The sequence below is a fragment of the Numenius arquata genome, chromosome 6 (genome assembly GCF_964106895.1).
Source record: "Numenius arquata chromosome 6, bNumArq3.hap1.1, whole genome shotgun sequence".
NCBI classification, from domain to species: domain Eukaryota; kingdom Metazoa; phylum Chordata; class Aves; order Charadriiformes; family Scolopacidae; genus Numenius; species Numenius arquata.
In genome coordinates, this window is record NC_133581.1 from 7,400,951 (window position 1) to 7,473,039 (window position 72,089).

Here is a 72,089-nt window from a genome sequence, read left to right on the forward strand (position 1 = left end):
ATTTTTTTTTTTTCACTTCAGAAAAAAATAGTATGACTTTCAAATATTATCTCTTTTCAAAATTTGATGGAAGTATGATCGTTGGAGATGATTTGATAAAGCCTCCCCTAGAACAGCTAGTAGTCCTTGTTCTACCTTATTTAGGTCAAGGACTGAAAAACAGGTGTTTTGTACTACTAAATGACTTCATCACAAGGCTTTGGGGTTTTTTTTGTTGTTGTTTGGTTTTTTTTTTGTTTGTTTGTTTTTTTTTGTTTGTTTGTGTGGGTTTTTTTTTTTCCCCTTAAGTTTTTGGGACCTCTCAGCTCCCTCTGTCACCCTGCAACTTACCAAGTTTGTACAAATAGTTACCTATTCACCGGCCTGGAGAAAGACCAATGCAATAGTCCAATGGGCAGTCTAAGTTTAAGTCCTTCTTCCAATTAATGTTTAATTATTTATACAAGGTGAAACAGGTCCAACAGGAGAGAATGAAGAAGCTGTTCTTCAGAATAACTGATAGTTTGGTGGCCAGAAAGCTTGGGATGCAGGATTCTGACGTTCAGACATCTTGCAGTACGGAAACTTGAAATTTGGACTCCAGTGCCACCAGTCAGTGCCTTGATCATATGATGATTATCTGGGAGGGGAGACAGTTTTCTTACTCTTTGATGTATTCCAAGTCTCATCCTAGGCATGAGAACCTTTCCCAGGTGAGAGCTTCATAAGAACTGGTAAGTACCTGCAAGAAGTTCTGGTCTCAACAGAATATAATTTTTCAGTGAAAAAATGGATCACTCTGATGGGTGCAAGACTAGAGTTTTCACAATCATGTAGGTCCAGGGTAGTTTGGCCGTTGTGATGATCCCTCAAAGTCCTGTGTTTGAAGGAGAGGTCAACAAGCAGTGCTGAAGGGTACGAGTCTTGGCAAGCCTGTAGAATGCCAAAGCACATGGCTGCATAAGTGTCAGACTTGTAAATTGTCTGTTGTTACAAAAGTTTAACAACAGGGAAATGGTCGCATACAAACATTGGTTTGGGCATTAGGCTTATGAGTCTTGCTGTTTTTAAACACTTCAGCTGACATGAACCCGAGGCATAAAACCAGGAGCCTGACATATGATCTGTTGCCAGTTGCCTTCAAACTACCATGTCTGATGAGGAAAAAAAGAGAGGAAGTGGATGGAGAAATGGGACAGGTCATCTTGACACTGATAATTAATGTTCCTTAGAAAATAAAAGTTTTGAAACTTTCCTGGAAATGAGGTTTTATAATCTGCTACAATGGCCCACAGGGGGGATGCTGCAACCTACACATATTGACAATTGTGGTATTACCAGGCAATTCATTTTTATGAGTAATTTCCAGAGCAATCCTCAACCATGCAGTCACACATACAGTGCAGCAGTGGACCACAGAAGAAAGGCTCAGCTAGAGGCCAAAGATTATACAGATATGCTAATATTTGAGAAAAGGATCCCAACAGCAGAATGCAAATTGAGCAACAGAGAGGGGGAGAAGGAATGGACTTGACAACAAAGCAGGCTTTGTAAGGATGGATCCAGAGCACCGTGAACTCAATGGAATGATTTCCATTGATTTCTTAAGATCTTGGATAGATCTCAAGGGAACAGAGACACTCTGTCTTATACCTTTCCCCCTCCTTTCTTCATCTGCATGGAAAATACATTCTTCCTTGTTCACAACAAGCATCATTTAGTGACCAAACACCACAATCAAAATGTTGACCATAATTGAGATGTTAGAGCCAAGAATCCCTACCTAAGCAGCTCCAGAAGTGGCTTGACTTTTCCAAGAATTTGCAAATTCTCTAACAGTACCTTCATCTTTTTATTAGACTCAGAATAATCTTATCCCATACTTAGCTGTGCAAATCCACTCTGCTTTCTACTTTAAAACACAGAGAATAATGAAGCAATTGGATCTATAATGTTGTTTCTCTTAAATCCTTCTCCATAAACACTTTTCTTGTAAAGGTAATGACCCATTTAGTCGTCTTCTATTTATGTCTAGTCTAAGTAGTTATAGCTGTTACTTTTAAACAGCTATTAAATACTTCAGTAGTTCTTAAACCAAGCCAAGGAATACTTGGAATAAAAGAACAATGAACAGAGATGACTGAAAATGAAGTTGTAGAACTGAATTTGATTATATATCATACAGAATAAAAAAATTGTTCTGTCAAAGTCCCTGCTAAGGGCTGTTAAAGAAAGTGATATACTTTGTACTAAGTGAGGCTACATAGATCATGAATCATGGCCCCAGGTGATATATCTCCAAGTTCAGTTTGGTTATCTAATTTCAAAATCCTTCCTTCTATGGGAACAAAAAAGTTTGCTGCCTCGTGTAAGTAGTGTTTGACAAAGTCACCCTGCTGTGATAGCAACTCTTAATTCATCCTACACACTGAAGAACATAATTTATCTTAACACTAGGCTTTGAGCAAGGCTAGCTGTGGGGAAGTAGAACTACTAGGGTTTCCTTTTACTACTGAACTCAATTGAAATCTGCAGTCAAGCCAAGCCTGGTTTAAGTACTCTGTTGATTATTTTCTTTAACATGGTGTGAAAGACCAAGGCTGCTTTATTGCAACGGGTGGGTAAGTTACCAGCAAGACATGCTGAGATGAGGAGCTGGTGACAACACACAGAAAGAGAAATCCACTTTACTCCCCATCACTTTGGCGATACAAGGATAAAATTCCTTATAGAGAAAACCAGAACATTTTCACTGAAGAATGCTCGGCAGAGAGTCCTACTGTCTGGTGGATCGCAGTGACCAGGAGGTCAGGAGTGAACGCTTCTAGGTTCCTAAGCAGAAGCCCCTCACTTTCCCCCCTCACACTCCCCGTGATTGGAGTGCCTGCTCCTTCATCCTCCTGTCCACTGGGATGCCACCAAATTCCACAGCCTGAGGATTTACCCATTCCCTTCATTAACATTGAAGGTGCTGGCTTTGGCAGTTCACTCTGTGTTGCTTCCTCCAGGACCCTGTAAGGTAGCATCAGTGGAGACAGCTGTCCTTCATCTGGCCTGAACATGAACACACACAGACAGACACACACAAAAAGCAGGCATTGGCATGTCCTTCTCTAAGGTAATTCTGACCTCAGGGACACAACACCAGCACTGTTTCAAGCTTTGCAACAGAGCAGAAAAAAATGCGGTAGAATTCACTCAAAAGAACTGAAATGAATAAAAAGGCAGTTCTCTGCTATTACAGCACTGGACACTGAACATCAATTCCAGTCTAAAGTCTGTCAAATGATGAAGCACAGATAATGGATTTGGAGTTTTCAGTTTAACTTCTGACCCAGACCTCTCTGAGGACAGTGAGAATCCCTCTGGGTTTGATAAGCCACAGTAGAGGCTCTTTCCTCAAGGACAGGTAAACACCCAGCCATTAACAGGTTGTAAAGGAGAACTGAGTTTACCTAAGGACTTGTTTCTCAGATTCATCCTGCAGTATCAACTTGAACACATCTGTGAAGATCCCACCGCGGTCCTGCAGTTTTCCCTCTTTGGCTTGCTCTCAGCATTGGTTTTAGAGTTCCCTGTTCACAGAGGGGTGTGACAGAAAGAGAGGTGCTTGAAAATCTGGTTCCGTTCACTCTGTCCGTGTCACAGCAGATCTAGTTTGTTTACCAAGAAGCCCCAGTATTATGATCTGAGGAATGAAGGGGACTCATGCCTTCTAACTTTATTTGTAGAAGGTATTTTAAAAACTTGGTGTTGTTGCCACAAATAATGTCAAGATGGAAAATCCTGATTCGCAAATCAGGATACAAAGGTGAACATGAGTTTGTTGGGCAGAGCCAATCTGTGCTGTGCAACAACAAACCCACTGGCATCCTGAGCTTGGTTATATGCAGAAGTGATGAGCATGGTAAACATAATGTAGTTCTATCTCCATGACAAAATTAATAGATTTTTCTATGGATCTGGTCCAAACGCTACTGGAGTCCCCAGAAAAAAAAATAATAAAAAAAGAGATGTTTTTCTGTGCCTGCACACTGAAGGGGATGAATATCGGTTCTGTTTTCAAACACAAGAATCTCAGGATGTATCCAGACACATCCAGCACATGATTACACAGCTCATGTGTACATTTCTCCGTTTTCCACTCTCACCGAAGGGTTCATCAAAGCTGTGGAGATGTTTGATATTCCTGGTGAGACGAGGTCAGTGCTCCTCTCTTGGAGCTGAATCATGTAAAGTGGAAGCTGAAAGGGGACAGAGGGCATGGGAGAGAATAGGTACTATTTTTAGCACAGGGACATTCTTCAGTAGCCCTGCCATCACTGGAAACCTGCAAGAAGAAGTTGGGGACATGATTCATGAAATAATATACAGAAGAGATATGGAGACCTGCAAATAACAGGCTCCCCTACAGTATGTCGTTGACACCTGTTTGCATTCAGATTTTATCATACTTTATTTTATCATACTAATATTTCAGACTTGCTATTATTTCCCTTGGTCTTTTAGAGGGTAGTACAGATGGTGACTTCTCTTGTATGTGTTTGCCCTTTACACCTGTTTCTAGTGACCCTCTGACTGCCTTTGTGGTGGGTCTGTTCTTGTCAGAGCTCTATTGATTATATACTGCACTTTGTGCGAATCTGGTGTAAAGGGACAGCTTCACAAGCCATCATGGGCTCCACGTATCTATTTTTATCAACCTGAGCAATTGTTGCTTAGAAAAAGAGACCCCTGCTCACCGGGCTGTGTGTGACTGACCTTGGAAAGTGCGAACTCCTTTGACCCTAGCGGAGCTTAAACGATGTGACAGCCGAGTCAGCCCCTTTAATTCCAGTCTTTGCGAGGCTCATGTGATAATCATGCACTTGCTCTGTCAGAGGAGCCGGCAAGGAACGATTCTGTCTGTGCTTGCTCCCTGCAGCAGACCTCTTCCTTGCCTTCTGTCTTCCACCAGATTCCTTTCATCTTGTTGGTTCTATTCAGGAACAAAGAGGACTTTGTTGAATTGCCTTTGTGGTTTATTTTCCTGAGCCTTGGAAGATAGCAGACTTTTGCCACTGTTTTATCCAACTCTTTATCACATGCACAATGCCCTGAATGCCTGAAGGAGGCTAGTGTGTGTTAGCCTAACTCTCTGCTTTTATTTTTTTCAGGTTGGAAGCCAGGGCTGACTTCTGGATGCCAAGTTAGGAATAATTGTCGGAGTAAAAACTCAGGGAGGAGTCTGTCCACACAGCTGCCATAAAAGCTCCAGTCAGAGGAGCTACAGCCATCAGTAGATTTCATCTTGTTTTTCATGTTCTCTGGTCTTACCAGGTCCCAGGTCTATGCAGACGTGTTTATTTACAGATGTAGAACACATCCTCATCAAATGATTTTTGGGCACATGTTCAAAAGGGGGTAAAAATGCATTGACTGGCCACCGGAGCTGCTAATACTAAGCAGCTTTTATCTGAGCCTGTAAAAGTGTTTTAACATGATAAATTACTACAGTCTTCACAGATGCGGAAAGGAAGTTGCAGAAGAGCAGGGACTCTGGTTTATAGACTTTCCCATAAAGGCTACTCCAAATCTTACAACAAGTCAGTAGTGTAGAGAAGACTACAAAGAGCATCTAACTAATCCTTTGCCCTAACCACTGCCCCACTGCCTTTTGCGTGACCTGCCACCCTACCTATTCCCAGAACAAAGCTCCCAACATGTTTCCTTTATTTAAGGCATCAAAACATCTTTTTAAATGATGGAAAATGTAGCCGTTACTCAAGGCTGCCCTTGAGTGATAGCTTTATCTATTTTGTCTATTGCCAGAAGGACACAGTGTGGTCCTGGAGAGTCTCTGGACAAGGTAATAACAGAGAGTTGCTTCATCAGAGCTCTTCCCATGAGGGACGAGATCTATAATCTTTGTTTTTAGTGGAACAGACTAACATCTCTGAAGGCGTAGTAGGCGTCAAAATACAGTGCTTCTCAGCTCTGTATGCAAAAGGCCAGGCAGTGTTTAATCCTGGGGGTGACCTCATGGACCTCGAGGGAATTTCATCAAGGATGTAGTTAGTCTGTATTTTGCAATAATCTGTAGGAAATAAGCTTGGCATTTCAGAGATAAAATTCACAAGCAGTACCATTCCCGTCACCCAATGTGCTTTGTAGACAGGGTTTCTGTGACTGTTTATTTCTAAAAAAGTCTCATGTTCAAAACTGAAACTTTCAGCCCTTACTCGGGCAAAAATTGCACAGAAACCAGTAGGAATACTGCCTAGAGCAGAGTGAAATAAAAGCTGGAGGATCTGGTGCTGTGTTATTTGGCTCAGGCTGCAAAACTTCAGCAAATTTGTCTCTAGCAAGCAAAGTGAGCAATTTTGACAGCTTTTATTATATTAAATTACAATGACAAATAGGGGCATTGATTTGTAGAACATTTGAAAGCGTGATAAACACAGTCCTAATGAGAAAGATGTTTCTTTTTATTTGACAGAACACCACTGTTTTTTCTTGTGCATACTCTAGGTGCACCAACAAAAATAAAAGATCTGGTTATTTGAGGCAAAATTCCTGAAATATTATTCTCTAAATCTCTAAGCTTTCACTTATTACTTTTTATTCCCAGAAGTATTTGATGATTTTATTGTTCACAAAAAGTGTAACACTAATAAAAGAAAATCAAATTGTTAATGCAAACACAGAATACCTCAGTGTTCAACTATGAATTAGAAGTCAAACATGCTTTACAAAATCTAAATTTTTAAAAATCTCTTTGTGCAAAGCATAGATGGTGCTCACAGTAAAGGGGATTGCTCTTATATCCCTTATGGAGTTATAGCCCTTGGGGTGTTTAACTCCAGTTTCACCCACCATGCTGCTTCTTGAACTTTGAAGCCTACGGTGAGTAACTTGTACTATAGAAGAAAATAATTTTACACCCGCATTCACATAACAGTCGTAGCAGGCTCTTCGGAGAATGACCTGTTTGGAAAGAAGCTAATACCTTATGGGTGCTGCCATAAATAGCTACAATAGCAAGATAATTCTGCTTATCCACCAGCAACACCTGCAAGTGAAGGTGTTTTGCCACAGCTGTTAGGGATTCAATCACTTCTAAATAGGTATTTAGTCCAGGATGTTGGCATTTTACATGAGTGTTGATTTTGCTGAGCACTGTTTAGTTCTTCTTTCTGTTGTATTTCTAAACTTGTGTCTATGTGTAATCTAATATCTTCTGGAAATGTAAAGCCTTGCACTGAGCATGTGCAGATTCATTCTGTTATGCCAGTTCCCACATGCAGACCCGTATCACCTGCTTTAGTTTTGATAGGGCATTAAAATGGCACTGGGAGGTTATTGCTATTCACACAGGCATCCGAGCCCACCCCACAGGTACACATGCATATGCATGCCCTTCACACACACACGCATGCTCGTCCCTCCGAGCACACGTGCTTCTTTGGTGTTGCGAAACTCGCTTTTTTTCTAATTTTCTGAGGATTTTTTAGAAGACTTAGCTCAGCTGTGTCTCTGCTGGCTGAGCCTTTTCACTCACTTCTTTCTTACTTTTCACTTGCCCATTTCTCCCTCTCCTCCCTGCATGCCTGCCTCAAACACTGTTGCAGCCTGCTGAGATCAAGCCCGGGAGCCGCCCGGGGCAGGGATGCTCCTCCCAGTGCATCCCGAAAGCGTTGCCTCTTCTCTGCAAGTGCATCGGCCCAGGAACTCACTCTGTGTGTGCGGATGTGGTGGGGTGCAGAACCAGATGAGAGGGAGCTGCCAAGAAAGCCACGGGAGCAGGGTGCATATGGAAATGAAGTAAGATATGACAAATATACATTCCTGGTTTAAGTTGGTGCACAAGAAACAGCTGCCGCTGGGGCAGCCTCAGCTCACCCAAACCGTGCTGAGAAGAGGCACAGCTAAAGGAATTTTTCATGTGTTGTCACATCCTCAAGGCTTATTTTTCAGAGCACAGAAATGCTTTTTATTGTCTTGGAAGACACCTCCTGCCCATTTACAACTTTTAAATCAGCCTTACTTGGATTCAGCGGAATTAGGGATAGGGAAATCCTATTAGGTCCCATTATCATTTGAGCTACCAGAGCAGTATTGTTCTATACGTTAATTTGCCAAGCGTTCTTTTCATGTTTAAATTACTCAGTGTAATAGCCATGTAATTATTGTCTATGCCTCTTAATACATATTCATATGTTTGTAAAAAGATTTTGAATATTTCTCTTAGAGTTGAAACACATTCCTGCCTCTTTTTAACCCTTTCAACCACTCCTCCTCTTCAAGAAGATCATGTTAACTTAATTTTGTAGATTAGGCCATGGAGGGAGGGTGACTACACTGACTGCTTATGCCCTATTTACTTTCACCAGATTGCTTTTAGACTCTGTTTTGAATCAATTCCCTTAAAAACAAAGTCCAAGAGGAGGGTTTGCTCCTAGAACCTCTCCGAAAGCACAATGAGGAAGGAAATGCCAAGTTTGACTCCTTGCACCCAACATAGACTATCCCCAGTAGCTGCTCAAAGTGATGTTTGGGAGAGTACATGTCCTCCCATGAGCTCTAGCCCTTGGAGTGGTAGGAGAAGTGGGAATCAGCTAGCATGACAGGCAGAGGTGGAGTTTATTTGGCTGAGATGGTGTTATCCAAACATAGCAGTGGAGTGCCCTCTCCCATCCAGCAGCCTGCTCTCTCGGCTCCCATCCCCACCTTGCCAGGGGACCCATTCCTCCTGCTCTTCTCCTGCCAATTGTCTCCAACCAGGAACACCCTGGCAGCCTGCTCGCTCCATGGCCAGGGTTTCTGCAGAGCTCTAGCATCGCGTGGGGCAGCTCCGGGATGTCTGGGTGGTGGGCAGCCCTGTGGGATTTCCAGAGCAACGAGGCTGTGCCCTCCCTCTGCAGGAGGGTTTCTGCCTTGGCTGTGCTCAGGCCTGCCCCCATGACAGACCTGAAATACAGAGGTGTATGCTCAAAACTGCAGAGCCTTCTCACCAGGGTGTTTGCCTGTTGTAGGAAAGACACCCGAGGCCAGTGAAGATGGTGTCCTTTTGCCAGGAGACAACTCAGCAGGGACTTTTTACTCCCAGGTAAGAAAAAAGATGCTGCTCGGAAAGCAGAAAGCAAGTGCCTGGGAGAAGGACTGAGAGCACTCATTGACATCATGATGACACCTATCCTCCTCCCCCCATGTTGTCACCGGTGCCTCGAGAAGGGCCTTAACTATAGGGGAGCTGCAGTTGAGTCACCAGCTGTGCAGACTGACCCTCAGCAGGACACAGCTGGGGAGCAAGACTGCTTTTACTTTTTCTCATAGATTCATAGATTCATAGATTGGTCCAGGCCGGAAGGGACCTCCAAAGGTCATCTAGTCCGACCTCCCCGCAGTCAGCAGGGACACCCCCAACTAGACCAGGTTGCCCAGGGCCTCGTCGAGCTTCACCTTGAATATCTCAAGGGAAGGGGCCTCAACCACCTCCCTGGGCAACCTGTTCCAGTGTTCCACCACCCTCATGGTAAAGAATTTTTTCCTAATATCCAATCTAAATCTCCCCTTCTCCAGCTTAAAACCATTGCCCCTCGTCCTGTCACTGCAGGCCTTTGTAAACAGACCCTCCCCAGCCTTCCTGTAGCCCCCCCTCAGGTACTGGAAGGCCGCTATGAGGTCTCCCCGGAGCCTCCTTTTCTCCAAGCTAAACAACCCCAGCTCCCTCAGTCTGTCCTCATAGGAGAGGTGCTCCAGCCCCCTGATCATTTTGGTGGCCCTCCTCTGGACCCGCTCCATCAGGTCCATGTCCTTTCTATATTGAGGGCTCCAGACCTGCACACAGTACTCCAGGTGAGGTCTCACCAGAGCAGAGTAAAGTGGCAGAATCACCTCTCTGGATCTGCTGGCAACACTTCTTTTGATGCTTATTTTCATGCTTATTACCACTTAGGCTTCTGTATGCCAAATACTGTATTTTGATAGTATAGGTGGTTTGCAACAGCACTGTGCTGCTGGGACATCCAGGGTCTGTTGTATATGAGTCAGACCTCTCTGCAGGGTGATGGGTGGGCAGGTCTCTTTATAGCGATGGTTAAAAAAGGAGGGGGAATATGTGAGGACACACTTCAAAGAAGCAGATGAGTAGGCAGGAAAGAAGAAAGTGGGGGAGCAATAGCTATGGTGTTGACTTGGAGATCTGGGGACATATGAGTATATTTGGTAGCCCTGAGGCTACCTCCCTGATCTGGAGAGGGGAGAAGCTCTTGATGGCTGGAACAGAAGTGGAATGAAATCTCTGTATGTGTTGTGTGACTGGCAGCGGTGCTGTAAGGGGACATTACCTGTGAGGGGTATGTGAGGAGAGGTGGGGAAGACAGACACTGCCAGCATGGCTTTATTGGTGACCTGGCTTATGGGTGGCTTATTAATGACCTGGCACAGGTTATGCAAGAGGCAGCAATGACCTGTCCAGCCTATCTCCCCAGGTTTGTCATCCTGAGGTCAACTACCTGAACACATGCTCTGCTGAGAGCATGCAGGCAGTCAGATCCACACTTGTCTTGATGTGGTGCCTGAATCACTGTAGGAGGTGGTAAGCAGAGTTTGCCCAGGTGCTAAAGTGCGTTTGGTGGCCAATATCTCAGGTGGGAAGAGAACCCCAGCTCCTGTGGCACAGAGCAGAATTTCACATAGCTGCTCTTTTGCAGCTGTCTGGTGTAGCTTCTGGTTCTCCTAGAGCCTTCTGCTTAGGGCTAAGAACAGGGAAGAGGGATGTCAGTGTCATCATCATGGGATGGCTGCCCTTATTTTGGCATCAGTCTTGCCCTGGAGGAACATGTCTGCCCATCTGACACAATGCCTCAAGCAAATGGACTTTTTTTTGAAGAAGATGGCAGATCTATTGATAGGTATGAAATAGCAGCAAGGGCTGTGAGGTTGAGCACAAAGAACTTGCTCAGTAGTGGTGAAACAAGTGAGAGCAGTGGTGATCACGCTGCTGCCTGCGTGTAGGACAATGGCTACCAGAAAGCTTAGAGCATGGCCCACTTTTAATGTGCTTGCTAGTGCTGGGGGGCAAACAAGGGCTGAGCATGACGTGTGGGTCAAACTGGAGCTGCTCATGGGTAGGTTCAGAGGCCCATGGATAGGTATGAGGCTGTTTGGGGCAAGTAATCCTGGCCAGTGAGATGTGGGCTCTCTGCATTACTTGTCCCAGATATTTGTGATAATGCAGAGAGAATAACTGGGAGAAGAATAACTCTCCTGTTACATTAACTCTCCTGTTACATTAACAGGGAATGGATTTGAACTTCCTAAGTCCCAGTGTGTCTGTTAGACCCTACCGCAACTTCAGCACTTGGATCTGTTTCTCATATTATACATTACTTTCCTTTGGGGAATCCTTCTTTCTCTGTAAAAGAAGCATGAAGCACAAGCTGTTACAGGCTCTATTAAATTATCCAAGAGATGTTGTGCTGGAGAGCATCCCTGGAAGTCATCCCCGCTTGCTCCAAGGCAAGATCACACTTGGCTAGATGGTCCCTGGGAGAAATCCCTGTAACTCTTCCTCGACACCTCCAGTGATGCAGCATCAGCTACAAACAGAGGCTGCAATGCTTCATTCCCCTTGCACTTAATTTATTTTTTTCTTCCTGACCTCAACACATCTTTGCTGCAAGTTGAGCTTGCACTTTCTTGTCCAACTCTTGCTGCATACGGCAAAGCTTTCTTTTGGTAACAGCCTTTCCTTCATATTGGACAACTCTTTGGAGGCTTCTTTCTCTCTATCAAAACTTTTCTTTCCCAAAGCACTTAATCTTCCTGTTGTGCTCCACCGGCCTCTCTCTGGCTTCCCTGCACTGCTCTTCTGGTGTGAGCTTTGTGTCCCTGTTGACCTTGTTGGCAATTTAGGTCTAAAATCCAATGTGCAACACAAACCTAGGAGTGAGGTGACTTGCTCCAAGGACCAGGACCTCAGCTGAATTCTAGCGTGTAGTTCTCCTAAAGGATAATAACTCTATGAGGATTTGGTGACCCCTCTGTAAGTCCCAGGGAGGAGTGTGCTGGCCAAGGCCTGGGGAGTTGTTCTGTGGCATGTTGGCCCTCCCTGCTCCATCTGCTTTCTATTGAGCTTGAAAAGGAAATGAACTGAGCTAAATGATTTCAAAGTGACATTCCCCACACTGCACTCTAATTCCGTAATTGCCAGCTCCATGCAGTTCCTAGTACTAAAATGTTTAAAATAATAGCCTTTGAAAAGAGCCAAGGCTTCAAAAGGGCCATACACCACCTCTGCTGGAGCAGTAAAATGGTGGCAGAATAATTTCCATATGCAGTAGATGGGTGTTTGGTTATTTGGGGGTCGAGCATAGTTTCTTCCTTTGCCAGGAATTTCTCTAAGCCAGGAGTCAAAATTACTTTTTTCCTTTGTGAACTCTTTATAAATGCTGCGTTGACTGATATATCAGCTGTGGTTTGGTCTTCAGTTGACCGCTCAAGCTTGCTGGTCTACATTTTTGAACAGACAAAAGAAACTTTCTTTTTTTTTTTTTAACATGGGCTACTCTGTATCTCCATATAGATAGAGGGGCGAAATAAATTTTTACTCTCAGCCCTTTGATCTGATTTATTTCCCATGTGCAGTTCTGTAAATGCCTCTGTGGCAATGATAGCAATGGCTTGGTTTAGTCTGACATCCATTAACTACATCTTCAGTGTGATGTAACATCTGGGACAAGAAAGACAATGCCCAGCCAGCTGACAGCGGGCAGCCACCAAAGATTTGTTGGCCAGTGGCGGTTTGTACACCACAGGTCAGGAGCTGCTGGCTTAGAGACTTCAGCATGCAAACCTGCAAGACTAATTGTGTTTTTACCAAACCATTAGCTGGTTTGTGTTGTATTCACTCTCTATCTCCATTTGCTCCATGCACACCTCACATTTTCCCACCCCTAATATTTTTGGTCAGATGTTTTTGTTTCTTGAAATCTCCCTCTGAAACAGTTGTACACTTTTGGCATAAAGTATCTACCAGCATGATTGACTTTACTGTATACTATCAAGTCCACTTCTGGAACTCATCAAGTTATTGTAAAGACTATTGTATGTATTCCATTAAATGAATGAGTATCTTGCCATACCTTTAAACAACCCTTCTGTTGGTTTTGACAGAGAAAATTCATCTTTTTTTTTTTTAAAGTAGAAAATAACCAGAATAAAAATAGCAAGCAATCTCTCCAGCAACGAGCAGTCAGAATTTATGTTCTCAGTGTGCATGGCTCTGAAGATGTGATGATTCCATTCAGCTGAGCATCAAAAAGATCAAAAGACTTTACTGAAGTGTAACTGTCACTTTGATCAGAAAGTTGTATTGGAAACTTAATGAAAATTAGTGGCTTCTTTTGACAGATGTGGTTCTTCCTGTTTCTAGTTGTGGTGTTGATACTATGGGAAAATAACCTGGCCCTGTTGCGTCCAGACACTGTGGTTGGGTTTTGGGTGAGATTAGATCAGGCTTTTGGTTTTGGGGTGGGTTTTTTTTTTTTGCAGTAAATATAGTTGCATTGAGTTTTGGCTCTGTCCAGTTTATTTCTGAAGTTTGACTTTCTTTTCTTTTTGTCCTAATCGCAAGTTATTCCATTCATTTCAAATTTTCCAGCTTTCTCAATAATTCCTGAAATGGATGCTTTCCTACTCTGAGTAGGATAAATGTTCTGAAATCTGAAACCCTAGGCTGACACTTGGAAAGTTTTGGTAGAATAGCATGGAAAAAGTTGGCCATATTTTGTGGGAGAGTTCAATGACTTTAAGTTTGTTTTTTTTGCAATTCCATTGTGCTTAACTTTACAGAAATGACTGTGGAAGCTAGAGAAGACTGTAGGATGGAGGTGGTTTGGGAGGTTGACTGCTGGGATGGTGGCAGGGAATGAGTCAGGAATGAACAATGCAGGTCACTCCACAGGAAGTTTTTTGGCTGAGACTTCCGTTGCATTCTCTCACTCAGGTGGTGACTGAATATGGCTTTGAAGTGATTTGCCCCCAACTAAATATAAATAGTTGGGGGCAAATCAACCTGCTTTTGTCAGTTTGGTTCTGAAGTTATCTAGAAAACTCTTGGTTCAGTGTATTTTGCATTCTTTCTTAGACTGTGAAACTCTTAGTTTATCTGGAAAAAACAATTTTTGTTTTTTTATTGTCGGGTTTTTGTTTTTTAAATCCCTCTTAAAAAGATAAATGTAAAGTTGGAGCATTAATTTCTTTAAGCCTTTTCTTTTAGTTTATGGTCTAATACTTAGAACATTAGCATATTACACATGATCAGATGGTGATCTCAACTTTTGAAAAAATAAGATCTAAGAGTTAGTCCCAGTGCGGGGCCCTAAATAAGTGCCTGCAGATGAGGCAGTCCAAAGGCTCTTCTTTCTCTCTCTAACCAGCTTCTACAAACACCAGCTGTAGTCATGCTCAGACGTTCAACTGGCCAGATTTGGGATAAATTAACATATTGAATTTGGATGCCCAACTCTGAATTTTATAGGGTTCAAACTGTTTACTGCACACTAGATTTGAAGCCCAATGGCGGCCAGACCACAGTTTCCCATCACTGTAATTCTGCTTCCCCAGAGATGGGGACCATCTTCAGAGCGGATGGTGGAAACCAGGCAGAAATGTCCTTACACAGCTGCCACCACCCTTGGAAGAGATGGCAGTAGCACTCAGCTTCCTTCAATTTCTGTTTTTTCATCAGAAGTCAGCTGGCAATTTTGTTGGCGTTGGCTCTCTGGTGATGCAGAGAGATGTTTGCCTTTTCCAGAGATCAAGCTGTCCCCGGGTGCTCTGCAAAACCAGCTTCACAGGGAAATGTCCATGTTATTTTTCCATAAAGTGACCACTTCCAGCAATGGTCGGTGCCAGTTTGCTCAGAAAAATTAAGCGGGCAGTTAAAGATTAGCTTGTGGCCTGAAGGCTATGGCCTTTTGAAAAAATCTTGTTTAAAAAAACAAACAGAAAAAAAATAAACCAAACAGGAGGAGTTGTTTTGAGTTGTCTTCAGTAAAAGGAGCAGTTGATAGTAGAATGGCATGCTTCTTTGGTGACACCTTGCGTCCTTCGCAATGAATATATCTAAATTCTTGTTTCCTGAACCCTGGAGAGGAGTCAAGTGTCCAAAGAGAGTTTCATGAGTTTTGCTCATGGGTCCAGGACTTCTGCGTTCAGCGTGCTGGGCAGACAGTTTGTCTCCACTTTCCTCAGGAGCATGTTGCCAGAACTTGCCTGGATGCTTCTGACAGCCAGTATTTCCCACTGCAGAGCAGGCTGCTGCCTCCTCCCTGGGTCTATCAGCTGCCTGGAAAGCCCAGCAGACAGCTCGTGCCCTGCCATTCCCAAGCCGTGCACACTAGCCCATGTGCAATCTGGGCTGTAATCCCAGTTTTTGCTAAACAAAAGAGAATATAGATGTTTTTGCATTTAGCCTGAGCAGCCGTCAGCCACCCTCCCCATGGCCCCGGTGAGGCTGCGTGACCGCCTGGCCTTCACCATCGCAGCAGTGGGGATGAACCATGAAGTTTTCCTCCTAATTCCTAGGTTGCTTTATGCCCTGAAGCTTGAAAGCGTAAAGCTTTCCAAAGCACTTGGCTTTATAAAATGCTTGTAATTCTGGGTATTTTTATTACCCGTGTCAAGGCTTCCACTAGTGTAACTTCATGGATTTCTAGCAGAATTATTCTTGATTTCTATCCATGTGAGGAGAACAGGATCATATTGCAAGACTTTTCAGCCTGGGACCATTATATTTTCAATTGGAAGCATCAGCATTTTGTCTGTAGACATTTCCAAACCTAAATTATTCTGATCTTTGAGTTCCACCAATTTATTTCATTAATATTTTGATTTCTTGGCCTGTTTTAGGACGGAAATGAAAGTTGAAATAACAGGATTCCCTCCAGATCGGAAATTTTGCTTTTTGAGCATGTCTTATGTTGCCTAATTTAACATATATATATATATATGTACATATACATGTCTCTGTAATGAGTACCTTGGGACCCTGCATAAAAGTTCACTATAGTTAAGTGTTCCTTATAACAGCATTTGGCAATTTACCAATAAATGGAGAAATGTCCAAGCAATTGTATAGTAACTTCATGGACAAGCTTCATATTGATCAACTTTAAAAAAATGTCTTGTAAGGAATACAATAAACACTTGAGAATAGAAAACTTGTCTATTTACAAGCTAAACACAGCTTGCAGTGAAGAAAACAAGAGAAGTAAACCCATGATACCCAGGTCGGTCTCACGTCCTTGAGATTTTTCTGTGTGGGAATTTGGCACAAACAGATCTACTATGGCAGAATTAGAGTGTTTTGAGCATGCTGAGCATCCCTTTTAAGCTCCCCCAGGCAGCTGTTTCACACTCCCTTCTTCTCTCTGCATGCCTCCCTCCTCTTCATCTCTGATGTTTGGAGCTGTTGCTCTGCTGACCTTCGTCTTTCCCAAACCAACTCCTCTGCCTTCCAGACCTTTCTTTAAACAAAGACCTACCTATCTATCCTCAAACATTTAGTTCCAAACCTTTGTTTCTCGTTTTAATTTCCCCTCTATCACCAGGCTTTTCAGGATTGTGGCACCTGCTTTTGGTAGGAGCCCTTGGAGGGAGAAAGGGAGGGCAAGAGGGCATCTTTGTGGCTAGGAATACACAGGGGAAAGTAATATAACTTTGGCTCTCTCCCTCCATCTAATACCAGAAGCTTTCTCTTTCTGGATGGAGACAAAATGAAATTTTCTCTTGTGGTGTTTTTTGATTGCATGATAGCTTAAATGTTGCTGTTCCCTGGGGGGTCAGTGGGGACAATGGGTGTTGAGCGCCTCTGAAAATCCTTCTTCTTAGGAAGCCCTGCCTGGAAAGGCTGGGCTAGGTCAGGCTTGGCTACAGATCAACTCTGAATTGGGCTTGGACGCACCTGACATATGCCGACCCAATGGCTCAGCTAGTCTTTTGCTATTTTTGTCTTTTCTTTAGGGAGACAGCTTGACTGCTTAACACAGCGCTTAACTCTCAGGTCACGATCTGCATGTCTTCAGGTCATAGGGGAATTTTGGCTTGCCAAGTGTTAAACCTTCTGTGTTTATAAGCATTAAACCTTAATGCGGTTACTGCTTGCTGCTCTATGTGTTTTCTTTCAGTCTTGTGAAGACTATGACATATAGCTTAAGGGCACAGCAGACAGTAACTCAAGCTTTGTTTAAGACATTGCAGCTAAAAATGTTTCATGCTACTAACACATTATGGTAATGTGGGACACTTTACACTGTGTAAATATAAAATTTGCATGTTATGAGAATGAGATATTTTATATTTTCTTGCCAAGGGAAATATTTACTTTTTTTTTTTTTTTTAATATTGATTTGTATATCATTAAAAAAACACCGTATTTTGTTAGCTTTTGTGTGAAATAGGGGATAGAATCTTAAATTTATTTTAAAAAATAGAAACCACATCATGCAATCATTTCTACAAGATGTGGGAGTGCTGACCTTTTTAGTCACTTACAAATCACAGTGTAGCTGAGTAGGGATGTCTGGTTGGCTTTTCCAGTTGCTGCAGCCCTGACAGCCTGCAGGTGAATGACATGTGGAGAGGACACACTCACTTCAGTCTTCCTACCTTCTTACTCGTTTCTCTGATAGCTTTGGATCAGCACAAAATTCTTGTCCTGCTGAGCATCTGCTGACCTCAGTGATCTGCTGAAGTCAATCAACCTCTGCTGACCTCAGTGATTTCCCTAAGAACTATCATGTATATGGAGGCTTTCCTGTCCTGAAGACCTTTATTTTAAGGGCCTGTCCCAAAACTCACTGAGTCGATGGCAAGCCTTTAACTGACCTAAATTGACTTTAAATTGAGTCTTATTGCAGAATTTGCTAGTGGAATACAACAGGGATTTTGTGTCCTGGCATGTTTTGAGCAGAAGAGCCTTTCTGCTTCTGGACAAAGAGGGTAAAGCTGTATTGGTGTGGGACAGGGCATCAGTTCCAAATGTGGCTCCAGGAAAGTACTCATATGTAAGAAACAATGAACAACTCTTCTGAAAGCATCAAGAGTTATTTAAAAAGCCACTTGGCAGCTTTTTAATCTAGTTACAAAGATGTGTGCAAATTTTATTTCAAGGTAAGTGGAAAAAACCAAATACTAAGCTGTTAAATTTAATCTCTATCCAGAACATTGTAATAAATAAAGAAGGAAGAAAATACCTAACTACCAAAGAACAATGCAAGCATATTAGGTCTTGTAAGTTTGTGTTTGCCTGGACTCCAACCAATGCCTGGTTGCACACTATAAATTTGCACATGGTATTTCTATTTGATTTCATTTGGTTCTCCTGATCTACCTCTTCTCTAGGTGGTGGATGTGTGGAGGTGTTACTCTACTTAGCTATAAGAGAAGGTTTTACACACACACTTGGATGAGGTCTGGCTATAAAAAGCACTGATTATTTTGCCTTGTATGTATTGGTTAAGGGACAAGACCTATATAACAAGGTACTTTAATCTTGCGTTGTTATGGAGCAATTGCTGGCATGTTGCAATGTGTTATTATAGGAAGCCAAATTCTGATCTCATTTGTAAATATGCAACCTTTATAGAATCTAAGAGGCTCAGATGAATGTAAATGAGAGCAGGAGTTTACTTCATTCTTTAGAAATTTAAAGCAAAGTACAATCATGGGAAAACAGAGGTGAAAGAGTCCTCAACAGATCCTCAATCATCGGTGTGGATGAAGGTAGAACCAATTATGTCTGTATCATTCCTGTCAGCTGTTCATTTAAATTGTACTAGAAGATAATCCAGTATGGGAAACCACTCCTTCCCCAAATGATATACTCCAGTGCTTCACAGTTAGGTTTTCCTTGTGTCAAACCCGAATCTTCCCTGTTGCAATTTTAATGCAATTCCTTTTTGTTCTATCTACCATGCAATATTGCACTACTAATCTGATTTTTACTTTGCTAGCAATATTTTCTTGTGTTTTCTACCTGGAGGTGTTCACAGATGTGTTTTCCAACAGAACAATTGTAATTAATTAAGGTGCTATGGGGCAACAAGAATAGAAACTATTACATCTACTAACAACAGTCATATCTCTCCTTATCTGCCTAATAGAAAAACAATTTAATTAAATGCCTCTGCTTAGTCAAGTGGGTTTGCAGTCTGAGTTTGCTATTCCTGTTAATAGAGTCAAATTTGTTTATTTTGGGGGATTCCAGAAATTCACGTAACCTTTTTCCAAGAACGGCTGTTGTCAGCCGAATGATAGTAATGTTGAATCATTTGTGCTGGGTTGTGACAAGGATTTCCGTTCCTGAAGAGAGAGCAATTGAAAGGCAGGAGCGCGTGCAGTTACAAACCGTGGTAGGCATATACACTGTTGATGAACGTGAAGAAGACAGAGGAGCTTTTAAGAGACCAGCCAGCCAACAGAGAGAAGGGGATTATTCAAGGTAGGGCACCATGGACTTGGCAAAGGAGATGCAAACTTTGTCCTTGTAAAAGAAACTTTCTAAAAATGCCTCACTGTTGGCTCTGCTCCACTGACACTAGTGAGGCTGGAAGATGTAGGAACAGCCTAAAGGACTAAAAGCATGAATGGGAGTTCTCTGCTGTGCCATACTGGTGGAGCTGGAGGAGTGCTTGCAGCACTGGGAAATCCTTAGCGAATGTCCTAGTGTAGACAGGGCCCCGTGGAGCCGTTAGGAGTTAAATCTGCAGGAAATAAAAAGAGGGGGAGGGAGTGTGAGAGATGCAGTACAGACCGTTCCTAATAGGAGTAAAACTGCACATAGACCAGAATACAATATACAGAATATAATTGAAAAAGATGTTTTGAATGAACAATAACCTTTAAATTCTTTAGTGTGTGTTCTCTGAGCTGTAGAATGTTCTGATTGTTAAGGCAATTAGCTTTTAAAAATAGTTATTTTTTTAGATTTTAATTACATGCTGCATTTTGCCTTTGTTATTAGATGGGGTCAGTAAGGTTACTGAAGTAATTATTGCGCTCTGCTTGGCACTGGTTAAAGCATAACTGGAGTAACTGCATTCAATTCTGTATGAAAAAACGTGGACAAATTGAAGAATTTAGAGGAGTGGAAGAAAGATGGTAAGAAGTTTGGCATTCAGATCTAAGAGGAAAGGTTAAGATAACTTGGCACCTTTAGCCTAAAGGCAAAAGAAGAGTGTGGGGAACATAATAACGGGAGACATAAAGGAATGTTATAAAGAGGACAAGGATCAATTATTCTCATTAGTCAACAAGGATGGGACAAATAATAATTGGCTGAAGCAGAAGAGAAGTTTTAGGTTAAATATTAGGCAAAACTGTAGAAGAACTGTTCAGCAGTGGGATAAGCTGCCAAGAGCCGTTGGACAATCACTGTCGTTGGAGTTATTCAAGGCCAGACACCCATCTACAGGAACAGTTATAGAATAATTAAATCAATCCTACCACAGGCAGAGGGGTAGGCAAGGGGTCCTTCTGGCCTCAGTGATCAAGATTTTGTTAGGGATCTACTTTTTCAGAGTTCACGCCCACCCCTTATTTTGTAAACTTCTTCAGCCTCTGCTAAAATCAAGGAGAGCAACAGTTTAAAGCTGCTCTTTGTCGGATCAGAAAACATGTGAGACATAAAATTATTCCATGATCTGTGGCCATGCATTTCTTTTTACAACTTCTTAGAATCAGACTTCCTCTTCTCTGAGTGTCTCTACTTTGTCCCTTTGAAAATATGAGCTCTGGGAGAATAAAGTAGTAACCAAAATAGAGTAGAATGGCTTTGGACTTGTTCATTGCTATTCACTACTTTATGGCAGCTTTTAGAAGTTAAATTGTAAATAACTTCTGTGTTTTATTGACAATATGCTCCTCATCTTCCCTGCTACTTATATGGAAGAAACTGATCACGCCAAGTGAAAACTCTGCCTTCCTGGTGTCAGCAGACCTCTTCCCGTGGATTTTTTGAGATGCTGAAAACAGAGCAAACCAGGAGTAACTCTACAAAAAGTTGCTCTGGTCCACAATGGTTACCAGCTTGATTTGGCCCCAAAATTGGCCTGGACAGGTTCTGCTTCCAACTTAATGATGAATGTCAAGGGATGGCTCCAAATATTGGTCACTGTGTTTGCAAGTAGGAGCAGATCATTTTTAGAGGCACATCACGCTCTTTTTGGCACATCCAAGATTAGAATCTGGCTGCCTGATGGACAAAAATGAGATGGCTTACGTGCGCTCTGAAAGACACTGCAGAGATGATATAAAGGGCATTGAGCTAATTTGTATTGCTAATAGTGGTCTTAAAGTGGTAATTACATATGCAATTATAAACCATGAGCCCAGCCTGTTTATTTTTCCCCTCTAGGGCTAATGAAAAACAAAGTAGTCTTAGTGTTTTGTGAGATCCTGAATGCAATGCAAGCAATCATTCACTGGCTAACTGGAAGGCAGAGGCACAGTACGACACTGCTTGGGTTAAAAAAAAAAAAGGAAAAAAAGAAAAAAAAAACCACGCTAGTGGCAAAGATTTTAAATCCCTGGAATAATGGTAAAGTCATACAAAATCCTTATATTTTCTAAGCCTGAAAACACTGAGCAGCCCCTAGTGTCTGGAATGACCTGTCTGTCCTTGCTCTGTCCACTTCTAGCCAGTAACATTACTTGAGAGACACAGGGATATGTCTGCCTTGGAGATTACCTCTCTTAGCCAAGAGACTAGAAGATGCTCACAGAGCAGGAGGAGATGCCACTGCATCGACCCCATGTGTAAACTAAACAACCCCATGACCATAACGGTGAGATGCCTTCACTAAGCTCCATCACTCTTTTATTCTCCCCACTCCTGTTGCCCTTGACATAGAGCGAAAGGTGCTGGGAGGCTTTGAAGAGGATGGTGTGGGAGGGCTCCCTGTGACTTGGGAGCCCTGGGAAGGCTGAGCTGGGAAAAGTCCTCCCTGAGGGACCTGCAGCGGGTCTGTGTGCTGGCTGGTTACTCCAGCCAGAAGGCAGGAAGGGTCGATGAGAACCCACCTTGCTCCCCATCATGGCCCTTGTACACCCAGTGGCTCCATGAGGAACCATGGCTGTCTCATCGCCAGGCTTCACTCTCCCTCACTCTGAGGATGCTCAGATCATCTTCTACAAAGTGTGGGAATAGAAAGGGGAGATGCTTTAAGCAGGCCTATTTTTCTGCTCTTGTGGAGTTGAAAAAGACCATTTCACAGCATTAGCTCTGCATTTCTTTTCTAAAAGCAGGTTGTACTTTTGAAGAATAACTAATATTTAATTTCCATTAAAAACAAGCAAGTAATGGCCTTTGAATTTAGTTATCCTTGGAAAATATTATTGATATGTATATGTCTAATAGGTCATGCATCTGAGCCGGGAGGGAATGAACCTTTTCTTCTGTAATGTCTATTAATGAGTCTACGTGCAAAACTTCATCCAATGGTTTTTGGAACTATAAACCCTTCCTTTCTTGGCTTGGTTCTTCAGGCTCTGCTAACTCTTTTTTTTTTTTTTTGCTGCTGTCTCATCCTGGACTAATTCACATGTGAATGTGAGGGGGAAGAGTACCTTCACCACCCCTTCAGTGCTGAATTGCAGCAGTCTGGAGGTCCAAGAGGCCAGGCATTTCTACCTACAAAAGCAGCTGATGTATTAGCGTGGAGGGCAACACAGTCCTAATAACACCAGTATTCAAGAACTCAAAGCTGCTTGGTGTGGCCGTGCCTTTTCTGCTTGTGGGTCTCCTTGCTTGCTAGCACCACTTTGTAACCTCGGGCACCCTCGAGACCCAAACCCCTTGCTTTTAATTCACTGGGGAATTTGTGACATAACAACATTAAGGCACCGCTCGCTCTGGCTTTTTCTGTGATGGGGGGTATTTTAAAAAAGATTCCTGCTACAAAGTTGAAAGAGTAGAGGAAGAAAATCCGGCATGACTTTGGGGTAGTGCAAACGAGTCATAGGAAACTCACTCTAGAGATATCTCCAGAGACTAGTCAAGACAAAAGTTACAGCACAAGCATTTGGAAGGGGGCCACTGCAAACAATTTGTCCTCATTCCAGTTGAGCAACTGTAAGCAGGGACATTTTCAACACAGGCCATTTAGGGACAGAAGGAAAGATTGGATGGCACTAAAAGAAACTACACAAATACATGGTGATAGGATGACTCGGCCACCCGCCACACATACTCTGCTGCTTCATTGTTCTTTCTCCTATCATCCCGACATCTGAAAAGGTCCCACCCCGGCACAGCGGCACAGCACAGCGGAGACCGGCATAAATTAACTCCAGGTGACAAAATCACCTTCCTCAGCTGGCCTCTGTTTGGCGGGGAAGGGAGGGCAGGGGTTGTATGTGTGGCAGGAGCTGAGGACAGTGGGGTAAAAAAGGATTTTGCTTTTTAAAGTGAGCAATATGGCAAACATAGGGAGGAAAGATGCTTTGCTCTGCTGTGGCATATTTTGCTCTGTGAGTCTTGGGTTTAAAGGGCTGCAGTCATCCTGCTTTTTGAGGAAATGCTTGGATATAGTTATTCCAATTTCTTTAATCCTTCTCTTCTCCCTAACTCACAAGCTATTCTTGCTCTGCTATTTTCCCCAGCATGCCAAAGGCACCATACCTTTCTGTGGAAAGTTTCTGCCACTCTTTCTGATTTTGTATTCATGCTGCATAAATAAGAACAAGACCTCCCTCCAGCACCTTGGCATGGATGGGAGGATGGTGCATGATAGAAATATTATGTAAGCAAGGTCTGAATGTCTGCAGCCCCAGCTCTAGACAGCCGTTGTCCACAGATATTTTAAAACTGCGCTTTCCTGCCCCCCCCTCCCCCTCTTCTGAGCACCACAACACAATACAGTTTCATTCAGTGAAGAGCTGGCATTCGGGGGCTGGATGGCTTAGCTGGCCCGTTTTGGGATGGGGTGCCTTTCATCTGTAGGTCACTGCTTTGAATTCTGCCCACATTGTTGGCAACCAGGAGCCCTTCTCCTCTGATGGCAGTGCAGAAGCATATGCAAAATTGCTAGGAAGTCTCCGATCCTAGACACCATGTCTAGATCGTAAAAGCTACCGTAACAATTGAGTCTAAATGGCACCCTTCTTGGCAGCTGAAGCAGAGGCCAAGCAATAAAAGGGCTATGGAGAATGGTCTAGTGTCTAGCATCTATAAGCTAACAGTGAGGAACACTGGTGAGGGAGTGTGAGAAAGTATGCACAGCCCATGAAGTCTCCTTTGTGTGAAGAAAGAGGATTTAAGTCTCCTAGGCTGAAAGGCCAACACCTTTCAATAGCAGAAGAATCATTTACAAATGTGAGAACAAAACCATTGTTAGTCCTCGTGCCTTTAACAATGCTGCTTCCTGTTGGCATCTTCTGCTTACTAATAACACAGCCCCACGATTTGTATCTTCACAGTGCTGCACGAGCACTAACTAATTAATCCTTTCTCACCCCTCTGAGGCAAGTAGTTTTTTATTTTTAATTGTCTGTAGTGGAGATGTCTTCCTTAAAACTGTTGCAGATATCGTTGTAAAGGCTACATAATACTGACTACACAGCGTATGCTAACCTTAGGATTTCTGCTTTTGAATCAGCTATTCCAGTTCAGGTAGGCTACACCCAGTTATATGTTTTGCTGAACGGAGGTTTTAATTAAAATAAATGAGAACTAATTCTTGGAAAAGAAAATTCAGAGCAGGGCAGGGTTTCAGTATAACGATATGAAACAAACAAGCAGCCCCTCCTTTCTGCCCCCCAAACAAATCAACTCCCCTTCACTGGAATAATCTCTGGCTGTCTGACCTTATTTATTCAGATGCTGACATGAATCATCATCTGAGCAAGTATTCCCTCCTACACCTGCAGTACTTGGGGTTATAGTTCTCCTTGGTTTTCAGAGGCAATAAGAGCTCAGTGTTACTTGGAGCCGTCTCCATCTGGCAGGCCATGAAGTCCACAAAAGCACAGAGGTCTTTCTGTAAAAATGGAGTCAGCCCAGATTGCTTTCTCTTTACACAACATCTCAAGAGGACTCTGGACTTGTCTCTTTTGCAGTTATAGTCAAGTGTGCAGTCTCTATCCTTCCTATCTACTTTTTGTGTGATGACCTCTTCTTGGGGTAAAGAACTGCGTGGGTGAGTTTGGGGGAGGGGTTGTTCTTCTCGGGAAAGCCAAATTGCAGGATGCAGCACATCTTGAGCTTGGCAGCCTTTCTCACTTCCCCAAGAGGCAGCTGAAGGGCCCAAGCAGGGGTAAGACGTTATCATCTCAATTCTAGCGTGCCAGAGCATATCCTTATACACAGATAGTGACACACTGTGTGCACCACAGTTGACCTTCATGGACCGGAGGAGATCCTTCGGTGGCAGCTAAGGGAATATCTCGTGTCATCGGTACGCTGTTACAAGGCTGAGTCCTTAACAAATGAGTAGCTTTGCAACGTTAGCCATAAAGCGTGTACAAAAGTGAAGGCAGAAGTTAAACATTATGTTATCTGTCAGTCATTCATTGTTTGGAGGCAATATCCCAAGAGCATGGCTGAGCATTGGTGTCATAAAGATCTATACATTGCTGTTGGAATGGGGTCATTTGTCACCATCTGGGATTATACCACTAGCAATATACAAGCATATTCAGAGTATTATGCAGCTCCAGGTTTCAGCCATATGGAAAAAGTGTAATAAAGTGAGAAATTCAATCCTTTAATAGAATCCAGAGCACCCTCCAGAATGTTTTCCTTAGTATTATTTCTTTGCAATGCAGGCTTAATAACCACTGATGTAGCATTTAAATTGGAAGAGATGCGACATCTAGATAAGCTGGGAGATCTGCTGATACCAACTGCCTTCTGATAGGAAAATCCCTTGCTCTTTCAGTGGAAAAACCCACCAGGCTGACTAGAGCCAGAGGAAGGGTATGGCACAGCTGTGGCATGCATTAACCTCTTTTGACTTTTGTCTCTGTAGACACCCAGAAGGGCTGCCTTATCCCGAAAGAAATATTGACTCTGGAAATTGTCTTTGCACTCACCTCTTTCATGCATTGTTCATGCAAAATGCTTAAAAGAATTGTGAATTGTGACAGGATGTTGATGGTGCACAAGAAAACAGGAGTCCTTGTCTCCTTCCCTACTCTCTCTCTACCCCTCTTTATAGACTACATTTGTGGTAGAGTAGCCACATTGATATGACCTCGCTGCTTGTAGGAGACTAGGTTGGTCTGTGCAAATCCATCAGCAACTGTAAGACACGAAAATGTTTACTGATGAGCTCAGAATTCAAAATTGATTTTCTGTAATCTTGCCTGGTAGTGCCAGGCAAGCTCCCCTAATGTTGGATAGAGTATATGAAACTGGATGCTATGTTGTTAATGATTTGGAGCTATGGTGGAACTGGGAGAAGTTCCTGTAAGAAATTAGTTCCATTGATTTAGAAGCAATGATATCTGGATGAGACTCTGCTGCTGGCTGAGCATCGACAGGAGTGACTGAAGGAATTTGATGTAATTCCGAGCTTCATGTCTCCAAAATAGGCTGTCCCTGAGATGTACCTGGCATGGCATTGTAGCCTAATGCCAGAGAAATGCAAATGTTCCCTGAACAAAATGTTAGGGTTTTCTGAGGCCAGGAGCAAATAATATATGTTGCTGTCTGGGAAAGGTACAAATAGCTACAGCTCAGTGCAAAAAACTACATTATGGCTATATCTGGCTTAAGTGCTACATAGTTCTGTGGGCTGTTAACAGATGTTGCCAGAGCAACTTGTTATGACAAGCTGTGTTGTATTTCTGAACCCAGTAAGGTTACTGGCACCACCTCCTCCATCTCCCAGTGAATGGGAGTTACCTTTGGTTGAGATAGGTTCACAGCCCATCCCAAATAAATACCCTTGAAGCACCATATGAGGAACTAATGAGGCTGTGAGCCAAGTTCAATGTGTGTGACCAATAGTCCCCTGATAGCCAGGTCTTCCTTGTTGCTCTACAGGTACATAGAGCTGTTCAGGATATTTTAAGAGCTACATTTTTAGACCTAGACCAGGGTAGGAGATGCCAGTGCGGAGAGGGTACAGATCATCAGAAAATGGGGAAAGAGGGCTGGAGAGTGGCAGAGAAGTTTTGCAAAACAGCCAGAAACTAAAGGAGTTGTGTGGCAGCCTCATGCCTACATCTATATTCTAAATCGGATAAAGGAAGGATTTGTACCCAGCTGGATAGCCAAGTTGCAATTGGATTTAGTTGGGTAGATCCCTCTGTGTCTCATTTTTTGTAGAAAAGTTTAAACTCTTCTCAGGGAGTCCCAGGAAATTTTTTAGAAAACTGATTTTTTTTTTTTTTTAAATCAGTCTAGTTACAGTTTTCTTAGCCAGGTTATTTTCTCACTTTATGAAAGCCCTGCAAGTTAACTCTTTGGGAGAGGGTATGAATGGTGCGTTACATGATATCTTAGTGAATCAGGCTAGTAGAGGATGAGCTTTTCACACAGTGAAACAGATAAATCAATGGCAGTGATGTAGGCTGCAGGAAAGTCTGTGGGAAAAGCCCAACACGCTAGCATTTTGTAAGTCAGAGGAAAAAACCTCTATATTGTGTTTGCCTAGTTACTTTTCTTTCCTACTGATGCAAAAGAGAAAACAATGCAGAAGATCACCTTGAAGAACATTCCCACTTCTTTGGCCCTTCCTGTTGAGTAGCCAGAAATGAGGAAAAATGAATGAAGGCTCCTTCCAGGGGACAGCAGTGGGAATGGGTGCAGCGCATGACAGCCACCATTGACCCATCTTTCTTGGTTTGTGTGAGTCAAAGCAAAGTGTAATTGTGATGTAGCCCTTTGTCATCTCTCAATTACTTGACAGAACAATAACACTAAAAAGATAAACGAAGTGATAAAATAAACAAATCCTCTAAAGCTTTTATAATCTAACTGATTCTTTTCTCCCAAGCACAGCCTGCCCAGTGGCAAGATGGGGAGCTGTAGTTTGTCAAAAACAACAGTCTACTGAGCCTGGAGAGGGAAATTCTTTGAGTGAGAGGCATTTCAATCACTTTACAAAACTGGACATTTAGTCTCTCTCTGTATTTGATATGACAAAAATAACTGCGTGAGATGGTCTGTGATCAGGAGCCATGCTGATCACGGCTGGTAAAAGCCAGCAAGGAATGGCTTGGGCCATTACTGCCAAGAGGATGGGCCGATGTAGACCACAACTGACTTAGTCCAAAAAGCGAATAACCCTCAGGGTCTGATCTACAAAAGTGCTGAAGTAAATGGGAGTTGTGGTTGCTCAACACTTCCATGGATCAGGCTGCTCTGTCCTCATTAGCCATGCTGCTGCTAAGTCTTATAAATCTTGCAATTTCTTTTCATGCAGATAAGTTATCGTGCAGGAGTATCTCAACACCTGGCCTCTGCTGATATTCTGCCACCTCCCAGCTGAGCTTCAGTCCTGGTCCTGGCTCAGAAACCACCCCAGCTACTCTAAGAAAAGAGAAGGGTCTTAAAAGACAGCTCCTGCACTGGAGCAGGGGCAGAAGGCCCTCCACCTTGGCAAGTCCCGCAGTCCCTCACAGAATGAAAGCCCCTAAAATACTTTCGTGGCACTGGTATCCATTTTTGGTAGCCTAACATCTGCGGATGCCTAATTTTACTAATCCTGCCTGTGACTAGCTCAGGCAGGCTGGCTGATGCATTCGCAGAAAGATGGAGCTAACATATGCAAGAACAGGAAAAAAGCCAAACCCTCATCAGGCCAATGAAGTCAAATGAGCAGGTTTCTGGGATTTGGACATGTCATGTCTGCCATCTAGTTACTAGTCAGAGCATGTTCCATGTAGAAAATGAAGAGTAAATAATCCAGTACCACATAAAAGGGGTATAAACTTACTGGGACTTTTGACAAATGAGAGAAAGACTTTCAATGGTATTTTAATTGAGATGCTTGGAAAACAATATGATTAATAATTAAAATTAAAACATTTGAATTCCTGTACTTATTTTATTTGGCTGTAAAAATAATTGTATATGCTAAAATAATAGGCACGAATACAAGCGATGAAGTGTTACTGCAATAATGGAGTTGAAAGCTCTGGGTCCCACTCTCAAATACAATGAGGTTGTTAGCATGAGGTCCTCTTGGCATGAGACGTGATCTGGTAAAAGTTTGACCAGTGAAGTGGAAGCCAGGACATCATAAGTTCTGTGCTGTTTTGTTCTTTGATTGATTGGGTAAGGCACAAATTGGCACAAAGAACAATTTTGAATCTCAGTTTACCCATCTGTAAATGGAGACATATATCACACTGATGTTATCAGACTTAATCCTTGTAATGTATTTAAAGCTTCTCAGGTGTAAGGTATTATAAAAAAATGCAAAGTTTATTGTTCCTAATCTAAAGTACCATATGAGATTTTCAGTATTCACAATGTTGTATTTTATCTGCAACTTTAGCTGTGAATAATGTTGTGCCTTTATACGCACACACATGTTCTAGCTGAAAAATAGTATTCTCTTTGCTTTCTAACAAAGCTTTCTGCAGTGTCGTTCAGCATTCAAAAATAAGGCTGCAATTCTGTTGAGCACTGATTTAGCTTAAATATTCAATTTACTTAATTGTTCTGAGCCATTTAAGATGCTGATTTGCAGATAGTTATAAAATAGCTAAAATACTGCTTAAAGATATAATACTGACAGTTTATTCACAATGTAAAAGACCCCTTAGATTTACAAACCAGAGTTGTTCATTATAATGAACGCTAAACTTTTGCAGAGGAACAGCTCATCCTTAATTTTAGGGTTTTGTACATAAAAGAAGATGCCCACAGCTACAGAAGTACTAGTGTTTGCTATGTATAAGAGGAAGAATGAGTTAAGGGTCTTATGCCACTTGTTCTGGAATACTGTGGCTGTCTCAACAGAATAAGATACTGGGTCTGTGTAAAAAGATATAAAAGGGCTGGATGATGATACCTTTAGTCTCTCTGAGCTCAGAAGGTAGCAGAACTCATTGAATAGGGTAGGACATGGTTCTGTTGGCCTCAGAGCCTGGCCCAGAGTTCAGTTTTCAGTTCTTGGTGTTAGACCAGGTCTCCCTGACTTACTGTCAGATGATGTCCTGTAGGGGACCTCACAGCAGGAGCTCGGTGGGCAGTAAGGGGGATATGGCAGGGCACTGCACATGCTGCACATTTCACCCAGCGCCATAGAGGGGAATGCAGCACATCTAAGGAGTGGAGCTGATAATAGAAGGGGTGGAGCTGATACTGGACCAAGAAATTTGCATTTTCACCAAAGGTTAAATAATATGTATGAGTAATCTGTGGTAAAACACTGAAGAAAAACTTGTCTCAATACACTGCACTGAATACAGGGAATTAGGAGCCGATGCCAGAAGCAGTCCTCTGCTAAGGGCAGCTGTGTTGTCAGGGAGATAGGACGAGTGTCAAAAAGAGACAATATCTCCGGGATATTCACTGCAACCTGTGTGTCAGCTCCCTGATGAGGCAAATTGGCTCAGAGCAGCCCTGTGCCGTGGCCTGGGACTGACTGAAGTGAGCTGGCATCCCAGTAAAATTCAAGAACCTGATCTTTCCTGTGGCTTCCTTTGGGGTGGCCCCATCTGTTTGGTTTGTCTCTGGTCCCTGCCCCCCAGCTTTTTTTGCCCCGAGCCAAGCTGCCATGGGGTGTGTGACAGGAGGGCTGCTGCGGTCCCCACCGGGGCTGGGCTCTCCGTGAGCACAGCTGGTTGGGGCTGCCCTCATCTCAGATGGAGGCAGGTGACACCTTCTTCCCTTTCACTGCTTGGGGAGGTCCTTTTCAGGCCTAATTGTCCCCTCACTAGTTTTAGTCTTATGTAATTTAATTATTTCAGCGAAGTTGCCTCCTGATTTATGTCAGTGCAAGTGAATGGAGTATCAGCCCTTGAACCTTTTACCGAAGTATGATGTTACACTATTTCTGGACATCATCATGTGCTGGTTGTGCAACAGATAAGAATAATGCTTGGTAAGTCATTAGTACTTCAGTTCAATTTGTGCTAAAATCATCAGCTACATCCCATTTAGTTTCTAAAGCCTCCTCATTATTGCTGCAAACATCAGACCCATGACCTGCTTTCCACTCTGTGAGAGAGGGATAAGTGAATTTAATGTGACCTCTGCGTTACCAAAAGTCTGTGGCTGCTCCCCTGAAATCAGGTGGTGTCTTATCATTGACTTCAGTGAAGGTAGGATCTGGTCCAAATTTCAAACACTTATTTTTCCAGCAGAGGAGAGCAAGGCTTAAACTGCTGCACTTCTTTGGCAAATAATGAATGGGACCTCATTACATCCGTTAGGACGTGACTTTACAGATGATTGCATGCTGAAAGTATGCCACCGATAGACTGGCTCTGCCCTGAACTGTGAAATTTGCTCAGAGAATCAGAGACTGCTAACTTTCAAGACACTTCATTCATTCTCATATCATGAATGGTTTTGTCAATGAATGGGACTGCTGACCTTGATGATCCCGTATCAGCATTTCCATTCCTAGGTACAAGCACACAGTGATGCTGTGACTACTGAGCATTATTCCTGCGTTTTTTTCAGATGAAAAATCATCCACAGTAGCATTTGCCAGAATTTCTCTTCTCGTGAGATATTACTCTGACCCCGTTAATTTACAAAGAATTTGATGTCTCTTATGAAAGCAATGTACAGATTAAGAATCAAAGGAATTGCTCCACAACTGTTATGTAGACAATCTTGGTCTGACTTTCTGAATATGTATTTACTAAACTGTTATAAAGCAAGAAATTACAAAATGCACTTGATTAAATTTATCCCTGTTGCATATTAGAGGTGAAATAGAAACAGCACAGAATTAGAAATGGTTTGACCATGATGAACCTTTTTGCTCCTGCCACATATTCCCTGAACTCTAATTTTTAGAGGTATTATGGGGCTAAAGTCAGTAGTCCATGTGTGCTTCTCAAGAGTATCTATGACGGGTGCTGCATAGAAAGCTTGTTAAGACTACGTAAGAGACTTAATGATTTATGGATTTATTCTTACAAAACTTTTCTGAGTCAGATAAATATTGTTATTGCTGTTCGGCAGATGGGTAAATTGGGGGACTGAAAGCTTAAGTAGCACGCACAAGATCACCCAGCAAGTCTAGAGAAAATAGGCTGGAACCAGAACGTTTCATTTCTATTTTCATGTTCTGTAAGTGTTAGATCATCCTTCTCCCATGATTAGCTGCTACTCTGGCATGAACTCAGGACCATTATGATAGAGCTATTTTTCATACAATGGGATGAGACTGCCATGGCTTTAATTACAAGCATGTGTTCACTCTTTTATGGCATTGTGATTGTTATGTAAGGTGATGTGTAAAATTAATGAATTTTAAATTAGGAGTTTACATTACAAACCCTTTGGGTAGGGAAAATTTTCTTCCTCTCTGTCCATACAGCACTTATTAACTTGGAGTCCTAGTTAATGACTGGACCTTGGAACTGCTACACTAATGCAAGACCAAAAGTAATTATGAGATTATTTTTATTCAAAATAGAAGTTGTTTTAAATAAATGAAGAGGAAATCCCACCTTTGGGAATTTGGAGAAAAGACCGAAGTGCTTACTACTGGCTAAGCACACTTTTCATAGAATTTACAACTGATGGGACAAATACTCTTAAAATTGTGTATAAGTGTAGGGGCACCCTAAATGCATGCCCCGTAACATATGCTCCTAAATTTTGTAAATTTAACCCAACTCTTTTGGAGGACAACGTGATGATTTCAGAAGTTAATAAATGATGCTACATTTATAGCTTCTTTTCAAAGAAAAGAAAGGTAGCCAATCCTTATGACTAATAACTATTATTTAAAGTACAATCTGAGACACTCCTTGTAAAATTTCAGCCAGGGTCTTGGCATGACTTAGTGCCCAAGAAAAGGATATCTATATTGGGAATCAACTGCTCTTACACAATCTTTGTGATGTTTTGGAACCACTTAAAAACAAGGAGTTGATGATATAATACATTCTTTGGATTTGGAGATGTTCCTCTTATTCCTGCTTTGAATTAAGAGAATATATTGGTGGTTTAGTTAAACGTCTCTTAGACAAAATTATATGTCTTTCTTTATCATGCAACTGAAGCCAGATCTGTCTCTTACTGTAAAAAAAAATAACACAGGTGTGAAGAACTTTCAGCTGCTCTAAGTATTAGGTCATTTCTATATTGCAGTGGATTTTGAACTGTGGTCTGTAGACCACCAAAGACCTGGGGAGTGTCTGCTGGAGGTCTGTAGAGGAGCTGGCTGGTCAGATAGGATCACCTTCCTTTCTTTCTTTCTTTCTTTCCTTTTTTTTTTTTTTTTTTTTTTTTCCCCCAACAGCTTAATGGTGTTACAAGTAGCTAAAAATGTACTAAACATTTCCCAGCTAGCACTTTTAAATGTTAACAGTTGTACTTGCCTCAGGGCTGTTATGCAGTCACCAAAACCAGGAGGTGGCCTATGTGATCAGAAAGCAGGGGTGGGTCTCAATGACAAAATTTATGAAGATGCTGTCTGTAGTCTGAAACTCTTTAGGAATCTCTAGGCTATGGCATGCTTTAAAACCTGTTGGTAAATGGCAACATCTGACTTCACTAAGCGACTGAGATGTATTTATATCATTGTGTGAATGCAGATAGGGCTCTAATGATTTGTAATGACTTTTTTGGAAGTGATACTGTCATTATACATGTTATTGAGAAGACTTGCTGCTGGTAACATCCTACAATAGCTAATGATCAGCATACTGAGAAGGACAGGTAAAACAGGTAATTTCTTTAACCTTGTATAACCAAATAATAAAATAAAGATATGATCTATTATTTCATCACTTAATAGAACACCCAATCTATTTTTTTTAATCTGAAAAGCTTATAAAGGATACAAGATAACAAGCGCTACTTATAGTAGTATATAATACATACTCTGCATTTGATTAAGAATTGTAAACACATGATGAGTCAAAAGGTTAGGCTACATTTTCTCCTTTGAAACTCCATTCAGTGTGTCCGTGAGGTGGCAGAGAAATAGCCCAAAGTAAAATTTAACCACCCTTTGTGTGGCACTTCTAGAGCTGGTGTTCAGAAGAGACTTTGCTGTTGAAGGCGCTATTTTCCCACTAAATCTAGAGGGCAGAAAACTGTTTCACTCGTGTTTTCTTTCTGAGACAGAGAGCTGGCCACAGCAGGGAGAAGCATGGGTTATCAAAATATTTTTTGCTATGGAGTATGCTTATAAATCACAGATTTCACAATGCTACTTATGCAGAGTTTATGATGGCAATTGTCTGTCTGTTACAACTGGGACTACTAAAAGGATTTGTCACTGAAATTGTTGAGGCGAGAATAATCTTTGGCCATTTTTAAACTGATGCAATACAAAATTACCCAGGAAAATAAAATGCAGCTAAACCCTGGGCAAGAAATAGACACAACTCGGGGACCCCACTCTAGGTGATTGGTCTAAAAGAAGAAATTGATTTCAACAGGCATAGTAGATCAATCATGAATTGCTGAAACAATTAGTTAAAGCCATTACTTGGGAATCAATAGAAAAGAAACTGTACCCATTTGTTCAATCCAGGAATTTAAATTTCTCAGGGTGCCATGAACAAACTGTGAAATGTATCTTTAAGATAAAGTTTTTAATTAGAACTGGCAGTTCTGAACCTGCTGTTAGCAGGAGCCAACCTACTGAAAAAGAGCCCGATGCAATAGACTGTAAAGTGTGTCTGCTCGCTGCTTTAGCATTTAACAATTAAAAAAAACACACAAAAAGCAATCAACCTTTAAAACTGAAAGCTGTGTTTGAACATCAGCAATCAGAAGATTTTTTTTGTTCTCTGGTTAAAGTAGTTTGGAATTTTCAACTGTCATTTCTTACAATAGGTGCCAAATACAGCTGGTTTCCTGAAGGATGACACTTGTTTTACAGGAACACACACACACACAAAAAAAAAAAAAAAAAAAGAAAAAAAGCACCTGCTGTAGTAGACTCAGCAATCTAAGTACCATCCTATGGTCTGCTGCTGGACTGCTGGTGTGGGCAATCCTTCATGGGTTGCGACCTGATTCCAGCAATCAAACAAGAACATGCTGAATTACAGTTTGCTTAAATTGCATTGTCCTTATTGGGACTTAAGCATGTGCTTAAAGTTGAATATCTGCATTTTAAATAGGGATTATGTATGACACCTACTTGGCAGGCATTACCATTTATTTTCAAATATGCCTCACTGCGTGTTCCTGAGAATGAGAAATGGTGCTAACGCTTTTAAAAATCCCATCCTAGGCTGAGTAAAATAGGTGAATTTGTTGTTTTTGTGAACATTCATAGCGGGGGAAAAAAAAAAAAAAAAGCTTATGTTAAGGGCCAAAAGGTCAGGTGAATAAAAGAGCAAAGTGTCCCATGCCACCTGTCTCTGCTCATTCTTCCGAGAAGCATGAGTCGGTCTCCACTTCCCTTCCGCTTGTGGTTTAGGGGCCTTGGTGGCTTCTGCATTCCTCTTCTTCTTTCATGTTGCTCTAACTGTGCTGTCATTTAGCAGAATCCATGTTTTTTCTATAGTCCAAGCCCAGTAACCCTTGTCGCTGACCTCACCAGCCATGTGCTCAGTGTGAGGATGACTCACGGTAGCGATGAGAAATCCTTGTTCTCTCTAATTTGGTCTTCTCAAGGAAAGGGGGTGTGTGGAGAGGGGATGGGGGAGATTCTAAGATTTCCAAACTTGCTTGCTGGAAGTATTGTGTCAGTTACGGTAATTTGGTGTAGCACATAAATCCTTAGGCTGACTTGCGATTCCCAGCACAGCCCTTGTAGTCTAATTGAGGAATTGCATTTCTGTCAGTCACATACTCTGGTGGAAACGCAAGAATGTGAGAAACAATAGGAGCAGGCTAGTACTGAGTCAAAACAGATAAAGCCAAATTGCTTGTTGGGCTGAAAGATGGGAGCAAGCAGACGAGAAGCAAGTTGGGCAGAAACCCATTGCTGCCACTGATGGCCGTGTGAAGGGTACACTCGCTGCTCTGGGTAGTGTGTGAGCAAAGCGGGCAGACAGGCAAACCAGCAAGAATGCCATTAATCTCTTCTTTATGAAAGAAAAAAAGATAAGGGCATCAAAATAGTAGAGTATGCTACAGCCTGCCGATGGATTTCAGGGCGAGGAGAGCACTCTCTGGACAGATCTGGAGGAATAAAATAGCTGGGCTAAAATCAGGCCATGAAGAGGTTGGGTATGAAGTGAGCGGGGCAGGGAGTGTGCGAGAGGGAGGGAGCCGGGATGGCCGGGGCTGCTCGCAGGCTGCCGGCTGCAGGCAACGCTGTGAATCAGTTCAAGATGGCTACCCAGGGGGAGCACGTGGTGGGCCTCTTTCTCCTCTGGGGACTTTTATTTGTTCTCCCTTTCTTGGTGATTTTCTCTAATCTGAAGAACAAGATGTCCTTAATGAAAACAGATGTTTTGCTCCCTTGCATATGGAAAAAAAAATTAATTCCCCCGAAATAGAATAAACCCAAAGAATGCTGAGACCAGAGACGGGTTCCCACAAAGTCAGGAGAACAAACCTCTTCATTAACAACCTCACCTGGCCGCTCATTTCCCACCGACACACGGTGGAAGCTGTTGATGCAAGGGTCCATGGTAAGACCCAGGTCTAGGAGTGGGCGAGCTGTGTGCAGCCTCTGTAAAGCATAAACACCACGCTGAGCTGGCTCGCAGCTTTCCCCATCCACGGTCTCCCACTGCGAGATCCTGGTCAATGGCAGTTTTTGTCATTGGCTTCAGCGTAACTAGGAATTGGTCCCAGTATTTAATTTAAAGCACAGCACACAAAAACACAAAATCATAACATCCCTGCTACATTTATAGAGCTGCATAAGCCACTGATTAACAAATGGATGAGATACTGAACTTTGCTTTACCATCTGTCTTTAATTACATAAAATAACTTGAAGCAATTAACAAGAAAGAAACACTGTGACACAAATAAATAAATCCTATTGATAGAAACAGATGAGGGAATACTTAGGATATTTGAATATATGGATGAAAGTCACCAAAGCTGCATAATCTGAACCCAATGACATTACAAGTATTATTGAACAGATTTACACTGCCATTGCCAATTGTTTTTGAAAAATAATGTTACCTGCGGAGATACAAAGAAACAAAAGGAAAGCTCTGTGTGTGTGTGACTAGAAAAGAAAATATGTGGTCCATCCAACTGCCGTGATTCCTAAGTTTTGTCTTTCATAGATAAGAGAAAGTAATATCAACAGAATAATATACAAAGCATGAGGTTTCATAACTGCAGACCTAAAACATAAGTCTGCATGCTTATAAGTGTTTAGGCACCAGTGGGGATTAGGCTCTTTAACACTGCAGGATTTAGGCTCTAAGTCTGTTTTTTCAGCATTCAAATACACTTGTTTGCCTTCTCTGTTTAAGCACTTAGAAAAAAAAATGAGTGCTGTACAATAGCTATTGAGTGACTGCTGAGTGGATTAAGAACTGACTAACTGATAGATGTCAAAAAGTAGCTGTCAGCTCCAAATGAAAGCTCTGGAGTCAGCCTGCAGAAATGGGTGTTACGCCTGGCAGGCTACAAAATTATCGTTAATGGCTGAGAGACAAGTACATCCCTAGTAAAACAATGCTGAGTAAATTAGGGAGGAAATTCAGGTTGGTGCAATGATAAATAAATTATGAAGATGGAGCAGCCCAAATTTGGTGAGTGGGACCTCTGCAGACGAGCTGGATTTGAAGTCATGCACTAACAGTGGCTGTATTGATGCACTAGAAATTGTATCCCAAGGGTGGTGCTTGAAAAGGCTTTGGTATCATTGAGGGGAAGCAACCAGAGACAGGACTTGGTCTGATGATGCGAAAGAGGATTAAAGCCGTCTTTAAACGAGTTAGCAGGGGCAGATGAGTTGAGTGCAATGCTGACTACATGGCAGTGGTGCGTTACAGTGCTGTGGGTGCTAGAAATCTACAGAAATCTGGCAGAAAAGGCATAAGAACCGCTTGCAGATTGGAGAATATGCTTTGCCTCCCTTATCAAAATGAGATGACTGGATTACAGTGTATAATTACCTTCACAACAAGAAAAAAAAGTGTTTTGCATCAGATGAACGCATTACAATAATCAGTGGGTGGAAATGTAAGCCAAGCAAATTTAAGCAAGCAAAGGGGCTTGGATTTGTAGCAGTAAGTGTGGTGAACTGCTGAAACAAACAGCCCAAGAAAGTGATAGTGTACGTATCAAAACTGGATCCCTTTCTGGAAAATACGTGTCAGCCAAACAGAAATTATTGGGCTCTGTATATGGGGAATGGGGCAATGCTACAGTCTGTGACAGAGAAGAGGTTAGAGAGGATGAGCTAATGGTCCTTTCTGGCCTCAAAATTCATAAATCAAGGAAAATGTCTTAAACATTTTAGGCCAAAGTCTTCTTATTTCATGCAGCTAAATCATCCACTAATCCCAAGGAAACACTGAGGCAAACACCATCAGGAGCAGCAAGAGGTATGGGCTTGGACAGGATAAAGCTTATTATATATACATTTTGTGTTAATATGCAACAGTATATACATATATATTCTGTATATTATAGATTGGGGGAGCGAGGCTGTAGGCTATGGTCAGCACTCTCAGTCGGTGTCAGCGAGCAAGGGAGTATGCTCAGCGGATAAACTGAGAGATAAACAGACTGGGTGGGAATGTAGGAGAGTGGATATGGGGACCACTGAATATGTAATTTGCTACTGTTTCAGGTATTCATGTGGAGAGCAAGAACTTTAATTGTTTTGGCAGGGAACACTGCTGTGTAGACTGAAATGGGAGAAAGAATGTAAACAAAGGGCAACGATCAATTGCTGTGTTATCGTAGCTTGTAGAAATGTCTTGTGGGTCATGGCAGGGACTTTTGACAGACATTGTTCTATTTAATATCTCTATGGTGATCTCAAGGCAGAGGTAAACAGCACAATAGTGAAATGTGCTGATGATACTAAACTAGGAAGGAATGCAAACAGGAGACAGCAGATAAATGATATCAAAGGACCAGCAGATATTAGAAAGCTGGGTACAAAATCCCCCAAACAACTCATTAAAAAAAAGGAGGAAAAAAAAAATAAAAAAAGAAGATATATATGAATGTACATGTTCTTGCCATCAATATTGCTAATAGAGTTTCAAGGTATAGTGGACAGCAGATCAGATGGGAATGAGAGATGAATTTGCACAGTGATAAAGGCTATATCTGCACATATAGACGTGTTACAAAGCAGGGAGGTAATAGTTCACGTGTAAAGCTCTGTGTTACTACATTCAACTCTGTGTTCAATATTGCCAGCCGCTGACTGACTGGAAGGAGTTGGAAGGAATCCCACAGCAATTCAAAGGCTGGAAAAATCACTTTGGGGGAAAGACTGAGGCTCAAACCCAGCATCTCATTAAGCACAAACTTAACTTAAAGTGCACGAGCTGTGCTGCTGATTTACAACTGCCTTTATAGCCCTACTAGGTGGCTTTAACAAAGAAACTACATATCAGCTTAAACGGTGCACATGTTTAAACACTTTGTTAGGCTGGAGCAGAAAGGGCTTGGTTAAACCTGCCAGGAAATGTGACAAAAGTCTACGAGCTCTTGGCCACTGAAAGGTGCATATTGGCTGCACTGAAATCAGCAGGCAGTCATGTATTTCCATAAGGCTGCTGCATTCCTATGCATGGAACAAAGGTCTGCAAAGGCTTAAACCAGCCAGTATTATTTAACTGTAAGGGAGGAAGGCAGCAAACTCAGGCCTTTTGGGTGTATTTTTTTTAAGGTGAAAACTGGAAGGCTGTCAGATGGTCGTTCAAGGGGAGTTTGTGTTGCTGGGGGTTTAGATGGATTTGAATAAAGCACCGGAGAATGCCTATAAAGCACAGCTTTATGTCTTTACATTGGAAGGCTGGGAGTTCTTCCCTATCCCAAGAATTCCTGATCATATGGAGTGGCCACAAAAGCTCCACAATTCAAGGTGGGAGGAATGGTTCCCTTCTGAGCTCTGAAATCATCTCTGCGACTGTTCATAAAAGAGTTCTTTTGAGCCTGAATTCTTGATGCTGATTTTCAAACCAAGGAAAATTAATCTTTAAAGAATAAGGCTGTGAAGTGCTGAACTGGGATCACAGATAACAGTGGGAATATCTGTCTGTGTAACCATTTATTGTGCTTAGAACTGAGAATTATCTGAAACAGAGAGCAGTTTGTTCTGTAAGAATGGCATTTTGCGGGAGTTAGTACTCAATTCTTTTTGAAAGTCAAGACAAGGTGAATACCCAGCTCCTCAGACTCTTTTAAACATTGCCACAGACTGAGTTTGTTTGTTTGTTTGTTTGTTTTTGTTTGTTTGTTGTTTTTTTAAATTTTGCTCAGAAATAGTAGAAAACAACTCTCTTCTGGAAAAAATTAACACTTCAGTGTTTCACTTAATGATTCTAGACTTATAATGTGATTAGTATCACATGATTTTATAATTAGTATTAGCAAATCAGTGTATAAAAGAACACATAATATTTAATTTTATCTTTCAGAAATTTAATAGTGAAAATAAGAGAGTTTGCTTTGGCAGGGATTTAGTCTTGGAAAGTTAGCAGGCACTCTTCTGAGCTTGACTAGTCAATACCCATAAGAATTTTACAAAATCCTTGCACAGATTATGAAAAAAGCAACAGGGAAAGACCAAGGGAATGATGATTAGGGTAGAGTTTCCCTTTACAAATCTTGATTGAACAAATACTTGAAAGTCATGTTTGTCATGATGGGATGGAAGTCAGGATATGGGGTTAAATTATTCATGTGACTGAATATCTACAGATCCTTCTCCTTTTTCTTCTTTTCGTTGCCCTTTATTTATGTCATTGCAATTTCACATTGCACCGCTTCATTCATCCCCTAGTGCTTTTATTCTCCTGATAGGATGTCTATCTGTGATTCTGTAATTCTGTGATAAGCTAGTTCAAGTGCCTACCTCACAACCTGTTGCTCTCCTCACACAGTTACTTGGTTCAAACATTCAGCATTTGGATGCAGAGTTGCTACAGCAGTTAAGATTTGTATGTGTAGTACAGTACAAAAGCTACCAAAAGAGGGCAACATATGAGCCAACAATGAGAAATGTATCCTGACAAGTTTACGGTTGTGTATTTGTGACACCCTCCCCCTTTCTTTTTGATAGAGCAAGAAATTTTAGCAGAGCTGGTCAGGAAACAGAATTTCCATTTTATGGGAAATTCCAACACTTGGGAAAAAAGTGAAGGTGCTGAAGTTTTCATGTCAGAGAAAATATATTTGGCATGATGGAAGTGTTCCATAAATGTCAAATCATTCTCACACCAGAAACCGTAAAAGTTATAATGACATTAAAATATTAAATTTAATAGGAAAAATGTTAAACATATGAATGCTGTGAAGTTCAAAACAAAATTAAATGAAACAAGGAACACTTAAATGTTTTCACTTTATGGAAACAATACTTTAAATATTACTCAATGTAAATGTTAATATAATGTAAATATAATTTTAATTTGTCTCCATCAAAAATGCTGTCAAAATAAGTACGCTTCCAAAAAAGCAAGCTGATTAAGACCAAGTTGTATTTCCTGAAAGAATATGTTTCCTCTGAACATTGTTTATGTTTTCTTGCGGTGAAATGCCCGAGAGAATCTCAAAATACTCTTAATAATCCTGCAAAAGGCTGAGGTAAATTGGCCACATCCCAGGACCGTCCCCGATGCTGTGTTTGTGAAGGTAGACAAAGTGCTATCCCAAACGCCAGGCATGTGAGCTCAAGAGTGAGTATTCCCTGGACAACACCAAATGTGCGCTCATTGGCTAACAGGTTATTATAAACAAAGTTTTTTTCAAAGTATTGAATAGTACTCCAAGGAGTTAGACAGTCTTGAACACATGCCAGCGTGGCAATGGATACCGTAAGCAAATATAATCTACCTCACTTAGGGTAAATATTTGGCTACCAATGTATTGAGAGCTCTTTAATTCTTTGTACACTTCTATCATGAGAACCAGAGGAAAGGCAGGGGAGATGTAAAGACTGAAGGGGGATTTTTTTCTTCTCTTATCAGCTGCCCAGATAGGCTAGCTGCCAGTCAAATTAAAAACCTCACTGGAGGAAATGAATGAAGGCCTGTAGGTGTAGAAATCTGCTGTTTATACAGCTGCACCAAGTTCTGCTAATGATCAACCAGAATCAGCCAAGTCTTCGTGGAGATATGCAAAATTTTGTGGCAGTGTCCGGAAGGTTGATTATGGAATTTAGGACATCCTCAGGGTTTTTTCTTTTTCCTTTTTTTGTCTCATCTCTTTTTTTCCAACACTAACTTCTGCTTTCTGCTTGCTTCTATTATTGCTTAAAATGCTGGAAAGTATCTGGGAAGGAGAGGGGGGCAGATCTATGATCTATCTGAAGGGCAACGAAACATTTGGAAAGTTTGGAAGTACTCACCCATCTCGAAGACAGGATGTTCTGCTTGCAGGAACAATACCTTATCTTCTCTCGTTTTTCCGAGTCCTGCTTTTGCATCTGTATTTCTGTGGATTCCAAAAGAAGGAAAGATTTACTTTTCCCAGCCAGAAACAAGTAGAGGTTTCTGTCTGGAGGGTTTCTCTATTGTCTGATCTATCACGTGAATGACAACTTCACTTTGTTCACCTGACGAAGGGCTACAGAACCATAGGGTGTCAAATAAGATGTTCAGTATAGGAGTGAGAGCTGCGCACACTGTCTGTGTGGCTGTATTGACTCTAATCACAATGTTTTCAGACAGCTCCTGTATTCTGGATATGCAGGAAGCTATTTATACTCATCTGCTTGTCCTTAATTTCTTGTACTGCTCATCTATTTTTGATTAATGTCTTGATACTCCCTCCCAGGCAGTGATGCTACTTTTGGGAGACGAATGAGGAACAGTTATGGAATGTAATACATGTATTTTAATGGTACTGGGAGGTGTGGTTCATTATCCAATTGTGTTTATTTGTAGGAAAAAAAGGTAAATCGCCTCCTGAAATAGCCTTGCCTGGTGGGTATGAGCCTACACGTCTGACTGCCATCTTATATTCCCACTTTACCCAGCAGCCCAGTGACTGGTATTTATTCAGGAAAGAACTGGCCCATGCACACAGACAGACTGATTCTCTAAGTGGTTCTGCACATGCCTTTGCTTCTTGACTTCTGCCAAATTCAAGCCTAAATTCTGGGAAGCAACAATAACACTAACAGGAGTCATGTCAGAGTTGAAGGCGATTGCATTAGCTCTGCGAACACAAACCGGACTTCTTCTTCCTCTTTAGAAATGATTTTTAAACATGCCTTGGCTTCTCTGAGCTAGTGTAGTTTTACCCTGTGAGTCAGGTTATGAAGAGGGATCTGTTACCCCCTTCACAGATGCGGTACGTGAGCCCAGTTACATCACGTTTCGGGGCTGATGGATCCCCGAAGGGAACTGCAGTATCCAATCACGTGCTTTCTGCCTCTTGCTATTGATTCTTGTGGTTAGTCTGTTTCTGATTTTATTTCTCTGTGTAGTTTAAGGGCAAGTCTGTGGTTGCCCCATGTGCCCAAGTGAGGGAGCAAGGGTGCAGAAGACTGCCTGAAAATAAATAAATCAGAAACAGATAGACTAATTACAAGGACAAATGCCAAGGGACGGAGAACACACAGCATCCTCATGATCAGATACGCCTGTCCTGTTGGAGGAGAGATGGATGTTTCACCATGTGACATAACTGTACCACATTGGAGAAGAGAGCCAGAGCATCTTCTTCCTCACCTGGCTGAGCAAAACCCTCTCGTGTGGTTTGCCCACACGGCATGTCCCAGCATGGGGAGGAACGGCTTCCCTGAAGTAGGGGTGGGGAGGAGCAAGGCTGGGAAATGAGAGGCTGCCCTCACTTCTCCAGTGCCTGCCCCGACAGCCAGTGGGGCTAAGCTGACACGAGGAAGGATGTAATCTACTCCTGGTTGTTTTATGCTCAAAGCACATTACTTCCTTCCGTGGAATAAGAGGATAGTCATGGGTGTCGTTGTGACTCATGGTCTCCTGGGGCAGCACGGCTCTGTGCCATGCCTATAATCAAATGACCCAGGGGGTGAATTAGGAAGGCTTTTGATGTCATTCTCTGAGCGCTGCACCACAGGAGACAAAGACTTAATGTAACGTCAGGCTATCTCTTAAACATAACCATGAAACTAACTTTGACTTGCCAGCAGCTGGTACAGGCAGTGGCCTCCCTACACCGCTCTGGCACTTAGCATAAGAAATGTCATTATGTGGGTGGATTAGGCAGAACCTGTCAAAGTTGTGTGCGTGTTCTTTGGCTGTGTTTCCTTCCCTGGGCTAATAATGCCGAGGAGACGGGGAGTGGGTTGACACATTTTCTGGCATGTGTCACGTAACCCAGTGAAGTGGAGGACATGTCAGCCACAAGACTTTTCTGCTTTAGTAAGTCGCAGGCAGAAGTGACATGCTGCAGCGGCTAGCAGTCTTAATCCTCTATGTATTCACACCGCTAGCGCCTTCATCATGGTTTCAGCTTCCCCAGGGCTCTCTGAAGGAGCCAGAGGTACGTCTGGAGGAAAGGGTAAGGAAATGTATCCAGACAGATATTGTTTAAACTCAGAGAAGCAGCAGTAGACCGAGGCGTTTGCATAACATGTTACCTACAGACCCTGAAGAGCTTTACAACTTGACTGACACGATCTCCGTAAGAAACACTGAATTTGGCGCTGATAAACAGGCAGAAATATTCAGTGACTCTTACACAGTGTACAAAAATGCTCCATGTCAGTTCAGCAGAGGATACAAAGAATACCTGTACCTGATAACAGATTTTTAGGACAGAAGATGCTAAATCAAGACAACCGGAGATCGATGAAATTCAGGACAGTCACTGTCGCTGGCTCCCTAAACTGGTGTGAGGGCAGTCGATATGAGTATTAAGGTGAGGGAATTTCCCAAGATCTGGCACAATCTCAAGGTAAACTGTCCTCAGGGGAACAGGGAAGAGAGGGTATTCATTCTCACAGAGAAGCCTGGTTTTGCACAGCTCCCTGCTAAAAGTCTGTGCTGAGGAGATGCATTTTAGTCCCTGGGCTGAGGCAATATGCCAGGTGGGTTCTGCACAAATCACCATCAGAGTAGCAGAAGATGGTATGAGAATGTCTACCCAGTATGACTGAAATGCCATCTCCTGTCACTGCCAGTATGTTGCAGGCTGTGTTCAGTTGTCGGGAAAAGACATATCGGCTGGGTGTCAGCTGCATGCCATGAAACACGCAGGTCCTAGGTCTGATGTGACTTATAGTAATGACAGCAGCAAATTCACTATGAAGAGTTACTATACTGTGATTTCCCTGTAGCTCATAATTAAAGAAGAAAAAATTAGGCCCAGCAGCTTCTGCAAGTAACTACATGTGAACGACAACCACTACTCTGTTGTAGCATCTCGGGTCAAGAACTGCCATGCCCAGGTGCCGTGTTCTTGTTCCCTGTAAAAATGAAGAGCAGTAGTTGCATAAGCATGTAAGCGGTGAAAATACAGCTTGGCAGGCATGGAGGAAGCCTGTGTGGAACTGCACAATAGCCCCCCATGGATGGGGTTGCCTCCTCCCTTCACTTGCTGGTGTTGAGCCACAGCATGGGATTGTAGTACTGGGGGTAACAGAAACTGCTCAGTAGCTATACCTCCTGCAAACACACGTCATCTCTCCTGATGTGGGTGCTGTCCCTGTGTCAGACACTGTGTGTTAGCCAGTCAGTCAGCTGGTGCCTAGTATGTGGGGCTGAGGAGCTGGACCGCAACTTAAGGGACTGCACTGGGATTGCTCCGAGATGCCAATTCTGCCGAAGAGGAGGAAGAGGCAGAGGATAATGCCGAGATGGGAGATGACTCTGCCACTTAATTTGTGCTTGCCTGCACTGCTTGACATTTGTGTGAAGGTGAGACAGCCTACATCAACACGGTACCTGACACAGAATTTGTATTGTCCCATGATCAGCGCGACCCTGCTCAGATAACGTAACATCTCCAGTTGTGTAACAGCACCATGTTCTCTAGATCACAGGCCTGCAATCATTATTGAGCTGACTGTTTGTGCACGGGGGAGGGAATTCAAATATTGTTAATCAGTGGAAACGTTAGCTACGTGTCCCTTGTTGGGAGTAAATCAACCCCATTCCTCATATATCCACATATTGAAAGTAGGAACTCATTGGAGAGAAAAAATGTGTGTCAGGAGGGATAAAGGAAGAGCTTTCATCTGTGTATGAGTACATGACATGCAGCGTACACAACCGTGTTTAGGTAGATACCAGTGTTTTGTAATTCAAGGGTAGCGTAACTTTAAAAAAAAAAAAAATCCACTGCTGCCACGAGATTTTTCATTTACAGCCAAATAAAAATTAGGTTAAACTCTGCATGCTCATTTATTGCTTTTACTTCCTCCCACTTTGTTTGTTTGATTGCCGGCTTTCTTGCATGGTAATGTGTATCTTGTTTGGTTGCTGGTTTGTTTTTATTTGAAATAATTTTGCATGTAATTTTCTGAACTCTTGCAGAGCAGAGAGACTAGTAAATGTGTATGTTTATGCACCTTCGTCCATGTACAAAGACTGATGGATAGCTAATAAAATGCATATCTCTGCAATCCTTTCATGCTTAAGATCCCCAAGCAGAAGTTGTGGGTATTCAAATAAAATAGAACTGATCCAAAATGGACATATTTAGCTTGCTTAGATAATAGCAGCCCCCAGATATGTGCCTCTTTCTGCAGTTGGAAATCTGTCAGTTGAACAAAGAGGAGGATACAGTGTGAATCAGGCTGTCCTAAAAGCTTTATGTGATAGACACACTTTATGGAGTTAGTTCCATTTCTCACACATTTCAAAAGCAGACTCAGACCCTAATTATCATGAGGAAAAATTCCACAAAATCATTTTTTGTAGTCAAAGATTGCAATGTATTTTAAAAGTCAGAATATATGTTAAAAGAACTGAGTTTGTCCCAAGGCTTATGGTTCAGCTGTACAAAGCTTCTCCTTGTTCCTTCCATCTGAAAAATTATTCCTGAAAAGTCATTCTGCATATGGTTTTTCTGCTATTTTTTCAGGAAGAAAAGAATATAAATGAGCTGTAAAGCTCGTGTTGTTCTGAACTCCTTCTCTGCTCTTTCACCGATGAGTTCATCAAATAAAATTCCACAAGAAACAAATGTTATTATGAGATTAGCAGAATGAACGCCGGAGTTCAGATACTAAACATTTTTTTTAAAAGCAGTGGGCTTAATGACGTGAAGGAAGTTGTAGTTTAAACATCAAGGTCAATTATTTCGTTAAATATTATTTAAAAGTTACTTGCCTTGAAACAAAACCAGAGCTATCCATTTCCCAAAAATGCAAACAGATTATTCTGCCCCTGTTTGTCAGCTTCACTAGATAACTTCTATTTGATCTTCAAATGAAAACAGTTTCTGTTTCAGATTTATACAACAGGCTGCCTCTAAAAAGAAAAAGATCTTAAGGTTGGACTGCTGCTTACTTTCTCTTCTAATCCTGTGAGAAGATTTGCATAAGAAAAGCAAGTAGATTTGAGTCTAGGTTTTTCTGTCTACATCGAAAGCATGAGGATCAGCCAGTCCTCTCCACTTATTCAGAAAGAAAACGATTGCTTTTGTAAGTCAGGTGAGCAGGAAATCTTTCAGTAAGTTCAGCAAGATTCCTTTAAAAGTAACAGGGGTTACTTATCAAGGCAAATGGAGCTTAGATAAATAATTATAATAGTCAAACACCGGGAGTCTAAAACCTAAAAGCTCCAGGTCCAGGCATGTTTCCTGGTACTATATACTTAGATTTAAAACAACATCCAAAATTGGTATTTCCTGGACCTTGCAAAACAGCTTTTTGTATTTGCAGGTAGCCTTCTCACAGTTTCTAACAGCATCAGTCTCATTTGGGATCTCAGTGAGCAGAGGAGTGCTGGGTGGTGAGGAGCTCCAAATGTGACCCCTGAAGCAAACTCTGGTGTAGAATGGCAATATGGGCTTGTCTCTACGAGTGCTGTGAAGCAGAATAGTTTAATGTGTGCAACGTACTTGGAAATTCTTTTGGTGCATGAAAAGGCAAATTATTACTTTATAGGAAGAGGATTAGAAGGGATGTTTTGGATCATAGGGTCAAGTCCCTTGCTGTGGGTGGTAACCACATCTCAGAAGCTGGTTCACATACCAGTCAAATTCCATCTTCCAGCTGCTTTGGTTCCTTCCCGCCTGCGGAAGGCCTTTCTGGGTCCTCAACGCTCTGGTGGAGTGAAGGTGCTTTTCTGTTTCCAGCCTGAAACCCTTCCTGGCCAGTTTGTACCAATTCTTTCCTGTATAATTATTTTATTTGGGAGGAGGGGAGGGAAGCTGTCTCATAATTTTAAGATTCATTTGAATTTTCCTCTGAGCCCCAGGCACCTGATGGAAAGACGCCAGCAATGCTGTAGGCTGGTTCGATGTACCAATAAAAATAAAATAAAATTAAAAAAAAAAACCAAACGAGTAAGAAAAGCACCATTCTTAGAAAGCTTCCAGCGTTCCAGCTAGAGCACAAACAGCTTCTTCTTTGGGACTCTCCTCGGGTAAATCAACAGCCCCGGGGAGAAGGGGCCGCAGCTCTTGTGGTCTCGCACAGACCCAGATGCCCCCCCCCGGGGGGGGAACCACAGGGGAAGGAGGAAGGAAAGGGGAAGGGAGGGTCTCAAACCACGGTTGAGACCTTGCCCGAGGTGGGGCGACGCTCCGCTGGGGCGAACAAACGCGGAGAAATCCGCCCCCCCTCGGGACGGAGGTCCCTGCCCGCCCCGGCGGGGCTCAACTCCGCGTTCCCTGTCCGTCCCCCCGGGGCTCTGCCCCCTCCCTGCCCATCCCGCCGGGGCTCTTCCCGCGCCCCCCCGCCTCGCCGGGGCTCAGCCCCGCGCCCCCGGGCTCCCGCCGCCGGGAGGCAGCGCGGAGCGACCGGGCTGCGGCAGGGCTCGGCGAGGGGGGGCGAGCTCCGTTTTGCCCCTTAGCTCGGGTTCCCCCCTGCGCAGGGAACAGGCGCTTTTGCTGGAGCCCCGCTCCCCGGGGCTGGGGGTGATTTTTCGTTTGGTTTTTTTTGGTTTTTTTGTTTTGTTTTGTTTTGACCTTCTTCCTCCGCTGTCTCCCGCGGACCGTCCTGGCCCCGCACCGGCGGCCCCGAGGGCGAGCCTCGGGCACGAAGAGGAGTAGCCTGCGGGGCTGGAAAGGTGGCGAGCGGGAAAGATTTGGGGGCACTTCCCCCTCCCCGGGATGGGGGACAGAGTCAGTCGGTCCGTGTCCTCCGGCGGCCTGTGCCCCCGCTTCCCGTGGGTGACGGCAGTGCGTGTCCCCCGTGGAAATGCAGTGCGGCAGCAGCTCTCTGCCCCCTGCAGCGGAGGGACGCGGGACGCAGCCCGGGGCCCGACGGGCCATCGGGAAATGCCACCTCCAGCCCCGAAGAGCTTCCAGTCCGTGGCTATACTCGGCTCGACGGGGGAGCAAACAGCCCTCCCATATCCCCAAACAGCTATACGCCCATCCAGCCCCCAAACCCAGTGAGGCTGAAGCATCAATCACCAAATGCCCTCGAAAAGCCCCGGCCGAAGCTCGGCACCCCCAAAGGAAAATGAAAACCAAAAAGCGAGCGAGCCAACAGCACCACTAACGAGCACCCCAAAACGGCGGGGCGAGCCGAGCCACACCGCCAGCCCGGGCGCAGCGCTCTCGGCCCGCGGCCGGCCCCGGGCAACAACCCTCGCCCTCCACCACCGCCTGTCGGTTCCTAACTCAACCAGATAACGGGGGCGGGATGGGGGTTGAACCCCCCGAGCCCCAAGTACAGTCAAACCATAAGGAAACAGATGCAGGTTAAGGTGAGAGAGCGCGTTAGGTGAGCGCTGCCGCCAAACTTGCGTCTCGCACAACGGCGGGCAGCAACGGGAGAGCCTCCCCCGACGGCTCCCGGAGGAGCCGAGGAGCTTTTCCCGGGGAGGGGGATGTAGGGGGGGTGGCGGTGGCCGCGATACCGCTTCACAGCGCTGCCCTCCGCCAGCCCTGCGCGAGCGAGCCGCCCCGCTGCGCACCTTCCGCCCCCGCGCAGCTCCGCTGGGACCTGCGCGGCTTTCACAGGGGCGATCGCGCCTGGCCGGCTCGCAGCGAGCAAGAGCCTTTCCGGGAACAGGCTACTAAGAGCTCACCAGCGGGAGCGAAAGAGGAGGGGGGGGGGAACGGGGGGAAGAAATAAAAGGCTAAAGAAACAGCGCGATTTTGGGACCAGGACCAAATCCTAACGTGTTACATAAAAGCCACGGGCGGTTCTTATCAGCAAGCCCGGCCTGAAGAGGAACAATCCCCAGGAGCGGCTCCAAAACAACCCTGTTAAAGGAACAATTGTGAAATGCCAACTTCCCACCACAGTATGAACAGCAGGAGCCGGGCATGTCCTGTCTGTAACCGGGCTTCTGACAACCAACAGGGAGAGGGGAGGGGACGGGGGGGATCCTCTCTTGACAAGATTTATCAAGAAACATTTAACTGGGCTTTAATCATATTAGCAAGAGCCCAATTAGGGCTGAGAGCGAAGCGAGGCGGCCGGCGGGCTGCGAAGAGGAGGAGGAGGAGGAGGAGGGGGGAGGAGGAGCAAGCGATGGAGTCACTCGAGGATAAAGTCCTTTCATCAGGCTGCGCTCTCGGCAAGCAGAGTGCGAATAATCAGTGCCCTTCACCGGGGGGACGGGGGAGGGAGCGGGCGGGGAATGTGTGTAAAGGATCATTAAGGCCAGGCAGAAGGGGGTTTTTGTTGTTGTTGTTGTTTTTAATTATTACGGCTATTAAGGTGTTGTCTCTGGGCTCCCTCGGGCGCTGTTCTCAGGGACGGAGCGGGGAAGAAGCGAAGGGGCCCGGAGGCACCTGCTGCACCGCGACGATCTGCGCTGCGTGTGCGGATAGTGCTCTTTCGCCCACGGCCAAAAAAGGGGCTCCGTCCCTCCCACCCCCCCCACCTCCCCGAGGGCGAATTTCCTTAAAAGCCCTTTCCCTGGGTCGCCTCTCCCTGATGCCGAGCGCTTCCCCGGCGGCATCCCGTCTCCCAGCGCGGCTCCGCGGGGGGAGAGCGGCGCCCTCTCCCCACCGCCCCAGCTCCGCAGGGCGCGGGTTGGGGGTGCAGCGCAGCCCCCGGCGGATGCCAGCGCGGTAGCCAGGGCTTGCCGAAAGGCCGGGGAGAAGCGCGGCGCTGGGGCCGTCCGGGACAGGGGCCGAGGACTGAAGGTGTCTTCCCAGGGTTCAAACTTTCCGTGCTTTCGCGTGGGCAACCTGCCCCCTCCTTAGGGACTCGCCCGCTCCAGCTGTCGGGGATGGGGAGGGAGCACAGCAAAGAAATAAAAACTCAGGATGACAGGTGGGAGCAAAGGAAGACGCTGGCGATGAGCCCCCCGCCCTCCCCCAGGGTTGCGCCACCTCGGCGACACGCCGGTGGGAGCGCGGCAGCGGCCGTGACCCTGCCCGCGGCTTTCGAGACATCGCCGGTAGCTGCTCGCAGCGGCCCCGGCCACCCCCCGCGGGCAGGAGCGGGGAGATAAGGCTGTTGGGCAACGGTACACCTTTCGCCCAAGAGGAGCCGGATCTTTGCACCGCGGGGCAGAGGATGCTGATGTTTTATTTTTTTAACACGGCAGGGCCGGGGGGAGGGAGGGGGGGGGGGATGTTTGCCATTCGCACCGATGAGCATCTCCGCTGGCGAGAGCGATCCCCCCCACCCTCCCCTTGCGCGGAGGGTCTCTCGCCCCCCTTCCCGCCTCCCCGGGGCGCCTACCCCTCCCCACTCCCCGGGCCACCGCAGCCTCGGGGACGGGCGGCCCGGGGGCTCAGTGCCTCCTTCTCCCCCCCCCCCCCCCCCCCCCCCCCCCCCGCCTCGCCCCCTGCCCTTTTTGTGACCGTGCTCCCGCCGCACCTTCCCTATCCCACGCTTACCTTTCCGGCCCGGCCGCCGAGGGGCTCGCCCCCCCCCGCTCCCGCCCCCCGCCCCGTCTCCGCCATCCCCGCCGAAGGGGTGTCGCACGCCGCCGCGCCGGCAAGAGCCCCGACTCTCGCCTTGCGCGCACTCGGCTGGCGCTGGCAGCCCCGCCGGGTTCATCCGAGGACAGCGGCGGCTCCGCGCCGCGGCTCGTCTGGCTGCCAACGCCGCGGCGGGGCTGACGCTGCCGCGGCCGGGGGGTGACTCACGGCGGGCCCGCCGGTGAGCGGATCCGCCGGTCAAGCGGGGAGCGGGGACGTCGCGGCCGCTCCTCGCCCCCCTTTCCCCGGGCACCGCCGCCCCTCACTCCCCCTTCCCCTCCCCCGGGTCCTTCTGCTCCTGCAAGGTGGAATAAACGCCCGGTTTCCCGGCAAATATTCACCTTTCCGACACCGAACGGGAGGTTTCCCCCCCCCCGTCTTTGCCGGGCCGGCACCCCCGTCGGAGGTGGGCCGGGGTCCGGCCTCGCGGCCGGCAGCGCTCCCGGCGGCACCCGTCCCCCAACGTAAGTGACCGTCGGGTCCGGGAGGGGGTGGCCGTCCCTCGTGTCCCTGCCCCGGGGCATGTGGTCGGTGGGGCTGCTGTGCCCAGGGCCTGGTTGGGGCAAGCGGGCCGGGGCCGACCTCCGGCCCTGGCCCCCAGCTCGGCCCAGCGGGACTCAGCCCGGCTGGGCGCCCCCCCAGGCAGCGTGTCCCGGGGAGCGTCGTCTGTATTCACCCGGGCAAAGGCAAACAAAACCGAGAGCCGGCTGAACGGCGGGGAGGTGGGGGAAGAGGGGGGCTAAGACCTGGAAAGGGACCCGGAGTCAGAGTGCCAGGGAGCATCGGTGTGATGCACCACTGATGGTCTGCCCTGCTCAGCAAACGAGCTGCAGGGTTTTAGCTGCATGTGGTTTCCATGGAGTCCTCGTGGCATGTCCCAGCTAGAACGTATGGCAGATGTCTTCATGGCGAGCGCACATTGGGTCTCCTGCTTCTGCGCAGAGGTCCCAGGTGGAGCCTTTTCAGATCCTTTACACTGCGGAGCTCAGCACCCACAGTGCTTTAGAGAAACATGCTTCATGCATGACATCCTTGTTCCGAAATAGGTTTTTGAAGTGAAGCTGTGGCAACATACATCTTCCAGTCCGCCCTATCGGCTGGATGCACGACTTAAAAAGCAGTTGCTCCCTAAAATTAAGAGATTATTAAAAGCTCATTTATCAAGAAACTTAAGGCATGAAGGTGATGGGAATGAGTGCTACGTTCTCTGGATACACGCTCAAGTTTTGGATATAGCAAGAAGGCATGACTGGGCCTGTACTTAAAAATACTCCAAGCTACTTGTCAGAAATGTGCTAAAATGATAAGCCATGGATTTATGGATGGGGATTATGTTGTCAGTGCTTCAACCTTAAATTCATTTTTAAATCCAAATTTCAGTCCTTTGAGAAAAGAGAGTAGGAGGAGGAAGAGACTATTATAATAGAAATGCTGACATTGCTAACTGGTGGTGTGAATTCACTACTATAATAAGACCTCAGCTAGCAGCCTAATTCCAAAGAGGTGATGTTATCCAGTAATAATGTAATCAGTTTGTTGGCTGTAACATAGGAAACTGGGAATTGGTCTATTTTATTGCTATTTTTGGCCAAAATTAAAAAAAATAAAAAGCGATAAGATGCCAGGATCAAGGCAGGAGATCTACCTTTGCTATTTAAAATAATAACAGAGTTCTTCATGAACATTTTTCACTTCAATGCAGTTTTTCAAAAGCATATTTTAAAAGGGACAGCTAGTGAGAATGCAGGATTTCAAGCTAGAGATTGGAGGATGGAAAGGCCCAAGGGTGGAACATTGTTAAGAGTTTTCAGAGAGGTCCCGAAAGCACAATGTTCACTTTACAAAATAGAAGTTTTCTCCTGGGTAATCGCTGAGTGAGTTCGCATTGATTTGCAGCTGCAAATTTAAAGGAAAAAGACGAAAGAAAAGAAATGAAAAAGACAAATGCCCTGTTAGTAATTTAGAATTATGCTGCAACCATTGAGAAAATTGCATCAGATATACGAAGAATTGGAGTTGAGCGCTTAAGCTTTTGAGTTTATATATTCAGTATTTTCCAGCCCTCGCATCTTTCTTTTGATAATTATTTTTAAGAAATAAACATTCTGACAAGTTTCAAGGCAGTTCGCTCTCAAATTAGAAATAGCAGCATAAGTGAATTAACTTGTAAGGCATATGCATCAGTGAAACTTTATTGGTGAGATCTGTAGAAGGTTAGTTAGTGATGTTAGTGAAATCAGGATTTCACCCACTGTGAAGGTAGTACTGTTGCAGAAAATTACGAGGATAGAGACAGACCATATCATCCGCCTAGTTCCAGTTTAGATTTTGCTGTTGCTCTTGATATTGTTCTGTATGTTTAACCTGATCCAAAATTCACCGAGATCAATGGGACTCTTTGGGTTCTTCATGTTGCTAGGAAGCCCAGCAGTATCAAGCGCAAGATATGTTAAGGCAATTAAAGCAAAGTAATGAGTATAGCCATTATAGCGCCTTGTAAGTTACAGAACCCTACAAAAATAGCTGGGTGTGTCTGAGTCAATCCGTTCTGGAAATCCTATGATATGCAGCTGCAGAAGCTACACAAATTCTTGAAAAATTGTCAACAAAACCTGAAAGGACCCTAAGGGGTTTTATTCAAATTTGTTGAAATTTCTTGAAAGTCATGTTTCCTGAGTTATATATGAGCTCTGTTCTACTTATAAATATGTCACATGTTGTCCAGTAACTCTTGAAAAGTAGGCTAAGACTACTACAGTGACTTCCTTGTTCATCTGATCTTCTTAAGGCAACATTAACCCTCTTTTTAGACTTGCCGTTTAACAAAGCGTTACTATAAGTATTACAGCCATTTGTGAGTGTGTGTACTCTGGGCTGTGGAAAATCAGGGGCTGCCATTTGCCTTCAGGCTTAAATCCAAAACCATACAAATTAATTTGCATTGTACGGCCACTGGCACTACAGAGGGATGAATTGGAAAAAGCATCTTGAGAAATATGGACAGTTCCAGAGTTGCCTTTAAACACTTGCTTGAAGCTAGAAAACAGATGTGATAAAATGATAGTTGTTTTGTTTTTATTGTGGAAGATAATACCGGCTTGTGATTATTGGTTGGCTGTGAAACAAAATGTTATGGCTGCATGGACTGGATGTAGCACGTCAGTAGTCGTACAGGATGCTAGTGGAAGCACCGCATATTAGTTCTGTAAAAAGATTCAAACAACAATTAATCACTGTTTCTCACAACGATGCAAATGAGAGGGCACTGAGAAATTAAATTAATGTATGGGTACGGAGTATGGTAGTCTGGACGCCGGCTGCTGCACAAGAAATCCCCAAACCACTAATTGATGGAAATTTTAAGACCTTATCAGGTTAGGGATTGCTCCAAACAAGGTGTTTTCACATTTTTTTCTTAAGTGTTCACTTCTGGCCACCACAGAGAGATTACATTAACCTGGTATAGACATTTTTGCTTCCTCAGTGCATTGTTCTTGAAGTCCTACCTCCTTTATCTTTACTCATGATTACTTAGCTTTTTAATTTGCATACAAAATATCTGCTTTATTATTGAGACGTGGAGTATGGTAGTGCAGAGGTGTGTCCTTGTGTACATAGGAGCAAAAGCAGCAAGTGAAAAAGGAAAAAAGGAAAGGAGTAGGTGTTTGGAGAACAGAGAAGATATGAAATTTGAGGCTCACAACAGACTAACTGTGAAGGAACGAGACAGGAAGAGACTGGACCTCTGACCATGCAAAAAGGAGTGTTCAGAGATCGAGGTTTGATTGAAGTACCCCTTATTTAACGTGCCCTGCATTTCTCAGCGGGAATGCAACATACAATCTATGTGCAACAGTGAAAGATTGAAAAAGTAAGGAGAGAATGAAAAAGCAAGAGGCAATTTCCGCATTTGTGTCTTTCCTATTTCTAAAGTCTGCCTAGCCCACACATTGGGTAGGGTACGCTTAGAGAGAATCTTGGACAAAACTAAACTGGAGCTAGAACAAAGTTGGAAATAAATTCCAGTAAGTTTAAAGACAACAAAGAAAAAATATCTGACCCCCCTCTGAAGGTACTTAATGTCCAGCAAAATCATCTACCCCTAGGCAAATGCCTGACGAGAACATGGGATGTGTATCTACTCCGAAATCAGAGTTCAGGGTTTACATATGTAACTGCAAGTCATACTTTGTCTTTCTGATAATATGTTGCCCTAGAACTTTCACATTGCTGTATTTTCCTACTTTCTTTTTCACTCTTTTTTTTTTTTTTTTTTTTTTTTCTCTTTGCTTTTGGGACAGAAAATCCCTCATGCAGTGTGGTCCAGGTTATACTGGATATCTCATGCAGGGCAGTATCTAATTGTGTGCATGACTTACTCATGTTGCAAAAGCAGGGTGAGTAATGGGTGCCGGAATTTAGCTCTATATTGCAGTTTGCATCTGGGATTTCTCTAATAGGTTCATGAAGTTCACACACCACCGCTAGTAATTTTTCTATTTTTTTTACTTCCCATTCCTGCTCTTTTTCCATTTCTCCAGAGATTTTCTGCAGTCCTAGAGGACTTTACAACATTGCAAAATGATACAAAGTTATATAAAAACGCTCCAAGTACTGTATCAACCCAACGAGTGTATTTGTGATGCAAAGAGACAAAGACCAGCATTCGACCGGGCACGATCCCTCATAGTTCTAGGGCTGTGGGTTAGCATCACACCTTTACCAGCAGCAAGGTTTGCAATGGCTGGAGGTCTTAGGGTTGCACCGTACATGTTGAGGAGACGTAGTGCTGGACTATTCACATTGCAAGTGGGATGCTTTAGACGGTACCCTGCAACATCACCCTTGGGTCCACCAGGAGAAAAACTGCTTTCCATGTACCAGTGATGGTCTCAAGTGCATGCCGTAAGACTCCCAAGTACAAGGGTAAATTTGAAGCTAAAAGAAGCATTAAATGCACTAAGCTGCTGATGTAGCGCTCACAGTGAGGCATAGTCCTGGTCCAGATACACTTTCGGAAGTACATGCAGGTCAGACAAAGAGGGTCTCAGAAAAAGATGCAAAACAAGCAAACAAAAGTGTCCAAAATCACGAACAACTCATTATCTGATCCAGAAACAGAACAGAAGGGTTGTCTGTAGCTGCACTTTGCTCAAACTTCAGTTGGGCTTGTGCTGTAACTTACTGCCAGTCCACACAGTTCATGTTAGACTCTGGGCTGTGGGTTTTCTTACTGATGATTCTGCAGCATCCCAGGGTTCTTGAGGCCTGGGGAGAGCTAGTGTACAAGGGTGTGTTTGTTCAGGGATCTCTATTCAGTGCGAAGAGCTGGTGACAGGAGTTGCTGCTAATTGCTGCCGTATGGGTCAATGTTGGGGGTTGCTGTGCAAGCAAGTCCTCTGCCCTGTTCCAGTTCAAAGTCAAGCCATCTAGATGAAACTAGGGAAAAGTGTTAATACAGCTAGTGTTTAGTCTCAAAAGATGAGAAGGAGAGAGAGAAGGAGGAAGGTAGGCATCTGAATCTGTACGCAGGAATGGTAAGTCTGATGGGTCAAGCCCCGAGCTCAGACCCAGAGGGCACATGCAGTATGGATGTGGTGAGTCCAGTCTTGTGTCCTACTAACCAGATCACAACCAGTTGTGAAAAAGGGTCTGATGCTTTCCAGGATAAGTTGGCCATTTAGCTTGTCTTTCTAACTAGTCAATAAAGCTCAAACAATGCTCTTCTAGAAATTCTGTTTGTATTAAAATTGCCTTATTCCTATGTATCTAAGTCTATATTTGGATGTGAATTGTAGGACCTTGGGGATATATGTAGAGTTCAGTTAAGTTTTGACACAGGAGCAACTGCATTATTTTCCTATTCATTTTCCTAATCTGTAAACAAGCTTTTGTGCAAGAGTCTTGGCACTAAAAGTCTGTTTGAAATTGAGTTGTGGAAGCGCAAGAGTTCATAACCCTTCTTGCAGCAGCTCAATCGGTGCCATCTGAGTACAGAGTGCCTGCCTTAGGGAGGAGTGGTGAGCTCTTCCTTAGCTGCTCGGGCAGAGGCTGAGGGGAGAGCAGCATCACTGCCAGCCGCACAACAAAGGCCACAGATAGTGCAAACAGCATTCTTCTCTTACCTCTGCCAGGAAGAATTAATAAGAGACTTTGTTATCCAAACACTTTCTGAGGCTGAGCTTCAAACTCTTTAACCTGAGAATGCATTCAGCAGCATGTATTTATTAGTGCTTTGCAGTTCACTGGGTTCCGCTTTTGACAGCAATAGAAGAGTTTTCCATTGCAAACCTTTACTTTCTTGTTTATTTAATATGCATGAATCACCGCTGCTGGCTTAGTATGTTAACAGTTATTTAAAGAATGGTCTGGTAAATACTTTAGTTCATGTATGGATTACAAAATACAATATCTGATAATATATTGTCTGGTCACTCACTTTATGTTAAGATTTCATTAATATGCTTTTTCCAAATAACAAACAGCTCCTGCAGAGCTTGTTAGCCATGTGACGACCATGTGGTGTAAGCAGTTATAAATACACCAGTAAAAAACATTCCAGAGAATTATAAATCACTATAATGTTCAACTGCAGTAGGTTGATGAATAGTATCTTTATTAACTTATTAACCACGTATCAAAATGATTTGTCTTGTACTTAGACTTAATTTTATCTTCAGTGTAAATTTTATATAAAGCCTGACTTTGTTTTCTTTCGCCAGACGTATTTATTTCTGAGTCAAAACTCAGTCTCTTTTGCAAAAAGGAGGAAAATCAAAGAGGCATGATAATCAGCCTAAACTCATCCAAAGCACTTTAAAAATAGCCAGCCCACCTACTGCACTGAGAGATTATATAGTGCGGTGTACAGAAGCACAGTGTGGAGTAGCTAAGGAACCGTGCAATATGTAACCTTTTCTAAATGTACTGGAGGCAGTGGCTCTCTTACCAGTACCACATTCGCTCTCGCTAGGAGCAAATCTGCCTCTCAGACCCCCACTCCTTTACAGCTTGGTGCTTGGGATGTTTAATGCTGCTTTCCATGAGAAATGGCCCCGCACGGATTTTTTTTGTTTCCACATCAGTGGTTTGCAGTGGAGAGAGCTGTGGCAGAAGGTGGCTCAAAAGAGCGAGACGGCGTTGCTGTGCAGTCACTGGTGCGGTGGGCGGTGGTGCACCGGCGTTGTCACTTGGGCTGCTAACGCAGATGGCCTGCGTTAAACTTGTGTAAAATTCTAGCAGATAGGTCTGCAGAGGGATGTAGGCACACAACTGCCCTGTGTGGGCCTCGCCAGGCTCCACAAACCCATGCCTGGCTGTCAGCTCACTGTATGTGTGTGTGTGTGTCTCGGCTCTGCCAGGGAGCGCGGTACAAACTGCCTGCAGGTTCTGGTAGGGGTCTGGAGGAGTGAGACCTTTTCTGGCCAATCTGCTCAGCAGAGCCTTCTACAAACCTGTTGGACTTTTTGGGCCTCTGCTCATACCAGGATACTGTTTCTTGATGGATGGATGATTATCAAGGTGACATGTAAATACATGATGTATACATACAGTAATTAAATTGAATTGGTCTAATTTAGGGACACCATTTTAATAATTTTTTTTCCTGCTCTTCTCTCCATCAAGCTTGCTCTCTCTTGTTATAAATTGCTGCTTGTCTGTTCTAACCAGCTTTTATCAGTGTTTTACCTTTAATTGGTACACACAGTTGGCCAGTTTACCTAATTTCCCAATAAACAGTCTATTGGTGAAAGAGCTTTTGGCATGTGAACAGCGTACATTGCAAAAGATGCTGTAGGAGGAAGTGTAGCATGTATGTGTGTTACCACACTATGGCTTTGGTCAGGTGGTCACATTGTTGTATCTGAGGGGAATTTTGCACCAAAATAAACTTTGAAGTTGACTAAAACAAAGGGGATTTTCCCATGATAGACCAAACAGAACATACCGTGCAGGGAAATGAGGAAATCCAGTCTCATGGTTTTCAGCATCACTGATTTTGAAAGGGTTAACTACCTGCCAGTAACTGCATCTTATTAATGTAATGCATATTGGCATTTCCTTTGCATATCTCTATTACGGAATTTGATGAAACAGCTTTTGTTTGTTCACACTTGTCTCTCTTAAAATTTGTGTATCATCAGTAAATGTTATTTTTTCTGCAACAGCTTGCACTTTCTTCTCTATGCAGACAAAAGTCAAGTCATCCTATGGCTTTAGATTATCGTTTTCAGCTTGATTAAAAAAGTATGTAGACTTTTACTGCTCCTGACAACAAGGCTTGTAACCAGTTTACATGCTGAGATTTGTCAATTTCTTTGCCTGTAGAAGTTGATCGTTACAGGAATGCAGGGGTTTGCATGGACCTACAACATAATATTAAGCTCTTAATACAATTTTGAATGTGTTTTGTGGAGGTAGGAAAAAGCAGCTGACAGTGTGAGTCCAAGGTAACACATGGAGCGCCTGTCATTGTTTCCAAAGGGAAGGAAATTCTCTACTTTTCAATGTTTCAGAGACTTCTGGTGCCCATTGGTGGCAAGTATGTTCTCAGGATGGGGTGTGTCTAGACCGTGCACTTCAAATTATTTTAAGCATTTTATTTAGCTGAGAGCTGGAGTTTCCTAAATGGTTGGTGGGATTCAAAAAGACCTCAGTGTGCACAGGGAGAAAGGAACTTGTTGAAGCTCTTTTGGGTCCCAAGCTGCCAAACATATAAATATGGATAAGCACAGCCCATTGACTGCAGGGGAATTTCAAATTAAGCACTTTCAGAGGTTTTTTCAGAGCTGGAATTTTAAGCAGTTTCTGTGGTAAGCTACAGTGTAGGAGAGAATATACAGTGAGCTTCCTCAAGTCAATGCAGAAAATCAGATATAATTGGTTAATATTATAACTTGAAGTATAGTCAAGATTTTTGTAGTAACAGAATACAAGAAAAACTCTAAATTTAGAGAAAAGGTAATAATTAATCCTGTTGTGTTACAAGGAAATAGTCACTGCATTTTTTTCTACCAGCATTTGTTTCCTACTAACCACATCATGTTTAGGAACGACCTGTTGTATTTTTTTCCAGCATGTCTTTTAAGGGTGGCAGAGAGAAAGCCTTGCAGGGAGCTTGTTATGCAATTATCACTGTATATTTTCCTGCTTGTAAGCCTCAATTCCGCTCTGATTTTTCTGTGTTTTTGTTTAAATCCTTGAAAAGATGTCATTCTCTCACTGAATGTGTTTTGCCTCCTAAACACAAGCTGTAAATACATACACAGATAATATTATGTGATTCTTCGAGCCAGCTGCTTGCAGTTCTCATGTGTTCTATCCTAGGCAACTTTAGAAAATTATTATCAAACCTCAGAAGCTCAGACATAAAAGCTCCTTGACTGGTCTTTGCCGTGGAAATTGCAAGTTTTAACATGTACGTGTATATGTAAAGGAAAAATCCCAGAGGTAACAGACAAGTAGAATTTTGCAGGGTTGTTATAGACACAGCGACATCTGTTTTTTATTGCAGCTAAGGATTCCTAATATTATGTGCCATTTTGTGTTACATAACCGTTTATTATTAATCTGCATCTCCTATTACAAATCAGTTTTCAACACTTTTTTCCCTCCCAATCGTATCTTGAGATAGTATGTGGGTATATATTTATGCCTACTAAAATAAAACTAAAGGTGTTCCTCTATATTAAGAATTTTTGAAGTACTTGGAGATGGATGCTGTGTTCTCCATGAAGTAACTGTTGTCCTAATCATTACCAGGAATTGAACCTGGAACTACCAGAGCTAGAGGATAGCTTGACAATTTGAGCTCAAAAAGGCTAAATCCTCTGGCTAGCAGTTGTAGGAGAGTCATGCCTTTTGTGGCTCTGGCAGAAGTTACTAGTTGGAGAGGGAATTATGCTTGTGCAACTCAAAATTGTCAGTGAAATCCAAGGGAATTTGGGGGTTTGCAGGGAATGCAATATTGGGCTCTTCCAGGAGCTTCCCAGTAAGCATGAAAAAGGTTGGGGTTTTTTTTGTATATGTGTGTGTGTGTGTGTGTGATGGGTAGTGAGAAATCCTAACGTCTGACATCGTTCTGGCTAAGTGCATTCTTCAGTTTTCCATTAGTGGTGGTGGAGTCCATCAGCGAATCCTTTCAGAAGTAACCAGCTGGTATTTCCTAAACCCTTGTCTGTGTATCATGTAAAGCTCAGTGTTACCACTCTAAAGAAAGACCTTGAAAAGTTAAATGCCATTTGAATTTAGTAATGTAGGCCACAGTGTAAACTGTGGTTAAGTTGATCTGAGGCCTGCTTTAGAGAAAGAACCTGTAACTGATTAAACCCTGCCTCTAGCTAGATAAAAAAGTTTGAAGTAGATTAATATAAAAACAGTTAAAAGCTTCCTCGTTGTTGTCAGTTTTCAAAATGAAATTTGTCAAGAGTTTGGCAGAAAGAGCTCAAAGGCAGATCTGATTCTAAACTGAGAAAAACAAACCCAAAGGAGCAAACAGCAGTATGGACCTTCTTATGTTTGGTTGATTTAAATGAATTTTCTCTGTGAAGGCTGTGACTTTATGGCCTTCAATTTACCTGCCAAGCTATTTTTCTCCAGACTACAATCCTTCATGAGTTGTGTCTCATAGCTTTGTCTAGCACAGAAATTTCTTCTGTGCTGCTTGGCCTATCTTCTCGTGGCCTTCATGAATCTTCCCTGACATTTACTGTGTGTAATTATTATGAGAACATAAACCAAGGGCAAAACTCAAAAGATAGTCTTGGATTCAGTAAGAAACTGTCTGAGAGAGAATTGAAATGGAGACAGCACAGCCTAACAGCTAGAATGATGTCAGATTTTTTGCTGGAATCTGCTTCCATCTGTACCTTTGGATGGCATGTGACCACTTTGTGCCACACAAACAGTTGGCCTGCTGCAGACACAGCCACAGTCTGGTGGCAAGGTGGTGCAACTTTCTGAAACTGATTCGGACATAAATTCTGTAGTCCCAACAATGAGTGAAAAGTGACACCCATAAACCATCTCCAACAAATGGGAGTCCAGGGTCCTGCACCTGAGACGTGGCAATCCCGGGCACAAATACAGGTTGGGTGGAGAATGGCTGGAGAGCAGCCCTGAGGAGAAGGACTTGGGATTGCTTGTGGATGAGAAGCTCAACGTGAGCCGGCAGTGCGCACTGGCAGCCCAGAAAGTCAACCGCATCCTGGGCTGCATCAAGAGAAGTGTGGCCAGCAGGTCGTGGGAGGTGATTCTACCCCTCTACTCTGCGCTCGTGAGACCCCACCTGGAATACTGTGTCCAGCTTTGGAGTCCTCAACACAGGAAGGACATGGACCTGTTGGAACGGGTCCAGCGGAGGGCCACAAAGATGATCAGAGGGATGGAGCACCTCTCCTATGAAGACAGGCTGAGAGACCTGGGGTTGTTCAGCCTGGAGAAGAGAAGGCTCTGGGGAGACCTCATAGCAGCCTTCCAATATCTGAAGGGAGCCTACAGGAGAGCTGGAGAGGGACTCTTTGTCAGGAAGTGTAGTGACAGGACAAGGGGTAACGGTTTTAAATTGGAAGAGGGGAGATTTAGATTAGATACCAGAAAGAAATTCTTTGCTGTGAGGGTGGTGAGGCACTGGAACAGGTTGCCCAGGGAAGTTGTGGATGTCCCATCCCTGGAAGTGTTTAAGGCCAGGCTGGATGGGGCTTTGAGCAACCTGCTCTAGTGGAGGTGTCCCTGCCCATGGCAGGGCGGTTGGAACTAGATGATCTTTAAGGTCCCTTCCAACTCTAACCATTCTATGATTCTATGAAATGCTACCAAAGTGTTTATCAAAAAACAATGTTGTTTTTACTTAGTGTCACACTGGAAAGTCATTTTAGAACATGTTTGGGCTTTGACACCCTTTCTTAATGTTTTTTTTTTCCCCATATCCTTTTGTATATACAACTAGGTCACGTTAGTGACCACAGGCATGAGTCTCCATTCCTTTGCACTGGTTTTATGCCAGAGTAACCCCACTGGTTTTCACAATGTAAAAGACTGATGAAATGTGGTGAAAAATTGATCCCATACATATTTCAATCTCTGAGTGACTTAATATTTAGTGCTAAAACATTTTCAACCTTTAAAAACAACACTTCTATCAGTCATGTTACAGATTTAAAGTTTGCTGTCTCACGACTTGCCAGAACTTCAGCAAGTGCTGGGAAGCGAGCATGTGCTTAATCATGACAAATTGCGGGATATTTGATCCTTAAGTTTGACAATCCTGCAGGAGGGTCAGCTAGTGCTCTTGTATATTGACCTCAGTGTTGAAACAAGTACCTTTTCCCCCCAGTCTCTATTTTAGGGTAAAATAATAGAATAATTTCCCTAGATGTAGGCTATTTGTTCCTTTTAAATGGTAGCAGTTTGAAATCTGTGTGAGACTTGCAATGTTATGGACTAAAAGATAAGTTAACGGAGACCTTGAGAAAGTAAACAAGGCAGAAGTTAGATGCAGGGTGTTTCATTGTTCTGTAGGTTGTTCCATGGCTACAGAAGTAAAACTTAAGTCTGTTGTTGTTTCAACAACATACATATTGTAAATATATATGTTTCTATTAATGCATACATATATACATAGTCCCACTAACTAACCTACTGCTCTATTTGCAATGTGAGGGAAGCATTGTGGTATCTTTAAATATGGGAAGCTAACAAGCCTGTTCCTGTTAAAATTAGTTGCAAAGCGCTAGTTGATAGCAACAGGAGCAATCTCATTATTCTTGATGATCATAAGCTAATATTCATGACAACCAACTTGGGAAACAGAGACGAACTGTAGTCTCAAAGGACAGATCATTGAGGAGGTACAGGTGTGTAAAAGGGATGCAGGAACGTGCTGTGCTTGAGACTTTGTTACACCATAGATTTCCTTCATGGCTTTTAGACTAGTTAATATGGTTCCCTGCTGAATCTGTAAACTCGGCATAGCAGCACATCCTTACGTTAAAAGGAGTGATGTGCTCAGATAGTGATCTGTGGCACATTCTGTGGTTGGGAGAGATTTCTCCTATGACTCAGGCATAAGTTTGGTCTGAAACAGTTGGGTAAATAGTACTAGTAGTTAATTAATTATTAGTTAATTAGTTCAGTTAATTAGTAACTGCTGGAGTAACAGCTGTTGCTCCTGTTTGTTGTGTGAGTTGTGACCCTTGGTCTCATGTGGTGCTCCTAACGGCGCCACAGTAGAGCAGCAAAGTAATGGTGCTGCAAGTCAATTACTGCGTCTTTTCTTACAGATATATTCAAATTGCTCCAGATTATTATGTGTCAAGTCCCTTCCAGCTTGAGATATTCTACTATTCTACAGGTGAAAAAGGGGGCCTGCAAGAAAGATGGGGAGAAATGTTTTAGCAGGACCAGGGGGTAATGGCTTTAAACTAAAAGAGGGAAGATTTACACTAGATATAAGGAAGAAATTTTTTACAATGAGGGTGGTGAAACACTGGAACAGGTTGCCTGGATGTAGATGCCCCATCCCTGGAAACATTCAAGGTCAGGCTGGATGGGGCTCTGAGCAACCTGCTCTAGTTGAAGATGTCCCTGCTCGCTGCAGGGGGGTTGGACTAGATGACCTTTAAAGGTCCCTTCTGGCCCACACTATTCTATGATTCTATGAAATGCAGTAAGTGTGTACACATTTAGGCTGTGGGATATTTAAGGCAATGAAACTTGATTTAGCCTGTAACAAAAATAATTATGTTAAACCACTTTGTCTTGCGCTAGTTAAGGGCTGAGGATGTACAAAGACTGCTTGGTTCAGCTGACGTGGTAACTCGTTAAACCTTGGTAATTCAATCTTAGCTCATATAAAGGTTTAGATAAGAAATTGCGGTTGTTCCTTCTGGTATCAACATCTCTGAGTACGTGAAAACAAGTCTGGCAATATAAAGGTCTCAAGGAGATTTATACTGGTTAACAGAATTCCTCCCTCCTTTTCTCCCTTCCACTTTTTACCAATTGAAACTGGCTGAAGAACAAAATTTCTGTTTCATGGGAAATCTTGTTTTCTTTCTTTTTTTTTTTTTTTTTTTTTTTTGTGGGGGGTTTTGGTCCAAATTGATCTGGGAAATAAAAAAAAGAATTTCTGCCAACCAGAAATTTTGAGATAATTTCATTCTGGAAACAGCAAACATTTTATTTCTGAAATAAATGTGCTCCCCAGTCCCTGCAGCTTTTCAGTGAAAATGGCATTTGACAGGTGACTATCAGCTGTGTAGAGCAGTTGTTGGGCTGTACGGGATTGGTGGTGCTTTGGCAGCCTTGCTCTGTGGAAGTCTTCTGCCTGGAAGTCCGTTGAAGAGCTTCCAACCTCTCAGTTGGCATTTACTGGTAGGTGATCGGAAAGGCTGGAAGTGCTGGAAATTCCTGGGATTTCCATGTTTTCTGTGCCTTTAGTGGGAAGTCACTCCTTTTAAGGTCGGGGTTTCCGAGACTTCCAGCTTAGTGGTTAAAACCATGGAAGCTTGGTGTTTTCCTGCTTTGGGACACTCTGTTGAGCAGATCTGCCTCCTGACTCCTCACTAAACTCACCTTTATTTCAAGAGAGCCATTTCACACCTTGTTCTCCAGCATCAGGGTGGTGTTCTGTGCTGCAGGATGCAGAAAGAAGGGCCTTCTGTCTGAATATTTAATCTGTCTCCTCTCGCTGGAGACGTACCTACCTTGCTTTCAGCTAGCTCGCTGGGGTACGGGTAGCAATTCAGCTGTGGAAGCGTGGAATTTAGTTTGGTCTAATTCCTGTATGCGGTTTACCCAGCTTCTTTGGGTGCGTCCTGCATGGCTGCTAGACCACAATGGAAACTACCCACGCAGCTTCAAACAGCTAATGAAGCGGCCTCGCACCCACCCCACCCAGCGTCTGGAAGATTCTGGCCCATCTTGGAGAGTAACACTATGCAGAGTTACAGCATCTGGCTTTGGCAAGTCTGCAAGCACAGAGTCTTTGAAACAAAAACAAAACCATGCATCCTCACCACTGTTTCTTCCCTTATTTACATGACTGAATGCTGCAACGCACACATATGGGTAAGAGCAGGAAGAATGCACCCCACCAGTGATTGTGAAGGAACTGTAGTGGCTCAGCACCCTGCAGGATCTGCTGCTTGAGCTGATCCACAGCTTTTTCTAGCCATACCAAGGGTTTCACACATCTTAAGCAGAGTTGTCGCTTGCAGTGTGAAAGCTACCTAAAAGGTGTCAGATTTGGCCTTCAGAATTGAAGGAATTTTATGAGACATTTTTACAGGCAGATTGCAAGTGCACCAGTCCTTGAACTCTGAATATCCATATATGTCACCAGAGATGCAACTCCTTTCCTTGTCTTTTTCATACATGAGTGATACGGATCTCCTGTGATTGATGTGCAAACACAGAAAAAAATGATTTCTTGCAATCCTGCTTGTTGCTGCGAATATACTTCTCATGCTGAGGAACCGAGCACCTTCAACTCCTTTTATTGTCCCCATGACTTGCACTTCACAGATCTTGGTCTATGGATGTCTAGAGATGGCAGGAGATATAGCAAATATTCTAGAGGAAAGATGATAGAAGAAAGCAAGAATTGTTTTCAGTCTTCATTGGCATACCAATTCTCCATTTCAAGAACTGGCAGAAAGCCTTACTCCGGGAGTGTTAACACCGAATGTATCTGATCTTTCATGGTTTCTGCATGAATGCATTGTGTTATCCTTGTGCAAGCACCTGTGCCTGTGAACAGATTTGAGCCCATAGACTGTTTTGGCTCTTCACTTTGACTTTGAAGATGTCTGCCAACCTTAGACTTCCACAGCAGGAATCTTGCGTAAGACCACATGTGCAAGAAAATCATCCCATGTAGCATTTAAAACCCATTGTTTTTTCCATTAGTTAAGAGGAAACACAGTTAGACTAGTTTCTTGCCGAATGTGTTTTTTATGGCCGTCTTGCAGCTTTGATGATCTTGTGGGAGCATGTAATCATACATTATTAAAAGGAAATCCAAGCTACTCAAAGCTAAACACATCAGTTATCTTGTTAAGGGGAAAAATGTACGTTGATGCATTAGTAGGATTAAATCACTGCAAGACGTCATAACCTTCTGTTGTGACTGCATATAAGGAACCTGATAATCTTAGTTGTCTCTGTCATGAGGGAGAAGAAAGCTATTTTTATGCATACTTTTTATTACAAAATGAAACATGGCACTCTAGGCATAAAGTGGAGCAAGAGAGCGTGTGTAAACACATATGTACATACTCATGTATACGTTCTTTTGGTACATGCGTATTTCCTTCCAGATGCAGTTAGAGTCCTGGCTGCTGTGAGGGTTTGGCAGCTTTCTTGTGCAGTGTGGGTGTTTATCATTCTACTGTGATTGTTCACGTTGTGATGAGTTTCCTCTTGGGTGCAATTTTCAGGCACATGTTCCTGTCAACCAAGGTCAATGCTGAGACAGAGAAGCAGTGCACAGGTGGTATGTCAGAGTTAGCCTCTTTCTTTTGGCTGCAGACAGTGGCACTTCTTAATTTAACTTATGATTAAAGCATTGCCCTGTTATAATACCAAAAATATTAAGAGTCTTTCTGCCTGGATTTCGGAGAAATGGTTCTTTAAATAAACAAGGGAAAAAATGAGTGAATGCATAAAAATAGACTCTCAGGATTTAACCAAAAGCCTCTTGAAGTTGATGGAAAGACTTCTTGGATTTCAGCAGGCTGTGGTTCAAGCCCTTAATGCACGCTCTTCATTAGGCAGGAGGTGGCTTCTTACTTTACTCTCACAAGGTATAGTGTTGGGAGTGGTGGAGAAAGCTCAGGGTGATGGGAGAGTTCATGGCAAAGAATGATTTTTCTGCTTGGGCGGCAACTGGGTTCTAAACAAAAAAGCCCTAAGGGGAGAAATGCATCAGGGTCATTACAACTGTCATTTGGCAGTTACTAACATGTATTCTTGAAAGAAACCGTTAACACAATTTTGCTGTTTCTTGCCAAACAGCAAGGGCAAGCTGGCTACAGTTTGAAGCAAGAATTGGACTGCAAGCTTTAGAAATCCTCCCTAGGATCAGCTGATCAAAAAATATGGGAAACTGAACATGATTAACACTCTTACCTGCAGAATTCCATGCTCATCCACTCACAGACACATACTGTGTTTCTGTCAAACTTCAGATGTGTAGTAGAGATTATGGAAACTTACACCATTTTTTTCCTTTCCTTTAATGACAGTAATAAGAACCTATGATGAGGCAATACTTTAAGATCAAGGAGGTTGATACTAATTGACTTGGAAGAAATTTATTCAGCTATTTAGACTCTATAATGATTTTGAGTCCACTAGGAGTGGATAAAAGCCAGATTTCAGCCTTGTTGGTCAGATTTATCCTGTTAGAGCAGCACCTCCAATCCAGAGTAAAGGAGGAATTGCTTATTCCTCCCAAGGCCTTGATGTTCCTCTGTTTGTCCTGTTTAACCTGGAACAAACAAGTCAGAACTTGCCTCTTACTGGGTCTAAATTGCCAACATCCATGACCTGTGAGAAATTCAAGGCCTGAGAAGGGACACTAGTCCCAAGGGTGTATCACAACTCAGGATTCACTGTGACTCCAGTACTGCCATTGTGCTATGGCTCCATTGGCCCTTTTAGAAGGGCTGGTAGTAAAGAAGTAATGGAAGCCTGGAGTTCAAAATCAGCAATAAAACCTGAAAAAGGGACAAACTATGTATGTGGTGGCAGCAGTAATTATAATATTGTACTGGAGCTGCACAAAGAAGGATATATAAAATGCGGGCTGGAGTCTAACTCACTGTGTTTTCTCGTTGCTGTCTTGGTTCACTTGGGCGGTTTATCTGTGATTCTGTATCACTAGGTTACATAAACTAAATATTGCTTAAATGCTTGACTTCAGCAAGTTCAACACAGTCTAGTCCAGCCAATACAGTAAGCGAACTTCCTGGAAGCTTATAGAACATTTTTCTTATTGCTCTGAAACACTTGTTTTGTTGAGACAAAGTTGGTACTTTTTAATGTGCTTTTGATTTTGTTTGGAACATTTGACTGTGCCAAGCCCTGCAAAACTGGAGGAAATGTAATTCAGGAACTGTACAGTATAGAATTTCTTGTATGTGCTGTGAATGTTGGCACAGATGGAAACTGGATTAGGTGAACCGTGCTGATCTCTCAGAGTATTTCTTTCTTGCACACATAAAGAAAAATATCCTGAACTCATTTACTTGATGTCATTCTGGAATAAATCCACTTTAGTCAATGACGTTAAACTACTAAGCCATGCTACTGATACGGTTACGTTTTATTACCTGCTTCAAGCAAACCATGAGTAATACAGAGAGCACTGGGTACGTGATTTTAGTTTCGGATGCAGGATGTGTGACGCAATACACTACAGGGTTTATGCACATATGCACTGAGCATATTTTTGAGCTACTGTACTTTGAAATCTGTGCCAGACATCTATGCAGCCAGACAGTAAACAAAGAAAATGATACCTTAGGCCAGGAACCTTCAACAGCACAGAGGGCTTACCTCAGAGCCTGAAAACGGGAAGCGCAGCATGTGTTAAGTCACAAAGGTTAGTAGGCCAACCAAGAGCAGTGCCGTGACTGTGAGCTACATGTATAGGATCTGAAATCAGTGGGAGTTTTGCCAGTGATTTAAAAAGGGGTAGGACTGCCCCAAGTGTTTCTACAGCAGTTTCATTCCGTTGGCATCAACTGAGTTTCTTCAAATTTGGTCAAGGATGCAAAAGGTGAATTCGATCTGCTGTCAAAGGAGATTGTGAAATTTTATATTTATTGCTTCATTCAAAAAACATTTTCCTCTGACTATCAAACACTTCATCAACATTTTGCCTTAATCTGTGTAGAAGTGCTCTTAAACTAAACCCACATTTTGATACCATTGAACGCAGATTGCACTGCATGATGAAGTATTGTAATTCCAGTGAATATTAACTGCAGACTCTTCCAGATCCCCAAATGGGACTTTAAATTACAAAGTTTTGATATGTGGCTTATATGTTCCTGGAAATTCTGTGAAATTAATGAAAAGATTGAAGAAAACGCTGTTCGGTGTTTTTTTTTTTTTCCCCCAAACCAAATGTAAAGTTAAAAGCTAAGCTTGAAACAACCTTGTCTGGCCACACAATTCATTGTAGACTTCAAGGAGGCTTGAAGAACTGTTTCACATTCCTCAGTTGCAAGTGAATATAGCAATGAAGAAAAAAAAATATCCTGGAAATGAGAAACCAAGCATAAAATGTATTCATAGAAAACAAGGCTGCAGAAGTATTATAATACTTCTGCTGATTTTTTTTTTTTTTTTTGGTGGAGATTTTATATTTAATTAGTTTTCAGGTGATTATTTTTGATCCTCTTGTAATAATGATTATTATGACATGAGTAGAGTAACGTATTGGCTTCAGAACCATCAAAAGCAAGTTGTGATGTCTGATGGGAAATGTATTTTCAGATCTTCTTTTGCCATCATAATGAGAAACACTCACAGTGTCAAAAGTTGTTTTCCTTATGTGCCAAACACTACAATGGAGAAATTTGGAGAGTGTTTAGAGCTCTTGGCTTCTTTCTTTGGAATATCTGTACACTGGCTCTATTGAATCAGGAAAACTAGAGTTCTTAAGGAGGTAGAAGAGGGAATGAGTAGCAGAAGACACTGAATTGCAGGGCAGTCAGATAGGAGGAAAAGTACAAAATGGGGTTTCTCCCAGTGGATGATGTCCATAGTCCAGAGGGTTCAATCTGTGAGCATCATCCAATATCTGAGGATGCTGACAGGAAGAATGATGAAGGTTTTGTGCCAGTGATACGCT

At 43.3% G+C, this 72,089-nt stretch overlaps 1 long non-coding RNA gene across 1 annotated transcript; it reads right to left on the reverse strand.

Moving 5' to 3' along the window:
* Positions 1-17,366: 17,366 nt before the first annotated feature.
* Positions 17,367-52,184, reverse strand: LOC141466030 (uncharacterized). Its single transcript, XR_012463287.1, has 3 exons — positions 52,142-52,184; positions 42,585-42,670; positions 17,367-19,730 (listed from the first exon to the last, which is right to left on the reverse strand). It is a non-coding gene; the product is annotated as an uncharacterized lncRNA (long non-coding RNA).
* Positions 52,185-72,089: the final 19,905 nt, after the last annotated feature.